Raw genomic sequence first — 71226 nt, 5'->3', positions numbered from 1 at the left:
AATAAATCCTTGTCATTTTAGGGATGGGAAAACTGAGATCAGAAAGCTTCAGAGTCCTGTTGAAGAACTCACTGCTTGTAAGTGGGAGGGATGCAAAAGCCTTTTCAGTTGCCTCAAGCCTGGTTACTTTGGAGGGAGGACACTTGAACCAAGATAGTTGTCATTTGGTTTGCAGTTGGAAGGAGGTAGGTCAATGATAAACAAAAACTTAAGCCCAGGGGAGTGACAGCGCTAGTGACTGAGAAGCAAACATTGATATAAGATATATGCAGGCCTGTGTCTATTAAAGCAGCTGGATTAACAAAGAGTAACTCTCCAAAACATAAAGCACCAGGCCCAAATGGTTTTCCTTGTGAAATTCCACCAAATATTTAAAGAAGACATTATATTAGATTTGTACAATGTATCCAGAAATAGCAATATACAAATTCTAATTCTATTATTATTATTATGATGATGATGATGATGATGCAGGGTCTCACTATGTAACCTAAGGCTGTCTTGGGACTTACTTTGTAGACCAGGCTGGCCTTGCACTCAGAGAGATCCACCTGCCTCTGCATCCCAAATGCTGGAATTGAAGGTGTGCACTGCCACACTGGGCTAGAAGAGGACAATTTTTCTTGTTCCATGAGGCCAGCACTTCCAGATACCAAAATATCATAAGAAAACTACTCACCAACATATCTAATGAAATAATATGCAAAACCCTCTCAATAATACATTTCAAAAATTGAATCCAACAATGTTATGAGAAAATTATACACCACATTCTAGTGTATTAATTCCAGGGACACAAAGTTCCTGATTTGAAAATCAATTGATGTAACTCATCATTCCAACAGGCTAAATGAACAACAAAACCAATCATATGGTTATATCAATAAATGTGGAAAAATCACTTGACAAAATATAATATTTGAATTGAGGATGCAGCTCTATGGTAGAATATTTCTGTACTATGCCCAAGTGCTTGGGTTCAATACACACACACATAGAAACACACCACACATACACCCCACACATATGCACACACACATACCACACATGCATGCGTGCATGCACACAGAGACACCACACACTACACACATGTGTTTATTCACACACAAACATACCACACATACACCACACATACACATACCACACATGCACATGCATGCATGAATACACACATAGATACCACACAATACACACATGTGTACACACACATACCACACATGCACATGCATGCGTGCATGCACACACAGATACCACACAATACACACATGTGTATACACACACACACACACACACACACACACACACACACGGGCCCACACTACTCTCATAATTTACAACTATGTAACTAACTATAACTAACATCACACTTACAAGTGAGAAACCCAAAGCCCTCTGTCTTAGTTTCCTGCTGTGATCAAACACCTAAAGCAACCAGGGGAGGGAAGGGTCTGTGTCACCTTACACTCCCAGGTACAGTCCATCACTAGGAAGGCAGGCCGGGAACTCAAGCAGGGCAGGAACCTGGAGGCAGGAACTGAATCAGAGGCCTCGGAGGGGTGCTGCTCACTGGCTGGCTCTGAAGGCTGTCTTAGACAGTTCAGGACCACCTGCCCAGACCTGGGACCATCCACAGTGAGCAGGCCCTCCCCCATCAATCATTAATCAAGAAAATGCTCCACATTCTTGAAAAAAATTGTAGAAACTTTTTTCAGTTGAGGTTCCTCTTCCCAGATAACTGACGTGTGTCACACTAACAAAACAAATGAAACAACAACAAGGCAAAACAGCTAGGGACATCTTCCAGACCAGAATCACCTTTCTCATCTCTGCCCTTCCCTCCTCTATCACCCTTTTTTTTTTAAAGAATGATTTATTAGTTTTATTTACATGAGTACACCGGAGCTGTCTTCAGACACTCCAGAAGAGGGCAGGATTTCATTACAGATGGTCGTGAACCACCATGTTGTTGCTGGGAATTGAACTCAGGACCTGTGGAAGAACAGCCAGTGCTGTAACCTTTGAGCCATCTCTCCAGCCCCCAACTCCACCCCCCCCCCAAAAAACAAAGATTATTATAAACAAAAAGTCAACCCCAGAGCTCAGAGGGAGGAACAAACTCATGGTTTGTGTTGGAGAAGGGCCATTCACTCAGAGCGTGGCCGTGCCTGGAAGGTTGGGCATGCACACATAAGGCAGTGTCTACAGGCCAAAAGGAAAGCAGGTCTGGAAGGGAATAGGTTGGGAGCTGGCCGTGGGGATAAGGGTTGCTTAGGTAGTGACACTGTTACTGAGGAATGGAGATGAAGGATTCCCCCAAGCTCCTGAACTTCTAATTATGGGCAAAGGAGCAGAGAGAGGGGTGATTTCAGGGCCTGCTGGCTCAAGATGCACCCTCATCCCCAGCACCTTGCCTACTCGAGTCACAGGGAGGCTGAGAAGTCGGGGCTTGGGAGATACAATTGGGCTGTACAAGGAGGAAGGCTGTGGGGCATAGTGGGCTACGGTCTCCAGGGACAAAGAAGGGACACCTCCTTTTTTCTTGGAATCTGAGGTTTGTCAGGGCAGAAAGGTGAGGGGACAGAAGTTTGCGAGTGGCAGGCTCAGAGGTATTTATGGGGTGAGGGAAGTAGAAAGGGGTTTATAGAGAGGGGGAGGGAGTCCTCATAGGGATCTCCGCACAGTGGAAGGCACAAGGACTTTTCTGCAGGCTGCTTTGATTTATCAAAAACCGCTCTGGACGAGGAAGAGGTCTGAAAACACCTCAATTCCATCTTTTGACTTGGTCAACAGTTTGATTTCTTTCTGAGAAATTTTTCTTGGCAGAGAGAGGAGGGGAATCCAAGGAGGTCCCGGTCCCAAGACCTCAGCTTTCCTGAAGCCAGAAGCCAGGGGCCTGAAGGGTTTTAACCCCGCGTTCATCAGAAACGAATAAAGAGACCTGGTCTCCCACTAGTTCCATTCCCCAACTTTCCCCTGGGGTCGCCATTCTCTGGACCCTCTGACATCCACACGTGGAGGGGGCAGGGGGTCCACAACGCAGCGCCATGGAGGGAGGCTGCACTGTAATTGAATCCAGGGACCTTGAGACGGGCAGAGGCCGATGGCTTTTCCCGGCTTAATTAGATGTATTTAAAAAAAAAAAAAAAAACCCTAGGAAACAAATCCATATGGTCTGCGATTCTTTTCTCGGGCTCTTTACCCTCCCGAAGTCGTAAATGTCGTGGGCCTTTTAGCACCAGGGGATTGGGAGTGGAGAGGGCCCACGGGCTAAGGTTTCTCTGCTGTAGCTGGGTCCAGAATCTGGGCTTTCAGCGCCAGGGTCTACACCCCCACCCCAGACCCTGGCTCTCTCTGTGTCTGGCACACAGCCTCCATCCCCCCACCCACCCAAACCTCCCTTCTCCCTCAGGCTTCTCCGCCCTTTTTCTCAACTCTTCAATCGCCCCCCCACACACACTCCCACCCCGCAGTCCAGTCCCTCTCCCCTCCACCCTGTGGCCCAAATACACCTCCCTCCATCTGTCCTTCAGCCTTTTCTGCGCTGACCACAACCTTTTGTCAATCTTCTCTTGTTGCGTGACCTTTCTCCAGCACCAGGCTGGAAGCTGATCAGAGACAAAATGTATGTCTTTTCCATCAACTTGGTGAGGGGTAGACTTCAAAGTAGCCCCGAGCAAACTTCATCTGCTGTAAATAAGAGGCTTCCAAAGCCGGCAAAAAGGACCTGCGGGACTTTCTATCTATGCAGACATCTCTCAGTGTAGGAAGGGGTAGAATCTGAAACCGGAGCTGTGGACCCCTTCAGGCCGTGTATCTGCCACTTGCACCTCCTGGCCTGGGCATTTCTGTAGGACCGGGGAGATACAGAGTTCTGCATTAAAACAAGGAAGGTTGGGTGATTGCCAAATAAGAGTGCACAAATTGGGAGAGAGGATCCTGCTTGCTTCGGACAGCATCTCAGCTTTGGAAATCTAGTTCACAGTGTCTTGCCTCTGAGAGGCTCTGTGCCCCAGGCCCAGTATGGATTGTGAGAAAAATCCAGAGTACCGTGGTTCTTTGGTGTCCAGAGGGGATTGATCCCAGGATTCCTTTGGAAACAACCCCCCCACACCTCCCCGGCAGGTGCTCTCAATCTTTAGTAAAGAAAGATAAAGTATTTGCCTATACCCACCCTGCATACTTTAAATCCCCTCTAGATGACTTAAAATGCTAATGAACTATTGTGTAAATAGTTGCTTGGGAATGACAAGAAATTCTGTACTTTAATACAGATGCAATTTTTAAAGTGTGTGTGTGTGTGTGTGTGTGTGTACTCATGACACTTTGGGAGTGTGGAGGTCACAGGACAGCTTCCAGAAGCTGGTTCTTCCCCTTTTGTTTTTGAGGCAGGGTCTCTCTTGTTTTTGAGGTAGGATCTGCTACACGGCCCTCATGTGATTCTCATATGCTCAGAGGATTCTCCTGCCTCACCCTTGCTGTAGAAGTGCTAGGATTATAGATTCAAACTATGCAGAATCCAGGTTCCTAGTCTGTTAACATAGGTTCCAGGGATTGGACCTGAATCCACACATACTTTCACTCACTGAGGTATTCTACTGGCTCGAATTTTTTTGCTGTGAACTTCCATTCCATTGTTTGTTGAATTTGTGCCTGGTGAAACCTCAGAGATGGAAATTTGACTGTACTTGGAGACCCAAGGTCTCAAAGGTGGCCCCATCTCTGTTGTGCAGCCATCGTGTAATCTTGGGAGAAACTTCTTTGAGCCTCAGTTTCCTTGTGTACATTTAGGGTGACTGTACAAACTGTTGTGCGTCAGCACAGGCCATTTAGTAAGAGCCCACCCATTCTCAAGGAGCCTGTGGCCCAGGTGAGACACGGAGGGCTCTGGGGATGCTTGTGGGGAGAAGCCACCCAACAGATAGACAGGCGTGTCTGCCTCTGCCCTTCAGGAAGGTCAGCCTCAGCCCAGCTCAGCAGTCAGGGTCTCTCTCTCACACCACCCCTGCCTCACACCCTTCTCCCAGCTCCTGCCCAGGAGGCCTAGGCTGCATCTGCTTAAGGAAGTGATGCCTGTGGGTGGCTTCTCCTTCTCCGTGTCAGCCAAGAATGGGGGAAGGAGCAAACTGCTGGCCTTGCTGGAGCCTAAGGGACAATCAGGAGTAGCTTTTGCCAAACGTGTCAGGCTGGATTAAGTCAAGGGGCTGGCCGGGTTACAGAGTTTCTCTCTGCTCTCCTGTTTGTCTGTTTTCTGTGCACGGTTGGGTCCTCCCTGAGAGGCAATGTGGTCCTTTTGGCTGTGAAGCTGTGAATAGTTGACCAAGAAGGTGGGTGGGAACAGGCTGGGCTCCCTCTTGGTGGAAGAGAACCTCATGGCAGTCCCAGGGTTCTGAGCACTTACCCAGAGGGCTGGGGCTGGGGCTGAGTAGGAACTATAGAAAGGTCTCTCAGAGATGACTTGGTTTATAATTATTTAAATATTTACTTATTTATTATTTATTTATTTATGTACTTTGAGACAGTGTCCCTGTCTGTCTTGAAACTCACTCAGGCTGGCCTCAAACGAGCAGAGATCCACCTGCCTCTGCCTCCTGAGGGCTGGGACTAAAGGTGTGCATCACCAACACCCAACTTTTGTTTGTATTTTTTATTCTTTTAAATGGTGTGTAAATACGTGCACTCGGATGCTCAGGGCCCACAGACGCTCTGGCCTGGAACTAGAGTTATAGGCAGTTGTGAGCTATCTGACAGGGGCGCTGGAACTTGAACTCAGGTCCTCTAGGACTAGTACCTGCCAGCAGTACCTGCCCTTAACCACTGACCCATCTCTCAGCCTCAGCTTATCATGGTTTCAAATATATAAATCAAGAATTGAATGCCAAGGACTGAGGTGTTCTGAGGCAATGTGACATCGAGACCCGGGTCGATGGGCAGCTGGTGCCAGGTGATGGGGAGCAGGCGGCAGTTAAGGCCCCATGCAGGGCTGTGCAGGAGGTGCTGGAGACGCAGGGCTGAGGGACTGAGAGGGCACGACTCAGGTTACCTGACAGGCATAAGGAGGACAGGATGGGAGATAGGCTGGAAGGGCAGGGCAAGGCTCCTGGCAGGGGGAGGGGTGGCCTCTAATACCAAGTGACTCAAGGATAATTTGATATAATTATATTCATAAATATAATTTAACAGGCTTGTGCTAGATTCAGCCTCCTGCATGCAGTATTAACATTAAGTAGCACAGCAAATTGCCCACTTAGTAACTAATTATCCCCATTTTACAGCTTAGGGAATAAGAGCTCAGATAGGATTTGGGACCCGTTTCCCCAAGACCCCAGAACTAGTAAGTGATGAGGCCTGGCTCCGAGTCCAGGAGTGTGTGGCTCTAAAGCTCATTTTTCTCTTATAACCCAAGGGATGGAATGGAAATAACCAGGAGAGGCAGTCTCGGGAATGTTCCAGCAGACAAGCCTGTAGACATCTATTTGGAACATTGTGGAGCTGCCTGGTGGGATCCAGCTGAGACGGGTGGGGGGTGGGGGGTGGGGGGTGGGGGGGGAGGGTATTTAAAAGGCAGCATTTCTAACCAGGCAAGATGGGTCATGCCTACAATCCCAGGATTTTGGAGTTGGAGGAGAAGGATCATTAGGAGTTAGTGGCTAGCCTGGGCTACATAGTGAGTTTTAGGCCAGCCTGGGCTACAAAGTGAGACTCTACCATAAAACAAAAACAAAACAGAGCTAGAGAGATGGCTCTGTGCTTAAGGGCACTTGTGCTAGTCTGACAGGAGACCTGGGTTCAGTGCCTAACACCCACACAGGGGCTCACAACCATCTGTAACTCCAGTTCCAGGAGGCTCTGGCGCCCCTTTCTGGCTTCTGAGGCAAGCACACGGTGCTCATGCAAGCAAAACATTCATACACATAAAACCAAAACTGAGTCTAAAAGACGAGGATACATATCCACTTCTCTGGGAAATCTGTGGACAGGCAGGTGGTAAGGTAACTGAAGAAGGATGGCAGGGTCCAGGCGGGGGTGGCCAGAGCAGGGGCAAGTCCTCAGCATGATCCCGTCTTCTGGCCCTGCCCCCCAGGGCTGCCCCCATGGCTCTATGCCAGGTTCCCAGAAGCCCCAGCTTGCTGCAGCTGGGGCGAGGGGCTGGGAACAGAGGTGGGGGAGGCTGTGGTGATGGCATCAGTGTTCAGACTGCAGGCTGGGAACTGGGATCCCCTTTCTCCTTTCCGTGGTGGGCTCCAGCTGTCCCTGCCCTTCTTTGGAAGGGCACAAGAGATGCTGGAAGGGGATCCTGTAATAACACCCACCAAGTAAGGTTAGTTTATCTTTGGTCTCCATCCTGACCTGAGTTCCAGTTCCGGCTCCAGTCTTACTGTAACTCCAGACCACACCTCACCGCAGGGGCCTTTACCTCCATCACACCCAGCGCCTCGACCTACCACTGCAGCCTTGCTGGTAGCTTAGCCCACCTGGGTCCAACTCAGTGTCCGGCTCTGTGGGGCAGGAGGGGCTCTCACAGGACCTTGGGCAAGTCCCTGGCTTCCCGTGATCTTGTCTGTGAAACCAAGCTTCTGTGAAGGCCCGGCAAGCTGGTTGTGTGGACGGACAGTAGTGTGACCGTGCTGCCTAAGCTTTAATGTGCAGGACTAATGTCACCTGGGATCATTAAGTGGTGTTTCCAGGGGTCCCTGACAGGCAAGTGTACAGTTCCCTGGGATCTCCTGGAGTTTCTAGACCTGACTAGGTACCAGACTCTGGATTCATCCTGAGTCTAGGAACCAGGCCCCACTGATACCTCCCATAGAGAGCAGATCACACCCACCAAGCCTGGAGAGTGGCTGCCGCTATGTCTCCATGGAATGGTTTATTAATGGAAGACTGTCTGGATGGCGGCAATGACTCCTTGCTGGGTCTGCCTGGGACAGCCTCAGTACCAGTATGCTAAACAGATTTCCCCACTACCCCGTCCTCTGTTCTTGCAAACCAGGCATCTGCACAGGTGGAATGCTTCAATCTGGCCTGGATGGGAACCCCCTTCCATGCCCCAACCCTCACCTGAGTCACTGTTCTGGGTTTACCCGGCTTCAGGGCTTCTGGCAGCCTCTCTGGAGAGGCGTGTGACAGGCCCCAGCCTGACAGGCATGTGGCTCTCTCTGGGCACGTGCCCAGCCCATGTGTTGCCCTATGAAGGAGCTGGGTGCCCTAAAGTGCTGAGGTGGTTTTTCTGTGACCCTACTGTGATTTTGGCCTCCTGCACTGGCTTCTAGCCAGTCACACATACCACCCCACAACCATCCTTCTCTCTCTCTCTCTCTCTCTCTCTCTCTCTCTCTCTCTCACACACACACACACACACACACACACACACACACAGAGACAGACAGACACATAGACACAGACACACAGACACACAGACACACACACAGACACACACACAGACACACACACACACAGACACACGCACACACATAGACATACAGACACACACATACACACACACAGACACACACAGACACACACACACACAGACACACACACACACTATGAGCACTTCTCTGGATCATGGAGCCTGGTACCTGCTTCTCTAAGTCTCAAGGAGGCAGGAAATCTAGGCTGTGGCTCCTGAGACAGAATCCAATCTCACTGAGACAGACAACTTCTGCCTAGTAAGTTTTGGCTAGTTCCAGAACTCCTAGAGAGAGAGACACTGGCTCATGCTAGCTGGGCATTGAGGCAGTAAGACTGGGGTCCTGGGGGCTTCAGCCAGCCTCGTCTACCAGCTGTATGTGGAGACCTTTGAAGCTGTGGTATTGCTGAGGCTACCACAGTCGGAGGATAGAGGGTGTGGTTCAAGTTGCTCAGACACAGACTTAAGGCTCCAGAGCATGGGAACCCCACTTTCTCTTGTTCCTCACACAAAGCTTCCTGTTGTCCCTGGGAAGGACCTACCTTTCTTCTTTGCTTCTCAGCACAGCTTCTGGGGGTGACTTGCCCAGGAGTGTCTCCTGTCCTTTCCACCACACTCTCCTCTGACCACAGTCACCTGTCTCTTGCACCCTTGACAAGGCCAACCCAGCGCCTTGCCCCTTTAGGGTCCCTGCCCTGGAGATCCCTCTTTCTAGAGCCTTGCTGCTTTAGTAGTATTCCTCAATTCAGATCCAGACCTCCCTGGCCACGCCCTCTGGACCTCCGGCCTCAGCCCTTTCCTCTGGTCACCTAAGCAGGCCTGTCTAACAGTGTGGGGGTCGGGTCCCTGCAAATTCTGCAGCCAGCAGAGGAATGATCCACATGAGACAGGAAAGAAATTCAGTTCAACATGGCTTAGTTAGCTGGAGTGGGTCCAAACATCTAGAGTCTGACCCAAGCAGTTTATTTTTTGACATATTTAAGCACAGCACAGCTTTGGGAACAAGTTTCCTTGTGACACTTATCACAGCAAAGCTCAAGGCATGACTGCATTGAAACTCCTTTGCAAAGCACATGCCTTTCGCAGAGTGCATGTGACTACATCCATAAGAATGGGTGATTTGGGTGAAGCCTGGCTCTACAGGGACTAAAAGATCCAGGTTTCCAACTACATCACTCCAGGTGGAAAACGGGTTGAAGAGAAAAGCCTTCAAGTTTAACGGTCCTAGTTTTCCTGATGCTAGCTGAGAGCGCAGGATTTAATGCCCTCTACATAATGGACTTCTTTCCACCCCGATCTCACTCAGTAGCTGTCAGGTGACTCAAAGGTTTTCTTCTTGAAGCCTGGAGATTTCCTGAGCTTGGCATTTCACAAATTCATCTGATCATCACCCCAGGGCGGGGTTCTCAGGTTTCTCCGAAAGCCTGTTCTGCCCTCCCAACTGTCCTATGTCTGTGAGCAGCCCTGTCAGCCACTCAGTGTGGCCCAGGATGGAACCTGGTCTCATCCTGCTGGCTGCCCCCTGCCTTCCTGAGTGCCTTGCTGTACTGATGCCAGGGCTGGCTGCTTTCTTCTGTCTTTTGAGACAAGGTCTCACTTGTAGCCGAGGCTGGCGTTGGGTCCTCTTGCGCTAGCCTGAGTACTGGCTTGTAGAGATTGCCATGCCATCGTGTTATGCCTGGTTTTTATTGTATCTCATCTTAGCCACTGCCCCCTGTGTGTACTGGAGATTGAATACTGGGCCTTATGCATGCTAGGCAGGAACTCTGCCACTGGCGATATCCCTGGCCACATTCCTTCTTTTTCTTCTTCAATTTTGTTTGGTTTTTTTTTTGTTATTGTTTTTTGTTTTGGTTTTTGGGGGGGTTATTTTGTGTGTGTGTGTGTGTGTGTGTGTGTGTGTGTGTGTGTGACAGAGTCTTACCATATAGCTCGCAGGCTGGTCTTCAACTCTCAGAGATCTGTCTGCCTCTGCTTTCCAAGCACCGGGATTAAAGGCATGCACCACTATGCCTGGTTAAATTTCTATTACATTCTTTTATTTATGTGTTTGTGTGTATGTACACATGCACACATGCATGTGCCATGATATACCAGTGTAAATCAGAAGACAATGTATAGAATCAGTTTTTCCCCCACTGGTAGGTCTCGGGGACGGAGCTCAGTCATCCAGCGTGGCGGCAGGCGCCTTCCCCGCCGAGCCATCTCCCTGGCTCTTAACGCTTCTTGTCACGCTGTCTGGATGGCTTTTCTTCCTTCCTTCCCACGTAGGTCTCCTGTAGACATTAAACAGTCTCTTTCTTCAGTCCCAGACGACCTCAGTAGCTCCTCATTCGGTCCAAATTCCTCAGATTGTCACCAAGTCACCACTAATCTGGCCCTGTTCCTCCCTTGTTCTCCTGAGTATTTCTGGGAATGGAAGTTAGCCTCTCACTCCTTTCCCCTGCCTTTGCTTCAGCTGTCTCTGGTCTTCATATTCTCTCTCCAGCTCTTTCCCTTCACAATCTACACCCTATCCAGACTTTGGGGGGCTCCATTCAGTGCTGTTCTGATGGGATCCTCTTGGGGTTTCTCAGAGCACTAATGTGTGCTGGGTACTCCTGCAGCACAGTACCTACACAGTGATTCTCTCTCTCTCTCTCTCTCTCTCTCTCTCTCTCTCTCTCTCAAATGTATATTTCTCTGTTTCTCTGTCTCCCACCCTACCCCTGCCCTGCTGTGTGTGTGTGTATGCATGCGATTATATACCAACATACACACACACACAAAGTATGCGTGCAAGTACCAAAGAAGGCTAGCAGAGGGCATCAGATTCCCTGGTGCTAAAGTTACAGGTAGTTGTAAGTTACCGAATGTTGAGGCTAGGAACTGAACTTGGGTCCTCTGCAATAGTAGCAAGTAAGTGCTCTTAGATCTCAAACCATCTCTGCAGTCCTTGACAATTCCTTCTAGAAATTCACACTGGGGCTACCTGGTGAGGGAGTGGGAGGGTCAAGTGAGAGACTTTCCGAGGCTGCATTTGATGTTTCGGAGACCCTTTCAGCCATCTTACTTTCTCTCCCTACCCTGCCACGCACACACAACTGCCAGTCCCTTGCTTGAGGTGAGATGACATTCCTGCCCCAGGGATGGAGCAACCAACCGTCACCTTAGACCATCTGTGGTCACCTTCATGGGTCACAGGGATGGGCCAATGAGAACCAAAGACCCCTGGGGACTTCAGTTGGATGTTAGGAACAAAGCACTCTACCCCAGGACCTTACACGGCATTGAAACTTTCTTGACAGCACAGAGGAGGAGGCTCCTCTGAGGAAGGGGAACAGGTAGAGATGGAGAAAATAGGTCCTGGGGATGTCCTATCCTGGCCTCTTTATTTCTGATGATGGTATAAATTGCCTCACTGGGTTGGTTGGGCTTGCTTCCGGTTGCAACACAAACGCTCCTTGCTATTATGTTGACGAGAAGGGAATTTTAAGCTGGCTTCTGGGCTCTGTCTGGGGAACGCTGAGAGGTCATGTCATGGACCTCTGCTCCAGCAATGATGAACAGCGCCTGAGTTGCCCTGGGCCTCTAGCCTGCACATGCTGTGCACAGTGCTGGCATCCAAGGTCTGGGGCAGTAGATGAGAACCATCTGGACCATGATGGAAGCCATTGCCCCGGGGTAGGGCTAAGTCTCTGGGGTAGACATTGCACCCCAGGCCAAAGGTTTTTGAGGTTGGGCATCAGGTTCCTGCTAGATGACTCCGAGGGGCCTTTATATTCTGAGCCACCAGACTATGGGGTAGGGGAGGACATTCCTAGGTATTTTTTTTTCCCTAAGTGAGTAACCCCAGCCCGGATGTGGTCTGAAGGGGGCACCACTAGGTGCTCTGGGAGGGATGATGGATGAGAACTAGAATGTTCCAGTGTGTTCTTCTATGATGGTGCCTTTGGGAAATGTTCCTGGCCTCACCTCCTGGATGCCTTGTAGGGCTGGAAAAGGTCGATGCCTACGTGGAGCATGCTGGGAAATGGGGGTTACTTCCTGGGCCTGGGAGTTCTCACCCTGCCTTTGGAGCTTTTGACACGGGCCTGAGTTGGGGGCAGTGTGCAGAGAAAGCCTACTCACTTTGGAGGGACAAGGCTGAGAGCTGGAGGCCAGGCCAGGCCAGGTAGGGTAGCAGGCAGGGTCAGTGGGATGACGGAGCAGGAAACCCAAAGTGGACAGAAGGCTGAAGAAAGAGTCCTCCTTGCCTCTGCTCTTCTGACTCCCGGGCCCGGCAGTCCAGCCTTCTGCCTACCAGCTGCCACAAAGCAGAAGGAGGTCTGCTTTGCATTATCGGAGGAGCTGGTTCTTCTAGCCATATGGTCAGCAGACCCTCAGCCGCATGATCACGGAAAACGTCTTCTGTTGACCCCAGCTCTGGCCCGGCCTCTTCCTCCCCCTGGAGTTCTACCACAGGCTCAGGGTCCCCCATGGTTCTCTCTGCTGGGTGCAGAGGCCTTAGACATGTTTCAAGTCCTGTCTCGAGTTACCCGTTGGCTGACTGAGGTGAGCGGGGCAGCTGGGCCTTTAAAGATGAAGAAATGAGACAGAATGAAACAGATAGAGTCTGGGTCTGAGGAGACAGACAGCTTGGGAGCATCGGAAGGCATGCAGGAAGTAAAGACTACAAACTAGGCCCAAGGATGCCGAGGACCCGGACAGAAGCTAAATGGTTTTTGTTTCTCCTCTGAGACACCACCCTGAGGACAGAGTGAGTTCCTGCTTTGAGCCCTGTGCTGCACTGACCCTGTGCAGTCGCCATTGGCCATTTGTGATTATTGGCATTTGACATGTGGGTGGTCTAAAACAAGACGTGGAAGAAGGACACATAGGCGCTGGGTGTGGTGGAGCACACCTTGATCCCAGCACTCGGGAGGCAGAGTCAGGAAGGTCTCTGTGGCTGAACCATGGCCAGCCTGATATACATAGCAAGTTCCAGGGCAGCCAGGACTATATAACGAAACCATGTCTTATAAAAAAATTCAAAAGAGAAAACTGACAGCAACAAAACAGGCTTGAGATACTTAGTGGAACAAAAACTATTCCAAATATTTCATTAACAATTTTAAATATGAACCACAAGTTGAGATGATATATATATGTGTGTGTGTCTCTGTGTGTGTGGGTGTGTGTGTGTGTATGTTGGTATATAATTCATTGGTAGGGTCAGCTATTTCTTTTATTTGTGTAAGGTACCCACTAAAAAGCTTCTAAGTCCACGTGTGTCACTTGTGTTCAGTGAGTATCAGACAGAGGGACTCAACACTCTGCGTAAATGAACAGTACGTCGGCTCTATATACTAGGTAAGGTGCTGAACTTGAAACAGTGAGTAAGACCAGAGCCTGCCTCTGGGTTCCTGGAATTTACAGTAGTTGATTAATCACTCAGACAGATGCCTAGCCGCGAAGAGGGCTTGAGCAGTGTAAAGAGAAAGAGGCGCTGAGAGCCTTTCTGAGGCTGGAATCAAGAAACTTGATTTGGAGCTGGATATGGTGGCACAGTCCTGTAATTCCAATGCTTGGGGTGTGGAGGCAGGAGGATCAGAAGTTTAAGGCTACTCTTGAGTATATATGGCGATTCAGACCAGTCTGGGTTATAGGAAACCCTGTCAGAAACAAAACAGATTAAACAAACAAACAACACACACTCTCTCTCTCTCTCTCTCTCTCTCTCTCTCTCTCTCTCTCTCACACACACACACACACACACACACACACACACACGGGGAGGGGGCTAATTTGGACCCAGGCAACCAGTCAGGCTTCCCTAAAGACTCACTAGCCTGAGGTAACTTGGTAAAGAATATTCTAGATTGAACAGCACACACAGAGGCCCTGTGACTAAAGGAAATTACAAAGTTTTCAGAATTCTGAGGCTGTTTTGGAGACACACGGAGAGTAAGGTCAACTGCTGGATCTAGGCGGTGAGTCTGGGGGACGGGAGGGCTCACACAGACCTGCAGCCACAGTAGGCATGAGGAAGCCAGAGTGTAGACATTTAACTCCTGAGGTGGAGACAGGAGGTGTGGAGAAGGGCAGAGGCCCACCGAGCCTTTTCCCACAGTGTAGGGAAGGGATGGGGAGGGTTTTAAGTCCTAAGACTATAGTCCAGACCACTTGAGCAGACGCCACGAGAGCCCAGGCCCTTGTCTGGCCCTCCCTGCCTCCCTCCCTTCCTTGTTCTCCCCCCTCCTTCCTTTTCTGGACCCCAAGCTCCAGTCTTTCTCCAGGCTGGGCTCTGTTCTCTCTCCTTCTGGGCCTGCTACCTCACGCACCCCTAAGAGCCAACTTCCATGTCCCTTCCCTGACCTTTCTGGGGCTGGTTGGGCTTGACTAGCCCCCTCTCCCTCTGCTTACGTTTATATACCAGCTAGGACTGCCTGCTGCAGCTCGCTGAAGAAAGCAGCCACTGAAGAGTGGACTGGGTTTATTCCCACCAGACAGAATCTGGATTCTCCACCTTGAGGGTGAAGATGGTATTTATGTCATCAGAACGCAAAGTCCCTGAAGATAGCAGATATACTTCCGTCTTCACCATAGGAATGTATTCCTACTATGGAGAGTAGGTCTGTAACAGGAAGATGGGCCCCCAAGACTGACCCCATTTTCTCCACCAGACAGGGACTATCTCTGCCACCACTTTCCTAGTGCCAAGATTATTCCTCCCATCTCCTTGGAGTTTCTCCTCTCCACCATGCTGTCACCCTCCTTGTCCACCCCATCAGTGGGGGTGAGAGACAAGGAGGCTCCTGTCTCCCTGGTGTCTGACTCTTGGCTGGGCCCCACTGGCCCGACTCCCTTGGCATGGAAGGCTGGAGGTTTGTTTGCTGTTCTTCCTAGAAGAGCAAATCCTTCTCTTGCCTTCCAGGGTGACCACTCCCAGTAGAGGACCTGGATGATGGAGCCCTGAGTAAGAGGACCAGTCTGACTACCTGCCTCACCAGCCTCTGAAGGGGCACAGCTTAGAGCCAGGGGTCCTAGAGGCTCCCGGGCCAGAGAAGTAAGAGCTCCGGTTATGATCTTCAGAGTCTCAAGGGAGGGGCCTGCCTGACTCCTGGCCAAGCCAGCCAGTGTCCTGCTGGGCCATCTGGACCCAGATCCTGTGTAATCTTGTGTATGAGAACGCTTCTGTGTCTTACAGGCCATGTGGGTGGCTGGGAGCTGTGGGGTCATGACCCGGCCCTCCTAGCAAGCCTCTGGCTCCCCTGTGGTCAGTTTCACTTCTGACATCTGGTCCACTTCACAGCTGGCCAGCTTCCTGCCCGGCAGTTTTTTACTTTCCCTCTCTGAGATCTGGGAGCAAAGGGCTCCACCCACTTCTTGACTGCATATGCGGGAGTTGCCAGATTCTTATCAAAACTTCTAGAAAAAAGGAAAGGAACTAAGTTGGAAATTATAAAGGCTTCAGGGGAAGGGACATTGCTTTACACATTTAATCCCAACTAACAAAATATGGTTATTTCCAGAAAAAAAAAAGTCTCTTGGCATCTTTTTTTTTTTTTTTTTTTTTTTGCTATTTAATGGTCATCACGTATTTTTTATGTGTAGGTTTTGGGAGGGCCCAAGAAATGATTATACAGGATGCAAGGGGAAGGTATCAGGGAGCACGAAGGGGTCTGGAGCTCATAGTCACCAGCTGGAGGGCCAGAGGTTCCGTCTTGGCCCAAAATAAGGCTGGAGAGACCCCAGAACCAAACACATGCTAAACTGTACCTGCAGCTCCCACCCGCCCCCCAGCTTCTGGAGAGGAAAATAAATACACAAAGAATGTCCCACTTCCCAGGTGTCCCCCAGGGAGGGCCAGCAGGTGGGGTTCCTCTACTAATTGCAGATTGAGGTCCATAAAAATACCACCTACATACAATGCTCCTGGTCTCTTTACAGGGTTGGGTGAGCCCTGAGTGGGAAGAGATGGTGGTCAGTCTGTGCATACCCTGCCTGGGGCTCCTGCCTGGGGCTCCTTCATGCTAAATAGAGGGGGAGCCCACTCATTCCGACAGCAAGCAAAACCGAACAGGCCAAGGAGCCAGCCAGTGGAAGTGCCACTGAGCCCTCGTGCCCCTTCCTGGCTGTGTGCAGAAAATCAGTCCTTTGCAGGGGCCTTGGAACTGAGGAGAAAGCTGCCGCTGCAGACTGCGGGCCAGCATCTGCTGTCTCTTGTGTTCTCACACCAGCCTGCTGTTCTTTGCTGTAGTCTTCTGGGCGCAGCCAAAGTCGGGCTTCAAGAAGGGGAGGGGTGAGGGTACTCCTCCACGCACAGTCCATCAGATGACAGACGCCAGCTCAGATGCAGCAATCCTTGGCCTGCCAGACCTGGGGGGGTTGGGGGAGGCTGCGGGGGTGGGTGGGGGTGGTGGTGAGGAAAACAACCCCAGGAGGCTCAGCAGATCTTGCTCTGGCAGTGGCTCCCAGCCGGATCTAGTCTCAGCCCAAAAAGAACCATGGCGGGGGAGGAAGCAAGATATCTGTATGTGTGTGTGTGTGTGTGTGTGTGTGTGGTGTTGGATTGTGGGGTGGGAGCCCTTGGTACCTGACCCCTAGGGCTGACTAAGGTTAACTTCAGGCTTATGCCAAGAGTGAAGGTGCTAACAGATTCATCCCTCCACAAATGTCACGTGATAAGCAGACAGAGGAAGGCAGCACCCACTCCTCAAGCCCTTAGCCCGACTCCATTAGAATAGGCCAATGGAGCAGGTCTTGGACAGACAGTTCATCTGCACAAGGGTTGGGTAGGGGCCTGCAAGTGGTTGAGGGTGGGGCAGACGTGGCTTCCAGATATTTTCCCTGAAAGTCACTCTATCCGTGCCAACAAGCACACTTGACGCCCTCACTCAGAGAGGAGTGTGTCAGCCTATATTTGATCTCCCTGTTGTTGGGTGGCCTAGGTCAGTCCCTGCCTCTCTCTGGACTTTACCATCCTGTGTGTAAGAGGGGAGTGCGGACTGGGTTCCAAACCCGCTTTCAGCTCAGATAGGCCGGTAATCCTCTTCATCTTTGGCCAGAGGGGAGAAGGGAGGGGCTGAGGAAGGTCTCGCCTACCACAGCGCCATCCCCGTTCTCCGGTTCACAGTGTGGAGTCCATGGCTCTGGTTCTTCCGTACCTCCTGAGTCTTAGGGGTGCCCCTGTCACCTTCTCTAGTGTCAAACCCCTAGATCTGACACAGCTAATGTGTAGAAAGAAAGGAGAGGCCTGAGATGGTCATGGGGCAAGACAAGCTTGGGGTGGTCCTATCTCTGGCCGGAGAGGGAGTATGGTCAGAAGCAAAGGTCCCCTCAGGAGCAGCAACAGGGCTGTAGTTTGGGGAGTGGGACACAGAGCCCCTGCACAGAGATGCTCGGTTCTGATTGTTGGGCCACCCCAAGGGAGAGAGGGCCAGCTCTGTGGGGGCTGGCTAGAACATCAGTCGTTGGAATGTGGGACAGGACAGGGGCTTCCGGTCTGTGAGCTCACACTGGGGATGTGGCCGTGGACTCGCTGCACAGGCTCTCCACAATGTCAGCTCTCTGGATGCGTCGCAGGGCGGCCAAAAGGGCATCGAGGGTCGCGCTGTCCTGGGCACCCCAGCTGGCCAGCAGGGCTCGGACAGGGCAGGCTTCGTGGGTAAAGGAGTCTATATGCTCAGGCTGGTAGCCCAGCTCGCCTGCCAGATGTCGCCAGGTGTCCCCATTAAGCAGCTTCTCTACTTCCTCACGCTTGGTCAGGGGCAGGCTACTGTAGAGGTTGCCATCCGCCTTGAGGGCTGTGGAGAACAGAGGATTTCAGCCCCTAACCCTGAACTCTCCTTCCTTCGGTGCATCTAGCGACTGACTTGGTCCAAGACCCCAGAAGGGCCAAGGCACACTCCTCCAAGTCTAGAGTTAGAGGCAGAGGGCTAGCCAAGATGAGGTCCTAGATGGGGCCTGGGTGGGAGGGACCTGGGGCCTGCTGACTCACTGTTCCCTCTATCCTCCCCTGTCACTATCCTCTCCACCAGTGTCCCCTCCCCCTGCAGCAATCATCAAGGTTGAGGAGGGGGACAGGGCACTTGAGCTCCAGACAACTGCAGCAAGTGTCCTAGAGCCTGGCTCTGGGCCACTAATTAAGGTACACACTTAACCACTTGTTTCCTAGAAGTCCAGGGCAGGAGGCTAATTGCAGCTACTTTGGGCAGTAATTAACCCCCAGGGGGGACAATTAGCCTGATGAGTCTGGTTGCTCCAACTTGGAAAAGCCTGCATTTCCCAAGTCATTCCAGGAGAAAACAAAACAAAACAAAAAACAAACAAAAAAAGTTCCCTTTCTCCTGTCCCCCACCCCACTCAGCCTCTCCTACCCTGGTACCCAGCCGGTCCTTCCTGTAGTCTACTCATAACTGAGCTCCCAGTCTTTTGGATTCTCACTCACCCTGGCCTGAGGCAGTCTGTGTATGGGTCTGCTGGTCGTGCAGGCTCTGGCTGTCCACAGAGATGCCACTGTCACTGTGCAGCTTTTCCCCCTCCGGTGGCGGTGTCTGGTTCACAGGCAGGCTGTTGGCCCCTTGTTTATTTTGCTTGCAGCTGTTCCACCTGTGGCCCAGGGACAGGGGACAGAGAACAGGGGACAGGCCAGGGTGAGGATTCCATCAGTGCAGCCAGTGTAGCTGTGCTGCCCACTGAGGCCAGGAGTGTAGCAATGCCCTCCAAAGTGTCTACAGAGCTTATTTCTTTATATGATCTTATCCAAAAGGCTGAGACGTGATAAGGTGCTCATTTCTGCATGTGGGTGCGCGTGCACACACACGCACACACACACACACACACACACTGAAAGCTCTGTAAGGGTGGAGAAACTTGGTAAGCATTCAGTAAATGCTCACAGAACAAACTACATAAATAAATGACTTCCTAGAAATTCCATTTTTCCTAATCTACCCTTCTAAAATACTCCCATATGTGAGCACCAATCTCTCTTTCTCTTGCTCAGTCGCTCTCTCTCTCTCACTCACTCACTCGCATGCACGCACACACACACACACACACACATGCACACGTATGCGCATACACACACAGATTTCCTTGGCAATCATCAATAGCAGCAGCAGCAGCAGCAACAACCCTGACAATAAATGTCCATCAAGAGAGGACTGGCTAACTACATTACAGTCCTTGTCGAGTGCTGTTGAATGAAAGGCTGTCAATGATCAGATAATCTGTGTTCTGAGGAAAACCCTCCTGAGGGGGATTAAAAGTACATTGTAGGAGGTGAGTGGTGCATTCCCACCGAGTCATTAGAAAAGCTCTTCATGTCTATGTGTAATTATAGAACATTCATGTGTGGGTGTTTATATATATGAAAAAAGCATTCTAACCATCTAAACAAGTGTTATCCCAAAGAGATGTCCCACAAGATGGGTCGGATTTGAGGAGATAAAATGAGGCTTATGCTTTTTGCTTCAGACGATATTGAGAAGCCTCGGGACTTGGGGCTATTGCTTACTGTAAGCTTGCTTGGCGCGTTCAGAGGTCTGGGTTCCATTCTGCAGCACCACAAGACAAACTCGGCCTTGTTTGCATTTGCTTTTAAAAAGCATGGATCACTTTGATGATTTAAAAACAAAATACCAAAGGAAAATAAAAGAAAGGAAAAAAAGAAAAGAAAGACAAAAACGGAATGGGACACACATTCAAAGTTGAAGACGCCTTCTGAGAGTTCTTCTGTCTTGAATTTTTTGATGTGGGTGCCACAGGAGCCCAAGGGTAACAGGGAAGTCCGGAAGTGACAGGAAGCAAGGGTGGCTTAGGATAAGAAGAGGCACATGTGTGCAGAACCAGGAGCCGTGGGGCGAGTGGGGCTGAGGGCAAGGAGGTACGGAGCCAGAGGTGGTGGCAGGGACTCAGGAACGAGGAGCAGCCTGGGACTAGGGAAGAGCTGGAGCCAGGACAGAAAAGGAAACCCTGTTCTAACACACACACACTCATACTTATACTCACAATACACACTACACACATAGACTACACACACACACACACTACACACATATACCATATACTACACACATACCCACTACACACACACACTCCCCCACACACCATAATACACTCATGCACATACTAACACATACACCACACACATATATACCCCATACCCCCCCACATGCCATACATACACACACCATACACATACTCACCTCCTCACATACACACATAACACACACTCACACACAAATATACTCATACACACACCATACACATACACACCACACATACACACTCACACATACACACCCACACCCACATACACACACCACACACTCACCCCCCACACACACTTACACACTAACTCACACACTCACACTATACACATACACACCATACATACACCACACACACATATTATGCGAACACATACACCACACATATACACAGTCACATACACACACACACATACACACACACACACACACACACACACACACACGGCCACACCCAAGAGTCCGGCATGAGGTAGCGAGTGAGGATGAATTTCGGGTTGAATTAAGGGTATGCATGTTTCCAGGTCAAGGTCGGAGCAAATGTCTCCTTCGTCCTCCGTGTGCCCCCTCTTACCTCTTGAAAGCAATATAGGCCACGAGGCCCACAACCACAGCAGCCAAGATGGAGCAATAGACAGGAATGAGGTTGTCAGTGGTGCCTCGGGTCACTACAGGCTGGGAGCTGCCCATCACAGTGGTCACCATATCCGCCACCGTGCTGGCTACGAGGTCTTGCTCTGGGGGTGCCTCGGGCTCCTGGGTGCTGGGCGCTGTGATGTCGGAGCCCTCCGCAGGTGTAGACCTTGTGATCCATCGGCCAGGGATCTCTGTGGAACAGGGCCACAGGAGTTAGGACTTACCCAGGCCTTCCGCTTAGCTCCAATTTTCCAGGGCCTCATCATGAGCCTCTGACGCCTGGGTCCAGGCACACAGGGCCAGGCTGGGAGCTGGGACTGTGCACACGCAACTTAGAAAAGAAGAGCAAGAGCTGTATGATAGGAGACTTATATTCATATGGGGCCTTGATTTCCCCATCTAGAGAATGGGCTTTCTGAAAAGAAATGGTCTCTAAACAATTTTTTGGCTTAGGCTTTGGAACCAGGATTCTAGTCTCCGCCAGCATCCGGGAGTGGAAACCAAGAGTCCTGAGCTGTAGAGCCTCTTCAAGCTGGAGCAGCTTCCTTTGAGGAATGTAACTGCTCTGGCCTAGTGACCGTGGCCTTCAGGAAGGATCGAGCACTTAGAGCTGATGGGAAGCCGGATCAGAGATGCTGCCCGGCAGGTGGCACTCAGCCCCTTCCTGACTCAGATGCTCCAGGTCTAGGCTGGCGCTAGATGTATAACTGCCTTGCTTATCCCAGCCAGTCCTTGCACAGTGGCTAGCATGTTTCTTGTGACGCCTGACCCCTCCCCCCACAACAGCCTAGCCCTGGCACCTAGAGAAAAATGGGTTAGACAGCTGGCACCCTTGTTAGCAGGAAACAGACGGCTGGCGGAGGGAGGGCCTACGAAAGTCGCCGGCACTGCCTATTGCTTCAGAAGGAGCAATTCTGTGCTTGGCCACCCATCTAGGCCCGCTCATGCCATTTGGACATTGCCAGCCTTCCTGGCAGAGGCTCCAGCCCCTCTTGGCACTAATGGGTGGGATTTTCCATTCTGCCACCCAGCCAGAGGCAGTACTAGGGGTTGTAGGCTCTGGAGGGTGGCATGGGGGATACTTGTCTGGGCAAAGCAGCCTGTCTTATCCAGTCTCACTTCCTACGCAGGGAAAGCAGGGAGGGGAAGCAGACAGGGTATGCTAGTAAGGTTAAGGGGAGGACACTTTGCTACCCAGCCCTACCCCGCCCAGTCTACACTGTGCCCACCCAAGCTGGAGTTAAAGCTGCCCACTAGCCCTCTGGGTCTCCCCAGCTCGAGACAGAGATGCTTCAAAGACCTCCATTTTCAGCACCTCCTGAGGGGTAAGGCCCCCAGATGTGAGTCTGGAATCCATCTGGCTGGCAGTGGGAGAAGGTTGCCATCTGCTACCCAGTCCCACCCCTCCCCCATCCCAGTACCAGGCAGGCCTGGAAGGAGGGCGGTGGGAAGAGGAAGAGACAGTCCTGTCTGGGTGTTAGACCCTAGAAGACTGGCCTTCCTGTGGTCTGCTAGGGTAACAGGGAAGGTTGAAGGTGTAGCCTGAATCCAGAGGCTGTAGATGTGACTCGGTTTAGACTGACAGTCCTGCCCCTGAGGTTGATGTGGGTGAGTGAGGGAGACGGAAATGAAGGAGCCTCAGAGAAGGGTTAAAGACAGTGTCGAGTGTCCAGGGCACCTCCCCTCACCCCCGCCCCCAGCCTCTCTGATAGGGGTTGGAGACGAGATCCAGATGTGGCCCTGTCCTGTAGCATTCCAAGCCGCTAAGCGCTTGGCAGGTCCTGACAGCCACTTCCGGAATGGGAGCTATCAGGAAGAAGAGGGAGCAGGTGACCCCTCCTAAACTTCAATGCGGTAAGGAGGCTGGGCATCTGCTCCAAGGCTGGGTGAGTCACCATGCTGACACCTGAAATGTATATGCGGGCAAGTATGCTACATTGGACAAGAGTGGGTTGCCAGCCCAAGAATCAAATTCCATTTCCTGAAAGGGATGCTTGGCCTCAGGGCCAACATTTAACCCTTCAGAGGTTGGAGCAGAAAGAACAATATAAGGATAAATGCTCCTCTGGGGGTACCTTCTGCCAAGATGGCTGAGAAAGAAGGATGGAATCCAGGAAGAAATGATTGCCTGCACAACAGAGCCTGCCCCTTTCCAACCAGGTCCTCCCTCTCCTCTAATCGCACCCCTGCCTGACCTTGGCTCCACAGGCTGATCCAGACTTGCCCACAGAACTGCGCTTCCTGCTGCCTGGCTGCTAAGCGCTCTCTCCCTGCTCAGCCTAGCCTTGGAGGCTATTTGCCTGTCTTGGCCCGTGGAAATCTACACCACAGCCACCCTGGGGCCTGTGCCCCAGCCCTCTCCACCTATACAGCAAAGAACTGCGAACATATCTGGGGCCTCAGTGTAGCTTGCCTTCTCTGCTTTGCTACTAGAGCAAGCTCAGGTCTGGGTAAGGGGGAGGTTGTCCCCAGGACAGGGGATCTTTATCCTCTACTACACAAGAGGCTGAGGGGAAGCAGAAACTGTTGCCTCCATCGGGGTCGGGAATCTTCAAAGCCGGGGCTGTCTTCTTCCTCCAGTGACCATGGGCTGGACTACCATGTTCCCCTCACTGGACCTGTGTCAAAGGCCATTCCCTCTGGGGGGCGGGTAAGGGGAGATTAGGGACTTCCTGAAGGTGGTACTCTCACCAGCTCAATGTGAGGGCAACCTGAGATTAAAATCCAAAGACAAATAGGTCCATGGGCAGGCCAGCCGCTGATGAGCAGAATGACAAAACCAATACCAGGTTTCCTGGCCCCTCAGAGATGCATACTACCAGTGACCATGGTGGCTATGCCCTGGCTCCCAGCTGCCTCCTCCTGTCCCAGGATCTCTCTCTCTTTCAGGAGAGCTATCTGGATAAGGCAAGTCCACAGCCTTCTCTTGTCTACAGCCCTCTGTAGACAAGAGCTCTCCAAGCACACCCTACTGTATCCTACCCCTCCCCCAGGCCTGCCACGCCTCTCCCCCCCCCCAAAGAAGCACTTCCTTCATTACCTGGACATTTTTTTTTCAACTAACTCCATCTCATTAAATGGCCATAATGCTTCTACCTCATCTCCAGACACCTTCTTGAGGGGAACGTGCCACCCACCCCAACAACCTTATGGTGACCCTATGGCCATCAGAAACCACTTAGGTCCAGGGATGGGAGTGATCCCCTGATGTCACTCATGGCTAATTTGATTTGGATTGCTATTGCCATCATTGCCACCCACATCTGGCCTCATAGCTGAAGGGCCCTCGCTCCTGTCAGTTCCCAGCCTCACTCCAGATCAGAAAACCTGCTCTAGTCTGGAAGGAAGCCTGCTTCAGAATGTGGCATCTATGGTGCCTTCCAGATGCTGTTTGACACCCATATAATCGCTGAGAGAGGAGGTAGGATGACTTCTTCCGGTGAACAGTAAGCCGGGCTTTCCCAAGGTCAGTCCAAAGAAGGAATTAGAGGAAAAGATTTTGCTGTGAGGTTGAATCTAGAATCACCATCTCGGTGCACTTATCAAGAGGGTTAGTATGCCTCCACGAGGGTGCTTGCCCGCTGAAGGCCAGTCTAGGCCCTTACGACCTCTAGAGGGCGCCTTTCCTCACGAATCTAGTTCTGCACCCGGACCCCACCCTGCCCGGAACCATGCTCACCCTCGCATTCGGCGTCAGCCCAGGGCGTACACTCGCGTAACTGGCGCTCAGTGTCCTCGCACACCGTGCAGGGTAGGCACGGGTCCACGTGGTTGGCTTCGTCTGAGTATGTGCCCTCTGGGCACTCTTCACACACTGTGTTCTGTTTGTCTTGGCAGGAGAACACGAGCCCTGAGCCCACCTCACACACGCTGCAAGCCTCGCAGCGGCCAGTTTCCTCGTCCTGGTAGTAGCCGTAGGAGCATCGGCACACTGCATCGTCTGCCTCCACACAGGGTGCAGACATGCTCTGCAGGCCCAGGCACTCCGTGCACGGCTTGCACGGCTCGGTGGCGCTCACCACGTCAGAGAATGTAACACCTGCAGACAACAGCACACACACGGGGAAGCATCGGCATCAGAACTCGGTCACTAGGACGGTGTTTGAGCACGGACATATGAACATAGGACTGGCGTCCCTCTGTCCCCATCCCCAGCTAGGACTATTGCCTCCATCTCAGCGTCACCTTCTTATTGTCCCCCACTCTCTTTTCTGAAGTCCCTCACCCTCAGCCTGTGAAAGCTAAACCAGGCAACTGACTGGGAAGGAGACCCATTCTCCAGACGCCAGAAGAGTTGGTCCTGGGGTCTCCCGAGGGCCCAGCTGCTTAGGTAGATCCCTTGGCAAATCTCAAAGAGTTCCCAGCACGATTAAAATACAATATGAATGGTTCTGTCTAGCCTCACAGGCTGGCCAGAGGCGAGCTGTGCCCTGAAAGCCCATGGCTGAGCTGTTTTTTTTTTTTTTTTGGCCCTCTTCCCAGGGGGTGGGAGAGGGCGGCTCATGGAGGTCTGGAATGGGAGTGGTAGCAGAATGCCATACTGACATACCATAACACCTGCACCTTACCATGCTGCCTGCCCAAGGGCACACATGGCTCTAAAGCAGACCAGTGCACCAATGAAGACAGAGCAGGTACAGCAAGAAAGACTTGCACGTACGGTCCCCCTGGTCCTTTCAGAATAAAGGGTCAGTTCCCAAGCCAACCATCTAAATATCCTAGGAAGCATGGTCACAGTGGGGACAGGAGAGAAAACAGGATGGGAGGGGCCTGGGTAGGTAACAGGTCCATTTCCAGGTGGTCCATACAGAGGTACTTTGCTTCCCCTCCCCAGGTATCAGGCAGATCTGACTTCAAAACTCACTTCCACGACTCATTAGCTCTGTGATTTTAACCTCTCTGAGCATTTTCTTTTCCCTGTTGAAATAGCATCTGGGTATGGTGGTGCACAGGAAGATTGCGAATTCAAGGCCAGTCTGCTTTACAACGTGATTTTGAGGCTAGGCTGGGCTGGAGTGAATGAGAACCTATCATAAGACTAAATAAAGAGCCGGCTGGTGGTGGTGCACACCTTTAATCCCAGCATTCGGAAGGCAGAAGCAGGCAGATCTCTGAGTTAAGAGACCAGCCTGGTCTATAGATCAAGATCCAGGATAGTCAGGGCTACCTACACACAAGGAAACTCTATCTCAGAAAACAACAACAAAAAAGTCAAACAAACAATTTAAAACCCAAAACAAGCAAACAAACAACAAAAACTAACTAAAGTCACACATATCCACAGGGTTGTGATGAAGAATACAGTAATGGGCCCCATGATGAATAGTGATAAAGATCATTGGTGGTTGAGATACAGTAGGACAGCAGGAAGTACTTAGCAGTACTTAGCAGGACAGTCTCTCCAAATGAGAGGGTACTCTATGGGGTGAGGGCGGGCAGGATGAAAAAAAATGAGCTGGCTCCTGGGAAAGCACAGAACTGAGCCGGAAGACTCCTGGGAGCAGGTTTCAGATGGTGTGAAAACTGTGGTCTTTTTTTGGCAGAGCATGAAGGCAGGAGCTTAACAGGCTTCCTAGTGGAAACGTTTTTTTTGATGATGGAGGGGAAAGTCCGCTGGGGTCCCCAGCCCATAAAGCAGGCTTGTAAAAGCAGCCTGTTAACACAGCTGGAGGGGAGTGTGGCAGAGGAAACCCAAGAGGGAGGAGAGGGAGGGAGAGAGGCAGGGAGCTGCCCCTGGCTCTCCTAATTCCTGACCTGGCTTTCCCTGAGCCTCCATCCCAGTAGCTGCTGAAGAAGGGTAAACAGGAGAGAGCACGATGTGGCCTAAGACACTGGCACCCAGGCAATGAGGGGCAGTATTCATTCAGTGACTGATGTTGACTCTGTCTTGGGACAGAGACTCCATGAACCCAAGGCAGGGAAGAGCCTTCCCACCCAGCCCAGGTGTCCCATTACCGGGAACAGGGTTACAGAAGTCACAAGCACAGAGATAGAAATGCGTGTGTTTGAGAACACTAAGGAGTCAGGTTACCTGGAGGTTGGAGAGAGCCTACAGAGGTAAGTGAGGCCTGGCTGGGAGACTCAGAGTTCCCAGCTCCTTATTCTGTCACCAGCAGGCCCTCCTGGGGGGCGGGGACTACATGCTGGGCAGAGGCAGGATCTTACTGGCAGCAGACAGGGAAAGAAAGAGCTTTATCTTGCAGCAGCAGAGCCCTGAGATGTGTAGCAGAAAAGACTGAGCCTCCTGGTCCCACAAGGCACAGAACTCACAAGGGGATGAGAACAGAGCTGTCATCTGGTCTCTCCCTCCACTACTCCTGGAAGATGAGCCTATTTCTGAAGGAAATGCCAGCTAACTCCACTCTGCAGCTCCCGCCTCATGCCACCCCATAGGCGGTGCTGCAGCCGCCGCCCACCCCCCACATCCTTCTTGGCATCAGAAAGCCACAGAGCAGCCACCTGGAGGAGAGGCAGCCACACCCTCCCAGGATCCCCCAAGGTCAGTTTCCAGGGCAGCTAGGACTTGATCCTCCTTCCTCTTCCCCCCAAAGCCACAGAGGGTAGGCTACAGCCATTGATCTTGTAGCACGGAAGGTATTTTTAGCTGGCCTAAGCATCAGTTCCTTCTCCCTGCCTAGCTATCCTCTTCTATCAGCCTCTGCTTGGGAGGGGCGGGGGGCTGGGGCTTGGAAGGGAGACCCCTCTGGGGCTCCCCCACCAGGTCCCCTCCTCCCTCTGCACACCCTCCCTTATCTATTCAGCCCCTCCCCGCTCTTACATTATATCCCACTCACTTCTGATGACCATGCAGAGGTTGGCAGGGGACCTGCCAGCAGGCAAAACACGTCCAAGTTCTGTTCCACGCATGCTAAACCTTCCCCCCATTTGCCACCCGAACAGACTCACTGTCCAGGCAGGGTTCACACACGGTCTGGTTGGCTCCGCAAGGCTGGGCCACACCTTCACCCAAGTTGCAGGCTCTGCAGCACTCTCCGCTGTGGGTGTACAGGCCTGTGGAACAGGTCTCCTTGGCACCTCCGAAGGACACCTGGGTGGAAGGAGATCACAGGGTCAGCCTGGCAGGAGAAAGGGGGTGTCTTCCGAGGGATCAAACGCCTCCCTCTTAATGCTTTCTATTAGAACCACCTGGGCTGGGATGAGCTCACCAGGGAGGCATTAGGAGGATCAAAGCTAGCAGGAAGGAAGGCTGTGGGGGGACAGTGGGGCCCTCGACTGCTGCTGGGGTGTGAGGTCACAGCCTCCGTGGCTGACCTTCAGCAAAGTTCACCTTAGGGTTACAGCCTCTCGTGGGGTCCTGAGGACACACCACATGAGGAGGGCAGCCTGAGACCGACATCCAGAACCGCTGGACAGATTGCAGCATGCACAGGGCCCCTAGCCAAGGGGGCCAGTGGAGCTGAAATCTGGCCCAAACTCCATTTTCTAAACCTCACACCTGCAGGGCTGCAGTTACCCAGAGGCTGGGATCTCTCCTAAAACAAGAGGAACAGGGCCCTCCTCCAGGTCTCATTCCCCATATTAAATATCAAAAGAGAGTTGTCTATGTCCAAGAGCGCAAGTCAGAGAGGTCTTGGGTTCAAATCTTGACTCTGTACTAGAGATTTCTGGCCTGCCCTGGGTTTCCTTTGGGAGTTTTTACCTCTCTACAGATAAATACAGGGACAGCTTGGTGCCAGGGCAAAGACTGATAGTCAAATCTGGAGACAAGACAGAGAGAAAGGGATTCCTGTTATCAGTGGCCACTCTCACCATCCAGCAACTCTGTTCTCCCAGAGTTGACTTCCCGTCTCTAGCCTGCCTCCATCCCCTCCCCTCTCCTCCCATGTGGCCCCTGGGAACAGAGCTAGATCAGGGGGAGGAGACTCAGATTCCTGCCACTAAAGCATCTTTGCTCATAGATGGGACGACTTAGCACCAGATTTCCCAGAGGGAGGGGCTGCTGGAGGCTCACTCTGCTTCTGTTCCTTAAAGAACAATCTTAATGTCTAATAAAAACTCCAAAGCCTTCCTTCTCCGCAGGCTCCAGACCTTGTACACACACACACACACACACACACACACACACACAAAACAAACAAACAAACAAACACCCCCACTGTGGTTTCACCAGATTTTGGTAGAAAAAGAAACAGAGGCAGGGGTAAAACACTAGGTGATGCCCTGGGGCAGCGTGGTCTCCATAAGGTCAGCAGAGATCGTGCAGGCTGCAGAGGAAGCTGCTACCATCTCCTCCCAGGTGCTGGCAGCAGGAGTGCTGGCTGGCAACATCTGCAGACCAGGAGCCCCGAGGCAGGCTTCTCCCAGGAGTTGAGATTTCAGAAGGGTCTGTTCTGATTTCCTTTCATCACATAGGACTCTGCTTAAATATTACTTCCTCGAGGAAGTGTTCCTATCACCCCCCATCCCACCCAGATTAGACAGGCTGAGAGCTATGGACTGAGGTTGTCCTGTTTCTCCATCACTGGGGCACCGGCTGCTAGCACCAGCGATTACCCAGGCTGCAGTGCCGCAGTGTTCTCATGTTCTGCATCCCAGATGAACACATTTTTGTCCTTTTGTCAGCTTTTTGATAGTTTTCCTGTCCCTTCTCTTCCTGTCAGGGTATCAGTTGTCACTTCTTGCTCCTATCGCAGTATGGCCGGAAGAGTCCCTCTCCCAGAACGTAAAGTGTCAGTTCTAATGGAATCTTTAATAATGATGCCACCGGACCGGGTAAAAAGCTGGCCAGGAGCCGGGAGCACACATGCCTGTGATCCCAGCATAAGGGAGGTCAAGAAAGGAAGATAGGAGTTCAGGGCCAGCCAGGACTACACATAGAGAAATGGAGATGGGGGACAGACAGACAGACAGGTGAAGGCGTGACTGAGTAGAAGCTGACATGGGGGGAAGAAGTGTCCCGAGTCAAACATTTGGGCATAATCCCTGCCCAGTCCACTTCTTGATCTGAGTCCCTCATCACTTAGGGCCAGAGTGACAGGTTTTTAATTTCTCTGTGCCTCTGCTTCCTACCAGTAGGTAATCAGGACAGTACCTGCCTCTAACTGCTGTTTTAAATGAGTGGGGGAGTATGGGGGTCAATATACTTTACAACTTTTCTTTTCCGCCCTCCACTGTGCCTTGTTCCCTAGTGGACCTGGGGTGTGCACCACCGCTCCTCTTAACCAAGGTCAGCAGGGAGTTGCAGGGTGTGTGCTGAAGGGCCGCCGGGGGCTGTCTGATCCTAGTCAGAGACATAGCAGCTTTGGGCAAGCACCTCTGGCAAGAAGCTGTTCCCTCCCACTCCTCCCCGCTCCTCCCCACTCCTCCCTGCTCCTCCCTATTCCTCTCTCTGCTCCTCCTCTCTCCTGCCTGCTCCTCCCCTCTCCTCTCCACTCCTTCCCTCTCCACTCCTTCCCTCTCCTCATTCCTTCCCACTCCTCCCTGTCCTCCTCCTCCCTCCTCCTCCTCTCTCCTCCCCCTCCTCCCTCCTCTCCCCAGGCCTCCTCACTTCTTTTAGAACTTACACACAGAGTCAAGGCCGCATAATCAGTATTCACATCTGTACTTGGTTTATGTTCTCTCTGTTATAAAATCCAAGATTTGTTACAAAGTAGCCTGTGATTTTGAGCATCTTATTCTTCCTGAATCTCAGTTTTCCATTTAAAACACAGCCCTGAGCGTGGCTCCAACACCTGGCGGGCGGCTGTGAGAATTGAATGGAATCAAGTATGCAGAGCCGCCTGGGGATAGGATAGGATAGGATAGGATAGGATAGGATAGGATAGGATAGGATAGGATAGGATAGGATAGGATAGGATAGGAGGAGTTCAATCAATGGTAGTTGTTGAGGAAGTAGTGTGTCTTAGGGAGTAGGAGCTGCTGCCCAGGGAAGACAAAACAGAAAGGGAGGCATCGGCCAAGCAGGAGCGTGTGACTAGAGTTGAGGCTAATTGCTCCAAACTCCGATCCAAATTGATCAATTTATCAAAGTGACATACCCATTTGCCTGTAGTTATATCTACTGCATTTATTCATTTCAAGGTTGATAGCGTGACTTCTCCATTTTTCAAAATGTTTACGATCTACTTATGTTGTTGCAGGGCTGGCTGTCAGTGCTTGGATGAATTGGCTTCTTTAAAAAAAAATGGATAAAACAGAAAAAAAAAAGCAACAATAGGGTTTGCAACCATATGGATGCTTCCATAGTCTCAATCCTGACCATTCATAACAGCGTCAGAGAAGGCTCCTCAGAGAATAGAGCCCGGTCACAACCACATGGGGGGAGGGATTTTCCAATATCTAGAGAGCTTTAGCCAAGGCTAGGCATTGATTTACTGCCCCAGTCCTCACCCCTTTGGAAAGCCACTGAGTTGTGAGTAGGAGACTGGGGTTCATTCCTTAGGAAGCTGCCTTGTGCGAACTTGAAGAGAGGCTGGGTCTCTCTCTCTGCACACGTGAAACAGGGGAGTGGCCGGGTTCAGAGCCACAGGGCAGCGTCTAATTTACCCAGGCAGTGGCAGGTCAGGACCACACCCCCTCTCATGATCTTTCAGTTGGTGGGAAGCTGAAAAGGAACTGCGCATGAGAAGAAAGACGAAGCCAACACGCCAATTCTGCTTTCTAAATTGGGGAGCCTGGTACCCTGCCTCAATTTCCTGGGGGTCAGCTTCCTCTACTGTATAACGGGAATCACTAAATTTACCTTGCTGGGACCTAAGGTGTATATAACATCAAAGTACCTAAGACCGTGCAGATCACATAGTAGCACTTCACAGATTTTTATTGTGTCCTTCCTTCCAGCTCAGTCAGGTGCTACAGCCACACTGGGATGACCAGGTAGGGTGGAGGCTTTTCCCCTCCCGGAGCCGCTTCACCACCCACCCTCCACAGCAGCCCTGACGCTCACGCTGCCCGTTTGCTGCCTAAGCTGCTGCGCCCCTATTAGAAGCATTAGCCAGCCGGGCGGCTCCGGTTACAGACGTCTGAATGACAAAGTGCCTCCATTACCGGCACGGCCGGCCAGCAGACTCGCCGGGTTGCGCTCTGGTTTCAGCACTCTCGCAGAGGTGCAGGAAGAGAGGCTCGGACCGCGGCGGAACGCAGAGCCGGCCTCTAACAGAGCGGCCTAGGGAAAACAGATGCAAAGGAGAGCCCTGGGGGCTCAAGTCCAAAGGGTCTGTCAAGGTTCGGAGGCCACGCCCTCGCCCCTCGGGGATCAGAACCGCGCAGCGCCCCAGGCCCTCTTCCCTAGCCAACCTTAACTAGTACCAAGAAGCATCTCTAACCAGAAGTGTTAGTTAGCAAACACTCTTGCAGTCACTCCCAAGTCCCCAGAAGGACGCCACGAGTACTGACAGCGCCAGGGAACCATGTTTGAGCTGGAGGATGAGATCTTGAGAAGGTTCTCCATCCGTTCGCCTCCATATCCCACCTCTTGCCTGTCCTTTGGGATGGTGTCACCCACATTCCTGCTGTGAAACGTAGAGGATCAGCTGCCGCCCCCTCCCCACTTCCGCGCGCCCCAGCGGCATCCTTGAATAGATGAAGTACAGAGCTGGAACGAGGTGGTCATCCAGCCACAGGACTCTGGCTTGTGAGATTCTGACCAACTTGTTTAAACTCTGAAGTCCCTGCCTCCTTATCAGTGAGATGGAGATTTGGGGGTACAGTGCTCGGATGAAGGAAAGGGTGGAGGGAAGAGTGAGGACGCCACTTTCATTGCCAACCTTCCTTAAGATCTGGTCAGAAATAACCAGAGTACTCAGGTTCATAGAAGGAGGACCCAATGACCTTAGCCGGAGTTTGTGCCTCTGAACAGCAATCCGACAGAATCCCAGGCATCCAATTGGCCCCTGTCTCATTTGAGAAGGGTTCATTGACTTTTACCGAAAGCCTGGCCAGGTGTGGGCAGGATGATGATCCTCTGAAGTTCTGGACCGGAAGGAGCGCGGAGGGCGGAGAGCCGTGGGTACTTAACTTAGAAGGGGCGCAGTGCGCAGCCCTAGGCGCGCATGCAGCTCCGAACATCAATCCCTCACCCGCAGTGCCCCCTGCGGGTCGCCTGGGGTTTTTGCATTCCCCCCACCCCTAGCTGTGCGCTGCCGGAACCCTCACCGCCTTGAGAGTCCCAGCGCTCCGCATCCGAGAGCTGGCCGGCATCTTAAAGGGTAGGGGGATGCCCTGGCGCTGCCTCTGTCCACTGCGTTGCTTCAAACTGTGTGAAATGTTTGCCAAGGAACTACCCTGAAGCGGATTTGCCACAGTGAAGTGAGCGCTCCCTTCCCAGCCTGGGATGCCCAGACGCAATTCCCGGACTGGGCGAGGCCGCTAGAAAGAGCGCTAGAACCCACGCGGGAAACGTCTGTGACTCGGTTGTCCTCATCGCACGGTCCTTGAGTAGACAGGCAGGGCCACGAACACTTTAGGGCACGCACCCGCTTTCCATCTCTCTACCTCTTTTGTGGCTGTCTCTTTTCTGCCCTCCATAAAGCCCACTTCTCTCTCTTCAACCTCTCTGCCACTCCCGAATCGCTCCTTTCGACGCCCCTCCCCCCCATTGTCTGGCCGGTCCCCATTGTCCATACCGGGTCCCCTCTGCCTCCAGTCCCTCCAGCCGCCTCCCACATTGTTCCGTCTCTAGCCCCTCACATCTCTAGCGCCCATCTCTTCTTTCTCTCGCCCCGATTCTGTCGATCCTACAACTCCCCAGGGACTAAGATGTTAAAGGGAGAACTCCCCTCGGGATCCCAGAATTCACATGCTGCCGTCCAAAGAACCCAGGCACTCAGATTCCCAAACCTCCCTCCACCCAACCGGAGACTGCTCCCAGTCCCCTACACCGCACCCATCACAGTACCCAAGGACCACCACCACCACCACCAGCAGCAGCAGCAGCAGCAGCAGCAGCAGCAGCACCAAGAAGCAGCATCGTTACAACAGTCCTGTCTGCATCTCTATCCTGGGACTGGATCGCCTCTGCGCTCTGAAAGTCCTAGAAGCTCGGAGCGCCCCTGTGGGTCACGGCCCCGCAGCTCCTTCGCTACCTAGCATCTAAGCTTCCTTCGCTTCCTAGCATCTAAGACCTTGACATCTTATTCTGTTCCCTGGGTGGTGGCACTCAGATCTCCTTGGAGTTCAGCTCTTTGAAAAGGTTAACAGAACTCCCCCCTGCTAACCACTTACCCCTAGAAGCAGCAGCAGCAGCAGCAGGCGCAGCCGGTCCATGGCGCTGCAGACAGCACCTGCCCTCCTCATTGCCCGCCTCCGGTGACAGTGCTCGCTATCTAGTTCAGTCCGCTCTCTGGACCGATGGTGCTGCGCTGAGCTGAGCTGAGCTGAGCTGCGCTGCGCTCCAGCGCCCGCTGCCCGCCGGAGCTGGCGGAGGCTCCACTCGCTCTGGCTGCGTGCGGGGCGGGAGCAGCCGGGTGAAGGCAAGGCAATGCCTCAGCCCCGCCTCCTCCCCGCCTAGCCCGCCCAACTCCCCTCCCCACCCCCCCACCTCCCCCACCCCCGGAACCGCGCCCGCCCGGCTGCCTGGGGTAGGGAGTCCGGAGCAGTCAAGTGATGCGTGCGAAGAGCCGCACCCGTGTGCCCCGTTGTGGCTTTTCTGTGGGCGTCCCACGTACCCAGTGCACTGCCGGTTCTGGAGAGCATCAGTTGCAGATGCTGTGGATCCAGCGGGGGCCACTGCTCTCCTACTGATGAAGCCTGCCTCGGGGTTCACTCTCTTAAACGTCTTCTTCAGCCTAGTTCCCTACCTAGCCCTTATCCTGAAAATGAGGCTGCCCTCCTGCTATGGTTGGGAATACACCTTATTCCATCCTCTCTTGGCTGCTGCTTCCGACTTGTGAAGGGATGTGTTGTTTCTTGGGTCACTCAAGGGGAAATCTAGCCCAATATCATAATTTGGAATCTCTGTCTGACTGACTGTCTCTCTTTCTCTGTTTCTCTGTCCCTGTTTCCTCACCCCCCCCATCTCTACACACACACACACACACACACACACATAGTAAGCAAGCATTGTATCACAGAACTATATCTCCAGCCTTTCATGAGCTTGAAGGAGTCATGGGTGTGCACATAAAACCGGGGAATACACAATCACTCACTCATGTGCTCCTATACTGACTCTGCCCATATCATCCGTCAGGCATTCATATAAACCCACGCATCCTACAAGGGCTCCTAATACAGGCCAGACATACATCAACACACACAGGATGGCATTCACATACACACCCCTACACATTCACATGTGCACAGTGCACAGTGATATTCACACAAGCCCACATCTGTCTTTAGCCCTCAAGTGCACACACATACTCATGAGTATACAAACCACACACCAAACATGATTCCACAAGCTTCTGAGCTTCCTACAGGCAGGGACAGTAACGTCTTCTCTGACCATGTCATGACCTTCTTCAGTCATGGAGGAGATTCAAGGGGAGAGGTGTTGCATGGACTCAGAATTCACAAACTCATCCATGGCCTGTGTAGGCCTTCTGAGGACCACACTGGTCATATTCTAGAAACTTGGCACATCAATTCACCTGTATACAAGGGAATGTGTAGTCAGTCTTTCAGGAGAAACATTGCCCCGCCCTTTTCTGGTTCCCAGACAGTGAAGGCCCTGGTATGGAACCGTGTGGGGACATCTCCCCCAGCACCAGATGTTAGCTATGTCTAGACTCCAGTTTCCTCTTCAAAAATACAGTCCTGAATAATAGAAACAAGGGACAGACCAAGAGAATTTATAAAGAAGGCCTGCTCATGAGTCACTTAAACTTAATTCATCCATTCACTGCAGAAAGAAAAAAAAAAACCTAGCCTATGTAACCAATAAAGTTCAGCAGACAGTGCCCAGGAAGGATGGGCAGACATCACTGTGGCTTTGAGAATTCATGCTCATGAACCACCATGACTGGATGTAAGAGCCTAGGCAGCAGCAAGCAGGACCTCAGAAGTCCCTGGGGAGTCCTTCCTCCTGGACAGAGATTACTTCTAAGATGTCCCTGCCCCCAAAGCTTTTACAGATCTGCCTTACTCTCGGCTGGATTCATGGCGGGCAGGAAGGAGAAGCGTTAGTACTTCCAGAAGCATTGAGCTGCTTACTACCAGGCTACCGACACTGTGGCATTAATTTAAATACTCCCGTTATTAATTTATGATCCCAGTTACTATTATTGCCAAGGTTATCCATCTCAACACAATTTAATATGACCCACACCACCATGGCTGGGCCTGGGTTATTAATAATTTCCATGGTCTTGATCATTTAAGCCTTACTCCAACAATTACAAACAGCAATTGTTACTATTATTAGCAGTATTTCTATGATTAAGCTGAAGCACAGGCCTGAGCTGTATTGCTGAGTGCCGGCAGGGAGTGCGGCTGCAAAGGATGCGGAAGAAGGAGTGTTGCATTGTGGGAAGGCAGGCCTGAGTGCAAATGCTTGCCCCCTGCCCAGTCGCCTCTTCCTTATTACCTTAGAAAGGCTACAACCATCTCTCCTGACCTTTGTTTTCTTATCAATAGGATGGGCTTTAACGGAAGGTAGCAAGGATCAAATAGAGGAAGGTAGTATTTGTCACAGAAGAGACCCAGCCTTCTCTTGTTCACTCTCTGTGAATTTAGGAGCCCCTGCTACGGCCTACACACACTTCTAGGTCCATCAGCAGTGGACCAAAGCAACTCTATGGAGCCAAAGTCTCCATCAGGAGGTCTCAGCCTGTGCATCATGGCCCTTTGAGGGGAGCTGAACAACCCTTTCACAGGGGTCACCTAAGACCATTGGAAATATCAGATATTCATGTTATGATTCATAACAGTAGCAAATTACAGTTATTTAGTAGCAACGAAAATTATTTTATGGTTGGGTGTCACCACACCATGAGGAATTGTAATAAAGGGTCACAGCATTAGGAAGGTTGAGAACCACTGATCCAGATAGAGTATTAGTTATTTCATATGAATATGAGGGTTCATATGAGGGTTCTTTTATAATGTGACACCTTAGCTTGACCACACTATAGGTAGCACAGCTGTGATCAGAATAGTCCTTTGTTGTGATACCCATGTCACCACGACCACAGCCACTTACCTCCAAACCAGTACATACCACTGTGACCTCCACCATCTCCATCACCGCCCCTATTCAACATCAGTGATCTCAGCGAATCCTAGACTGCCATTCTCTCCCCACCCCACATCCCCCCAAAATCATCATGACCCTGACCGCGGGTAGAGTTAACTCTCATTGTCAGCTTGGCTGGATTTAGAATCACCTGAGAAGCACAATGCTGGGTGTTTCTATGAGGGTTTTCCCAGAAGGTTTCAACAGGCAGGAAGAAAGCCAGCATACAGGCGGTGGCCTCGCACGAGCTGGGGCGCACATAGAATTCAAAGGAAAGGGGGGTCAACACCTGCACTTGTCCCTGTCTGCTTCCGGGCTGCTGATGCAACGTGTCCAGACCCCCTCATGTTCCCGCTTCCATGCTGTGGCGGTAGGAAGGAGATGTCCCCCATAAATCTCAGGCATTTTAATACCTCAGTTGGTGGCTGTTTAGGAAGGACTAAGAGGTGTGGCCTTGATGGAGGAGGAGTTAGCAGGGGGTGGTCTAAGGGCTTCAGAAGCCTCCCACCATCCCTGGAGGTGCGACCTCTCAACCTCCAGCTTGAGGGTCTGGAATGTGGGCTCTGAGCTACCAGCACCAAGCCTGCCTGCAGCCACTCTCCCCTGGAGATGGTGAGAGACTCCTATCCCTCTGAAAATGTACGTCCCAAGTAAACCTTGTTATCTTGGTCATGGTGTCTAATCACAGCAACAGAAAAATAACTAAGACATGTGCCTTCTGGATTGAATGTGTGTTTGAACAGGGAGGTAACATAAACCTTCCTTTTTAAAAAAATTTTTTTTTACTTTATTTATATGAGTACACTGTCACTGTCTTCAAACATACCAGAAAGGGCCATCAGATCCCATTACAGACGGTTGTGAGCCACCATGTGGTTGTTGGGAATTGAACTCAAGACCTCTGGAAGAGCAGTCAATGCTCTTAACTGCTGAGCCATCTCTCCAGTCCCCTAAACCTTCCTCTTTAATTTGCTTTATTAGGTATTTTGTCACAGCAATTAGAAGAGTACCTGATAAACCATTGTCACCATCATCGGTCACAGGTGATTTACCAAGTTCAGTGCTACATGACCGTGACCACATGCACTCACCATGGCCACCATCATAAAAACCCTAATTTGATCGTGACCACCACCATCAGACCCACCTCTGCTCACCCCTTAGAGCCACCAGCTGCCTGAGCCAAACTCCTTGGTGATTGTGACTCTGGGTCCCAAACCAAGCAGTCTTCAACTCTAAGTGGTCCTATCCCAGGCTCCATGAGACACACCTTCTCAGCCCTCTTTTCCCTAACCACTGAGAGATGGGACAAGGGGGTGGAAGTGGGGGTGGGGGTGGGGAGACTGAAAAGATGACCAGCCTCTCTCTCTCTTTCTCTCTCTCTCTCTCTCTCTCTCTCTCTCTCTCTCTCTCTCACACACACACACACACACACACACACACACACACTCAGGCTTCCTAGACTACAGCGACTTCAAGGCAAAAGGATGAACCATCTAGGCATAAGTTCAGCATGGAGCTGGGAGGGGGATGGGTAAGGAAGGTGCATTATCAGGAGTCTATATAGGAGGGGCAAGCCCCCCCATACACCTCCCCCTCCAGGAAGATATCCCCTAATGTCCTCTCCTTCTCTTTCCATTCCCTTTGTCCAACCACCTGGACCTCTCCCAGGGCCTTCAAAAAACTCAGCACCTACAAGGCTGTCAGATCCATGTGCCCATATTCCTGGCTGCAACTGTGAATCAGCCTGAAGCTGCAAAGCCCTTCCTTGAAGACAATGAGAAAGCCTACTTCTAGAGCCTTTCTACAGGCAGGGAGATGCACATGATTGTCTCCCACATTCCCATTGTGGTCCCAGGAAGATGATCCTGTAACCACTTTTGTAGGGGAGGTGTCTGCGACTTGAAGAAGTGAAGCCACTTGGCTCAGGAACAAGTAGTGGCACAATAGTTCTGCTCTGACAAAGCACCAAACATTCCTCCCCCCCCCCCACTAACACCCTGATCCAAAGTACTCCCCGGTTCCACCCCAGCTCCCCAGTGTTAACACTCAAGACAGCTGCTATGGGGCTGGAGAGGAAGGACCTCCACCTGAGAGGGGCTCAGTCTTGTTTCCTGGTGTCCGGCTCCTCCCTCTTGGTGTACAAGGCACGCCACAGGCTTATAGGCTAAGTGGGCTGTGCAGAGGCACGCCAGGCCAGAGAGGAGGCCAGCTCCCACCTTTCTTGCCCCAAGAGAGTTACTTCTGTTTCTCCAATTCCATGTCTAACCAGAGGCAGGGTGGCAGTGATTGGACCAGAGGAGAGGAAAAAGGAAGTGCTAGGCCTTTCCAGCTGTATCTCATCTGCCCTGGGCAGGCAGCCAGGCAAGGTAAGTGAGACTTCGCTCTCCCAGTCAGGAGCTGGCCTGGTGGCTTTGAAGTGTGATGTCCTGATTCCTCTAAACTGACTCCTCCTGAGAAACGAAGGTAGAGTCTATTCCATAAGGGGACGGTGGATGGATGGTGAAGCCCAGAAACTGGTCTGGGATTCTTGAGCTTTCCTGTTGGAACTGAATCGGTAGTAAGGGGAATGGGTAGAATCAGCGACTTTGGAGTCCAGTTAGATTAACTGAAACATCAAAATGGGTGCTTTTCACAGTGCCCCCCATCCCCTGCTATCAGTGCCTGCCCAAGTATGGTGGCTATTGCTGCCTCTCTGCCTCCACTCCACTCTGGAGAAGCCCCGTGTACCTCGAGTTCACCAACCAGCCTTTCCCACTCCCGAGCCGGACACAGGGTATGCCCCGGGAGCACTGCTTGCTCCTCCTCCACAGGCTTGGTAGCATTTGAGCAAAGGCTTCTGGGTCGAGGTCTTTTCCAGTGTAGGTCTAGGCCAAACCCATATGGCTGTCAAGGAGTCTCAAGACTTGACCGGTTTGTTCAGACATAGTTCATCGAGACATGTTTTCCTGAGATTTTGTGACTTGGTGAATGGAGGTGAAGGATGGGTGCCTGGGTTGGCAGTACAGGCATGCGGGACAGATGCCAGGTGTTGGGGGCTCAGAGCAGCCAGCTCCTCCATGACTTCAGGGGCTGCCAAGCAGTGGCCCAGCCTCTCTCCTCTCAGAGCGCCTTCCACTAGGACGGTCCTTTTCGCCTTTCCACGGTGATTGATCCTTTTAGTTCCCAGGGGCCTTGGGGTAGCCCCACTTTAAAAACTGAGATTTTGTAGTTGCTGTTTGTTTTCATATATATTTTTATTTCAGAAATATTTTTATATGTGTAACTGTTTGTCTGCATATATGCATGTGTACCATGTCTGGTGCCTAAAGGGGCCAGAAGAGGGTATGGAGTTCTGTGGAACTGGAGTTAAAGACTGTTATGAACTGCCATGTAGGTGCTAGAAACTGGACCCAAAATTTGCAAAACCAGCAAATGCTCTTAACCAGGGAGCCATCTCTCTAGCCCTTTGTCTATCTGTCACAATACTGTCTGAGGAATCTTGGGCTGGTCCTGAACCTTATCTGTCACTGAGCATGACCTCCAGCTTCTGACCTTCCTGCCTACCTCCCGAGTGCTAAGACCTGCAGCATCCCCAGCACTTGGGAGGCAGAGGCAGGCAGATTTCTAAGTTCGAGGCCAGCCTGGTCTACAGAGTGAGTTCCCAGGGCTTTGGGCATGCTGGGTAAAACACTCTACCAACTGAACTACATCTCCAGCCCCGACTTGATTCTTTTTGTTTTGCTTGTTTATTTGAAACGGGGTTAACCAAGATCCTGTGTAGGCAGAAGGATCCTGAACTGATCCTTTCCTCACTCTGACTCCTCAGGCAGAGATGACAGGTGTATACCACCATGTCCAGCCTGATTCAGTCCTCTCTTCCTATCCTGTGTCCAAGGGCACACAAAATGTTTTAAATGAGGAAAATGAGGCTAACCTGTTCCATGGCTAGAACATCATGAAGTCAGTATGGAGGAAAAGAAAACGAAGTGTCCAAGGCCGGAGTGCCGGTCTGTTGACTTGATGGGTGGTGGCCAGCCCCTCTCTCTCTTGCTCTGAGCCTCACTGTCCTTCTCCCTAACAGAGACAAAAGATGAGAAAGAGCCTCACAGAATGAATAGTCAAGAAAAGAGTGTGGGTAAGTGTGCTTTGAAAGCCAGGGAGGGCCGGAAAGATGTCAATTAGTCTCATATTTGATGCTGCCATTGATGGTGGCTTCTAGCTAGAAACCGGATGAGGGCTAAGATGCCATTTCAACACTGGGGACTGGGCCCAGGGTCCTTCCTGCTGTAGATAAGAGCCAGGGCTGTGACAGGCCTCTGGCTTCAGGGAAATTCCCACGGGAATTAGTGGAGGAGGAGCCGTCCCAGAGCCAAGCATATCTTCACTCTGCTTCTCTCGACACCCCCCCCCCCCATGTCTGGGAAGTGGGGTCAAGTGCAATTGTCTCGATTGGTTTCCAGCAGGGGAGGGCAAAGGGCACCGATGCAGAATCTGGACAAAATCATGTTCCCTGTGCCTGTCCCTCACAGAGAGGAGACTCCCTCTGATGGCCAGAAAAGCAAGTGTTGCTACAGGAGGATTGCTTCCCAGCCCCACCCAGGAGGAGTTGGGCTCTGTTCAAATGTGTGGATCCCAAGCTGGAATGAAGGAAGCCAGGCTTTGAGGGGACAGAAGACCAGAGGCACCAGATCATCCTACAGAGTCTGCATGTAGCAACTGACCCTCTTCCTGAGAGGTGGAGGGGAAGGCAGATTCTTTATTCTCTTATTCCCAAGGACAGTCTCTGGGTCCTTGGGAGCATATAGGTGGCCCAGACAGTGGAGAGGAACTTCCTGCTCCTCCTGTTGTGTCCTCTACTGGGCAGGACCACAACCATGCATGGCCTTGGTGATCTTCTCATCTTAGAGGTTTCCCCCAATCAGCAGCATTGTATAGCTGGGATGGGAAGATGGTGTTCATTTATACATTGGAAGCTGGCAGACAGATTTCAGAGAAGTGAATAGTTGACCCAGAAGTATACAGGGGAAGTTGAGGCCTGGAGACAGGTTTCAAATCTTTCCTTGGGATAGTTACAGAGAAGGGAGTGATGGAAAAAGTTTCAATAGTCTTTGAGGAGGCTTTGCCCAGGTCCCTTTGTGACCAGAAGTACCCTGGGCTCTCCAGGCCTGCTTTTCTGCTTGTGACAAAATGGAAGACCCCTCATCACACTTTCCCTGCTCCTGTGCCATGAAACCAGGTTCTTGACCAGTCTGCTGGGTGCCTGGGGGGAGGGGAGGGGAGGAGGAGGGTAGAGGTACGGGGAAGGGCCCCTGGAGGAGCCACCAGATGAGGAAGTGCTGAGTTGACACTTTTAGCCCAGCCACCTGGCTGGATACATTTTTTCATCCCCAGCCCTCCCCTTCAGGCCCAGGCTGAGCTCAGAAATGCCTTCACAGCCCCTCCCCAGAGCTCCCCCACTCAGCTGGAAACTCTTAAGCAAAAAGGTCGTCAAGATGATTAAATGCGAACAGATTTTCAGCTCTTTTTCCACTTTAATTAAAAATGTGCACTCAGTTCTGAGGAAGCTGGAGGCAAAGGAGCAGCTCCCCACAGGCCACTGGGCTGAAAAGTGAAGGGAACCTCAGGTGTCTGAGGTTGGCCTTCAGGGCCATGAGGTCAGGGGACTGTCCACAGCTGTCATGTATCCACAGACCCTGCACAGAGAGTCCGGCCTGGAGGCCACTGGACGTGAGACAGCAGCATAACACACTCTGGAACCAGTGTAAGCTGGTGTGGGAAACAGAAGACATTTATATGCCTGCAGTACCCAGGGGTTGCCAGGGTGGGGAAGGGGACCAGACACTGGGGTCTGACAGAAAATCCAGTAAAGAAAGTGAATGATTAACTCCCCCCAAGCACAGAGGTGGCCCAGTGTACAGGTGTCGGCTGAAAGCATACAGCATCTGGAGAAGCAGCAGGAGGCAGAGACCCTCCCTCAAGAGATTTAAGATGCCCATGTGGGAAAGGCAGGTGCCTGGGAGGGGGGCCCTGCTAGTCAGATGGGTGAGGCTATGGGCAAGGGTTTGGTGTGCAGCCACCGCAGTTTTGTTAATGGGCTGGGGTGGCAGGAAACTGGCAGAATTCAGTAGGGGTCAAGACCCCCACCACTGTCTTCTTCCTCTTTTTCTGCAGCCCCAAGAGAAGGGGAAGAGGGAGAGGTGGGAAGGGATTTGTGGGGGACACCTGAGACCATCTGCAGGGGAGGAGGGAAGGCGGGGGCAGAGAGCTGGCACGGGCTTCAGGAACAGCGAAGCCTGTGGCCCTTGGTCACACAGATCCTGCTTCCGGTCTGGCTTCAGTCCCTGGCAGGGCCTGGAGTGGAGTTTCCCTTCGAGAGTAGAAGACAGAATGATGGCGTTTGAAGTTGCTCTTATGTTCTGATCGCCTCTGCACTGTGCAAGACAAAGAACTCCCACCATTTCCTGGTCCTGTACCGACCGGGTGGTCCCACCTGCCCCCTCTTGGGATTGGGAGCCAGTTCTTGTCACCACTGTGTTGGTGACCCTCAATGGTGTTCCTGTGTTCCACTCATCACGACCTAGCTCACAGGCAGGAAAACAGTGGAAGGGGCCACACTCCGCAGAGGGGTGTAGTCAGAGCCTCCGGTGCTTGGCATCCTTTTATATCCATCTTGGTCTGCTATCATTTGAAGATGCCACCAAGAAAGCAAGGCCACCGGCTCAGCAGAGGTCAGAAGAGGTAGCTGGACCCTCTACAGGGAAGGAGCATGGGTTTCCCCAGCAGAGCGAGACCATTTGAAACCATAACAAGGAACAGGGGTACAGAAGCAGGAGCCCCATCCAGACAGAGAGATCGGTTCGGTTTAGGGAGAGCCCGAGGATGCAAGAGCAGTGGGCAGAGACGAAGCCAGTCAGACACGCTGGGGACAGACTCTTAAAGTCCTGTCCCTTGCAGGTGATGAGAAGCCCTCTCGCCCTTGGAAGGCCCTTTCTGACCCAGTCAAAGCCTTCTGCTTCCCCAAGCAAGGGTAGCTGGTAGTCCTTCCCTGGCCTTGTCAGGTTCCTGTCACCTGTGTCATTCCAGCTCTCTGTTTTGATGGAGGGGAAGGAAACGCTGTGTTTAGACCTGGGGCGAGCTTCCCTAGTCCTGCCCCTGCATTGGCCAGGTATTAGGTGGTCACCTGAGACAGGGACTCCTGAGAACCCGGAGTCCCCAGTGGTCTCCCTGCCCTTGGCCTTCCCTCATTCCGTTGTTCCACTTTTAGCGAACCCCGGGACTCCTCAGCAGGATGCAGCCTATTTTGCCAGGATCCACACAGAGCAGCGCCTGGCACAGTAGCGGTGAAGCGGGAAGTGGGTCTCTGTTGGCGGGCACCGTGGTGCCCGGAACGCGCTATTCCTCCCCAGTGTTAATTATCAAAATTAACCGAACACTATAAATAACCCAACTCAGAGACTCAAAGTGCCTCGCTTCTAATTAATTCATTCCAATCAAGACACGACGCCCCCTACCCTAGCATCCGAGGGACGGGAACCTCATTGTGCAGCTTTTTAAAATATCGACCCCTGATAAACCGTCCCCCTTACCGCGCCTGAGAGCCAAGAGCCCAGAGAAGAGAGAGAGGGGAGGAAAAAATCAGCCTGCTTTCTTGGAAGGGGGGAGCCTATAAATAACCACATATTGGTGCGTTTGATGGACGACATTCTCACGGAGATTGGCTTTTGCTGGGATGAGGAGACGTGGGGGGTGGGGGTGGGGTGGCTGAGACTTCCATCTGCCGCCTCGTTTACTGGGCAATAAATTTTAAAGCAAGACTGTGAGTACCGTCCAAGGCCTTCGTGCTGGCTAGAGCTTGGGGAGACTGATCGATAGAGGGGGGTGGGCAGATAAAGTAAGCTCTAGGATAAATGTGGGGGAGGGGAGCAGAGTGGAGGGAGGGAGGGGGAGGGAGAGAGGAGGGAGAGAGAGAGGAGAGAGAGAGAGGAGAGAGGGAGGGAGAGAGGGAGAGAGAGAGAAGAGAAGAGAAAGGGCATCAAAGAAGGGAGAGTTTCAGAGAAGGGGAGGGGTGTTTCTGGTCTCACCTTGCCATGTGGCCCAATAACTGCCTTAGGACAGTCTATCCTGACTTATATCTGGTTGTTTCCCTCTGAGGACCTCCATAGATTTTGGGTGCCCTTTGAGAGACTAGCTGTGGATATAAGGCCAGACTAGGAGGTTACAGACTGAGCTCAAGGCCAGTCTGAAATAAGGAGGAGGAGGAGGAGGAGGAGGAGGAGGAGGAGGAGGAGGAGGAGGAGGAGGAGACCTGGGGATAAGGATCAGTAGATAAAGCACCTGGTTTTACAAGCATGAGGAATGAGGACTGGAGTTTATATCCCCCAAACTGGCAAAAGCAGCGCAGGAGGCAGCTGCCCTCAGGGGACACAGACAAGGGATCCCCGGCCAACCTGGGCAGCTAGACTAGCTGGAATTGGTGAAAGACCCTGGCTCAGTAAATAAAGTGGAAAGTGACAGAGGAAGGCATCTGATATCTGATGTCAACTTCAGGCCTTCATATGCATACACACACCCGTGAACATGCATACACACATGTAAACATGCATACACACACATGAACATGCATACATGCCTGCATCACTCACACACACACACACACACACACACACATTGCTGTCACTCTCATCAGGAGCAGGGCCGTGCCACAGCTGTGCCCTTCTGGACAACACACTGTCTCCTCTGTCTCACTCCTCATTGTGCTCCAAGCGGGGGCCAGGAAAAACGTAGTTTGGTCACCTGGGTAGGTTAGGTCTGTAGCTAGGAGCTTTCCCAAGACAAGATTTTGTCCCTGAGGACAGGATAGGTATCCATCAAGTGGGGGATCTTTCTTGGGTTGGTGTCAGTGAATAGCCATTCTAACCCTTGTCAGACCACAATGTCCCCTGATGGGACAGATTTCTAAGGGGCTAAGAGAACACCTGTAGACCCCAGAGCCTGAGGAGTCAACTCCACCCCTAGCCTCCACCCCTAGCCTGCTTGGCCCTCCTTCATCCTAGCTACAGATGACCCAGGTCGGGAGAGTGGATGTTTGCTGTGCGTGTCCTTTCTTGGGCTTAGCTGTGAGTGGTTCAGCAGGACAGGACTGAGGCAGAGGGTTGCCTGGAGCCAGCCCCTGGGCAATCTGACCTCCATTAATCCTCCTTTGCTTTATATTACTGCAACTTCAGAAACACACACACACACAGTTTTTCTATCCTTCTTCTTTTCTCGAGGCCCTTGTCCAATACCTGGCTCCTGGGAGACCCCCTGCCTCCTCTGGTAGGCCAGCAATGGTCGTATGAAGCCACCTAGCACCAGGGCTGATGGTGTGTGCCACAGTCTCAACTCAATTCAGTCTTAGGGGAAAGCTTCAGTGCTAAACAAAACCAACTCTTCCTCTCTCACCCCATCTTTCTTGGGTGCCCCTTCTTTGTCCTTTGAGGTCTGTGAGGAAGGGCTGATGGTTGCACCCCCTTCTCCCCGTCTTCTCCAGCTCAGCAGCAGCCAGCTTTGTACCTTGCCCTGAGGGCCCCAGACAGGAATGAATGGACCGCAGTAACCATCGAACGTAGGGATGAATGAAGACAAGGGCGGGGTGAAACAGAAGAACTCAGCTAAGGAATCAAGTGGAAGCTGCTGTCCAGAGTCTACTCTCCAGCCTCACCACTTGCCACGCCCCTCTTCCCGACTGCCTCCTCCCTCCCATCTGCCCCTCACCCCACCACAGAAGCATTCTTCAGGAAGCCAACTTTGCTCCAATCTGGGAACCCATGCTGATAGGGTCACTCCTCTCCAGTCTTCTCTGCTTGGTGCCGGGCCCCGCAGGAGTGCCTGTGTCTGTTCCTCAGGATGCTCGTCCTGCCTGGTACAGAATGTTCAGTGTTACAGAGAAGGAACTCATGGATACAGGAAGAGCTAGATTGGGAACAGCTTAACTGGCCTCTGGTAGAAGGTGGGGGCAGAAAAAGAAGGAGGCCCTCTATAAAGTCATCACAAAACACCACTAAAAAGCCAGGTGTCTTAGTTAGGGTTTTACTGCTGTGAACAGACACCATGACCAAGCAAGTCTTATAAAAGACAACATTTAGTTGGAGCTGGCTTACGGGTTCAGAGGTTCAGTCCAGTATCATCAAGATGGGAACATGGCAGCATACAGGTAGGCATGGTGCAGAAGCTGAGAGCTCTACATCTTCATCTGAAGGCTGCTAGGACAGTCTTCATCTGAAGATTGGCTTCCAGGCAGCTAGGACAAGGGTCTTAAGCCCACGCTCACAGTGACACACCTACTCCAACAAGGCCACACCTCCTAATAGGACCACTCCCTGGGCCGAGCATATACAAACCATCACACCAGGGATAGGAATAAGCTGGAAAAGCGGGGTTGTGAACTCTCTAAACTCCTCATGCTACTGTTTAAGGATCAGGAGGAACAGGTTGGCTTCTTTTAAGGTCAGATAGTGATGTTTACAATTGGCAAGTAGCTTTAAAGGACTTTCTTCCTGCCAGGAAGAGGAGGGGAGACATCTAGGATGAGTGGGAGAGGCTGTGGGTGGGGTTCCTTATCACCTCCTCCTCGGGTCCTCAGCTCCTCTCCACTCCGCTCTCCTCTAAGGCTGAGGTGACCTGGGATGCCCCTGGGAAAGCTTACAGGAGAGGGCAGCCACAGAGCCCAAATAACCTTCATTAACGTCTAAATAGACAGGCCTGGGTAGTACCCAGATGAAGGGTGGCAGACATTATCCCTGCCCTCTGGGCTTTCCAAGAGGACCCAGACACACAGACGGGGACAATCATGGATGGGCAGCCAGGAATGACAACAAAACAGTGTCAAATCAGACTCATGTGGTGTGTGTGTGTGTGTGTATGTATGTGTGTGTGTGTGTGTGTATGTGTGTGTGTGTGTGTGTGTGTGTGTGTGTGTGTGTGCTATAACTTGAGCTCCTATGCACCCTCCAAGATCCAATTCAGGTATATGAGTCATTCATATAATGTTGCCTGGTACCACACTGCCATATGGGAAATAGAACATTTTTGTGGAGATCATATACTTTCTGTCCTCACCTTTCTGCACACCCCAGGAGCAGCCATGAGACCAAAGCACTGCTACCGGGAGATAGAGATATCATGAAGCCCACCCACTTGAAGTGCTCTGGGCTTTCCTCTTGCTGATGATGCGGTAAGCCTCCTTGGGGACAGCGTGATGCTCATTGGAGCATAAGCCAAGAGGCGCTCGGTGGGATTTATCATCCATCTTTTAGCTTTGTCTGGACCGTGGCCTTAGCTCTGCCCCAGGAAACTTCAGTTACATCAAACCATAAAGTCTCTGCCGCTGACAGCTCATAGCTCGTAACTGCCACAGGATTAACTGATCATACCTTTCTCCTGCTCCCTGCTGGACCCAGCACGGGGTTCCGAGGTCTGCAGAGGAGCATCTATGCCCTCACAGAACACAGGTTCCTGAGCCTTGTCCTCTGGACAAGTCTCCCCCACCACAAAAGCCCCATCTGCCCCCAGAACTCTGTTCACACTGTTTATTTCAGAGATTCCCTGACTATCTATTGTATGCCAGGCTTGCAGCTCGTACCACTGTTATAGGCTCTGCCTGCTTCTGCCCTTAGACCACCGGCTCTCTGGGGATGGGCACCATGTTGGTAGGTCTCTGTGACTAGGCTAGTGGCTGGCATGTGCCAATTTCCGGTGTAGAACTTAGAGTTAAAAAGAGGTTCTAGAAGTTCTAGACCCAGCTAGAGCTCTACTAATAAAACCAAACCATTGTTCCTATCAATTAATTGAGCTTTTCTGAAGATTCATTCCTTGGGTTGGCTTAGCAGGTATGGCTGTCTCTGCTCATCCACAGAGATTCCTCCTGACTCCTGCCCTTCTCCAAGCCCCATGTGTCAGATAGATGTCAATGTGTCACCTCCCCCTGCCTGTACCTGGGAGTTAGGACAGTATAACCTTCCCCTTTGGGACTAACAAGCCTTTCTGCATACAGTACTCTCTCTCTCCAACTTGAGGTGTGGGGCTCTTGGGGAAAGAGGAGGACTTGTGGATGAAGGCGTGGGAGAGTTCTGCCATCTTAGAGATAAGCATCAAAATGCTTATCTGGGAAGCATGAGGTAGCCTCCAAGGGTGTGGCATGGAGGAGCAGGAGGTCACCAGTTCCTATCCACCGTCACTACCCTGTGATGGTGGCCCTAGCAGCACCATCTATGGCCTTCTTCCTGAGTCCAGTTCTCATCCGGACACTGAGAGCTGTTAGGGCTGGTCCCAGGCCCCTAGGCTCCTGCTCTCACAGTGCTTCCTACTTTACCATGCAGGATGCAACCTGCGAAGTTGCAAATCTGAGAACAATACCCTTCAGTCCATGGCAGTGGCCAGCCTGAAGCCATAGAGGTAGGCTGTCTTTCTTCCCTCCCCACCCTAACCCCCACCCCATAGCAGTAATCCCAGTTGACTCCCCCAATAGATCTCTGGTCCCGACTCCTCTGAGCCCTGTGTCTGGTCACTCTATGGGGCAGTACAGTCCCACCCCCTCCCAGAGCTCCCCTCATCCACCCACTACCCTGAGTCCTCCCCTCTCCCCTTCATTCCTTGCTCCTTCTCACCCTCTTCTAAACACCTTCCTTCCTCTTTCCCATCTTGATGCCCCTCCCCTCTCCTCTGCTCCATGCTCCTCCCAACCTTCCCTCTCCACCCCCCTCAATCTCCTGCGCTCCCATCTTCCCACGGGGTCAGTCTTCCCAGTCCTCTGTCTGCAGCTGGGTAAATTTCTATAAACAATCAAATTTGTAATACATTCAACTGTATTACATCCTTATTAGGAGCTTATAGCATTTGGGAAGAGGGACTCCGGCGGCTGAGAGGCGGACAGCTCTGCCAGCTGAGTGCCCGGAAGTGGATGCTCCCGGAAGTGGATACTCCCGGTTTCAGTTTTTAACTGGATCACTACGTATTTCATTATCTTCCCACATTTCCCAGGTCAAAAGATCTCAAGCATTTCTCTTCCCCTCCTCTCTGCCTGAGAGTCTCTCTTCTACCATTCTGCAGTCTCAGGAGAACGGCTATCACATCAGGAAGGATGTAGAACAAGCAGCAAGAAGGACTTCCCAGCTCGTGTCTTCAAAGAAACCTTGGATGAATGAAGGAGAGGCTGAGAGGTCGCCATCATCATCGGAGAGCTGTGACTGTGGACAAGAGATGAGGACAAGAGGACACCAACCCCCTTAGTCCCAAACCTGGGTATCTGAGACCCACAGAACGGCTGACAGAGGTCTTCAAGTCCAAGCCTCTGGATGGGACCTGGGAGAAGCAGCTGTACACATCTGGAAGAGGCTCGCCAGGCTCCATCAAGCCAGGCACCAGCCTGTGCTTTTGATGTTTGATCTTGCCCTGGGTGAAGGGAGATGTCAGAGACACCCCCTGCCACCAGCCAGGCCTTTCCTGAGATCCCCTGACAGCCCTAGCCAACTTCCAAGGCATAAATGAAATGCCAGAAAACCCCGGAACACCGACACCCCCACCATCACCACAGAGGAGCCAAAGCCAATTTCCTGGGGGGTGGGGGTGGGGCAGGGTACCAGAGCCTCTCCCCTGCCTGCATCCCTCCCCCTGCCTGCATCCCTCCCCACGCCTTTCTTGTCTTTCCCGGACTCTGGGAGAGGGGCAGAGTGCCAGCCCACAGTCACGCCTCATTTTGATTCTTTTTTGCAGAGGGCAGGTAATTGATGGAGAAAAAATTTTTTTAGTGGGGGAAGGGGTAGGGAGTAAATCTCCAAGTGTGATCTGCTTGGGGATAACAAGGAGAATCAGCTAATTGTCAAGGATGAGACTACAGAGGAAGGAAGGCCAAAGTGCATTGAATGTTCGTTACGTACAAGCACGCAGAGATGGCTAAGACAGCCCGCAATGGGAGGCAAGTGTTGTATAGGAGAGCCAGCCGTTGGGAAGAGCATCCACGAAGAAGCCAGAAGCCATTCCGCTGGGAGAAGACATTTCCAGCTTCATGGAGGAGGTGACCCTTAAAGTGTGCTATGACGGATGACTAGGAGCAAGTCAGGCAGAAAGGAAAGGGAAGAACCTTCTAGATAAGGTTGGGCAGCACCAACAAGGTCATGGGGTGTTTGCGGAGAGCTAATATAACCTCTGCAGCAGCAAGGACATGTGCGTGGTGAAGGAGGGGGCAGCCGTGAGCAGTGCCTGCCAGCTAACCCTGTATCTATCCACACAGAATGTCACAGTTGGTAGGCTGCTTTGCAAAGCCACAGTCTCACTGAGTCCTTGTCACAAACCAGGCTTTTTTTTTTTTTTTCTGGATTTGAGGCAGAATCTCACGTAGCCCAGGCTGGCCTCCTGCATTATCTAGCCAAGGATAACTTTGAACCTCTGAAGGTTGGCAAAGGAATTGGCTGCACTGAACATTTGCCAGGCTCAAGGAATAAAACTGAGTGATGGTGGGGTGAGCTGAGGGCGGCAGAGCTGAGGGAGAGGCTCCTGGTTCAGTCCTGGGCAACACTCAGTAGAGGCCCTTGTAGGTTCACATGGGTGAGGTGTGTGTGGTAAGCCGTCAGTGTGTACTCTACAGGGGGAAGGAGCTGGCTTCTGGTCTCTGCTTCAGGTGTCCAGAAACAACCACTGCAGAAAGCTATTTAACTAATGGCCACTTGGCACAGTCCTTGGCAGCATGTGGCACGAGTGTTCACTACCTGTTATCTCATAAGACTTTAGTAAAGGTGGAAACGGTTTTGGAGAAATAAAAATTGCCGGTTCATTAAAAATCTTTTTACAGCCAGGCATCGGTGGTACAGGGCTTTAATCTTAGCACTTGGGAGGCAGAGACAGATAGATCTCTGTGAGTTCAAAGCCAGCCTGGTCTATAGAGAGAACTTCAAGACAGCTAGGGATACACAGAAAGACCTGGTCTTGAAACATCAAAATAAAAAAGATTTTTTTACATCTGATTTAGTGTGTGCGCGCACATGCGCACATGTCACACCCTGTGCACAGAGTTCAGAGTATATGACACAGAGGGCAGTTCTCTCCTTCTACCATGCGGGTCCCAGGGATCAGAGCTGGGTAGGTGGCAGGCTTGGTAGGTGGCAGGTATCTTCAGGCTCTGAACTATCTCTCCGGCTTTGCAACAGATTCTCATATACACAGACCGTCTTGAGCTCACTATGTAGCCGAGGATGACCTGCAACTTCTGATCCCCTTTCCTTCATCTCCTAGTGCTGGGCTTGCAAGCATGTGCTGCCAAACCTGGGGGTCAATGCTGGACAAGCACGCCGCCCGCTGAGCTGCTTCCCCTGACCCTGTGTGCTTGTAAACATTTACCGACTACTGTGTGCTGGAGGCTTCGGAAGAATGTCTGCTGAAGCTAACGTTTTCCAGAATCAGGTTTCATGAGACAGGCTGGGTAGCTCCGACTCTCTAGGGGGTGCTTGGGTGTAACTGAGTTAAGGCCAATGTGAGGAGCTCTGACAGGTGAGGAAAGTGAAGGAGAGATGGCTCTAGAACGGAGGGGGTGACACAATGACGTGGGGGTGGGGCAAGGCCTGAGGACAGCTGCTTGAGGTGGTCCGAGCCAGGGGGATTAGGGACTGTTGGGGTCTATTAGTTACCTCTTACTGGAAAACAAACTGCACCCAGATTTAGACGCCTAAAGAATTTCAACCATCCATCTCCCGGGCATTGTTTCTATGGGGTCATATTATGGGGTTCTATGGGGTTTATTCAGCTTACATTTCCATGTTGCTGTTCATCACCAAAGGAAGTCAGGACTGGAACTCAAGCAGGTCAGGAAGCAGGAGCTGATGCAGAGGCCATGGAGGGATGTTCCTTACTGGCTTGCTTCCCCTGGCTTGCTCAACCTGCTCTCTTATAGAACCCAAGAATACCAGCCCAGAGATGGTACCACCCACAAGGGGCCCTACCCCCTTGATCACTAATTGAGAAAATGCCCCACAGCTGAATCTCATGGAGGCATTTCCTCACCTGAAGCTCCTTTCTCTGTGATAACTCTAGCCTGTGGCAAATTGACACACAAAACCAGCCAGTACACCATATCATCCAGATCAGACCTCAGACGTCACATATCATTTCTGTAATACATTATTATTGGTTACACACATTAGTACTCTATAATGGGGACACATGCCTTATCACAGACTGTTGGTGGCTGTTTGCCACAGAAGATCTGGTCACCTCCATTTTACAGATAGGATAACTGAGGCACCCTAGTTAGTCCAGGTAACCCAAAGCTTATTCTAAAACTCTGATCTTTCTCTACCCCAATTCTGCCAGTCCCTACTACCCGCAACTTCTGGGAGAGAAAAAAGCACTGGTAGAAACCCCAGGCCTATGTGACCTCAGCAGGGAGGAGGGTGACGATGCCAATCAGGCTTCCCAGGCCTGTGAAATAAATATAATCACATGTTTGCCTTTCCGAAAGCAAGCATTGTGGTGGGTTCTGGGATGGAGGGGGGAGGGGCATCCAAAGCAGGCCCCACCCTCACCGGCTTGTGTTTCCCATTTAAAACCACAATCAGATGGCTGAGAAAATGTGCCTGATCCCAGGATAGTTTTTGGAAATTCAACCTGCTGGGTTTTAAACCCCTTCTCTAGTGTCCCTGAGAACAGGCTTGCAATGCCCACCACAGACCTTAGCCCACTCCCAGGGTGGTCCCGGCCCCTGGATCACCCTCTTTGCGCCCTAGGAGCTGGGGGCACACGGCCAAGTCTCCAGGGGCTGGTGACCGCTGCTAATGTCGGTTGACTCTGGGAAAGAGCAGCCTTAAGTCTGAGAGACCTGATTTCAGCAGGCTCTGAGGACAACAGGAGCATCCCCTGCTTAACTGGGTTCCCTCTGAGACCGCCCCCTCCAGAAAGAGAGGCCACACCTCTTTCCACGGGCTTGGGGAGTTGAGCAAAAGGCGGCAAGGAGCTCCTCTCTTCTACAGCTCCGGGATTTCTCTTTTCAGTTAAAAGGTCTGGGGAAAGGGAAGGCAAGAGTGACCGCTGGTTGTAATCTCAATTGCCACAAATTAGAATCGCCTGACTAGGAGAATCCTCCATTGCTTTTAAATGATTGGGAAGAGCGGGCAGTGCTCTCTGATGTAGCCTTGATAAAAATGGGTACATGGCAGATAGAGGATTACACGCCTACTGCCTGCTTGGCTGCCCAGTGGGTTCACCCTTGTTGCTGTGCTGCTGCTAAACCCTTCACTGATGTCACAACCAGTGTTTCCATCATTGGCTGAGGCAGCCGGCCTCCAGAGTGACCACCGGAAGTCAGCCTCTCAGGTGTGAGGCAGCTGTTGTTACTATTTCAGCGCAAGTTGAATAAATTGTGTGGTATGTGTGGTGTGTGTGGTATGTGGTATGTGTGTGTGTGATATGTATGTGGTGTACATGTGCATGTGTGTATCTTTGTGTGCCAGTGTTCGTGTTTGTATGTGTGGTGTGTGTGCATGTGTGTATGCATGTATGTGCATGTGTTTACTTGTGTGTATGATGTGTGTGTGTGATGTACATGTGTGTGGTGTATTTGTATGGTATGTGTGTGTGGTATATGTGTGTATGTGTGTGTGTATGTGTGCATGTGTGTATGTTTGTGTACATGAGTGTGGTATGTGTATATGTGTATGATGTGTGTGTATTCTGTGTGTGGTGTATGTGTGGTATGTGTATATGGTATGTGTGTGATGTGTGTATATGGTATGTGTATGTGGTGTGTATATGGTGTGTGTGTGTGAATGTGGTGTGTGCACATGTGTATGTACATGTGTGTATGGTGTGTGTATGGTGTGTGGTGTGGTGTGGTGTATAGTATGTGGTGTGGTGTGTTTGTGTTATGTGTCTATATATCCTGCAAGAGAACCTTGATACAAAATAAGGAAGATCACAGACATAAGGGATTAGAGCTAGGAACGGTCCTCAGCCTTCAATTTGCTTCCACCCTGGACACAATGGATACACACACACACACACACACACACACACATACATGCACATACACACACATGCACACACACATACACACACATGCACACACATACACACACATGCACACACACATACATGCACATACACACATACATGCATATACACACATGCACACACATATACACATACACACATACATGCACATACACACATGCACACACACATGCACACACATGCACACACATGCACACACACATACATGCACATACACACATGCATACACACATGCACACACACATACACACACATACATACACATACACACACACATACACACAAACCACATGTGTGTGCCATTTCCAGCTAAATGAATATTGCAGAACAAAAAGCACAAAACTAACAGGGATCCTTGACTCATTATTCAAATGGGGAAACTGAATCTCAGAGAGGAAACGACATTTGCACCAAGGAACCCACTGAACTGGCTATGGAAGTGAGCTGCCGTTCCCACGTGTGGACTTCTGGCAAAGCCACCATTCACGTCACAGACACTTCATTCAGGAAACCCAACCATGCAGGATGGGGGAGCAAATGGGAGGGGAGAGGGAGTTAGGGGTGCCTCAGGATCCCCATATGGAGGACTCTGTGGTAATAACCAAGGAAGCTGGATCTCTGGGGCAGGAAACCGAGTCTCCTGGTGCCTTTACACTGGTGGACTTCTCTCCAGGTTTTGAGTTTGCCTTCCAGAACATAAAATTCATCCTTCACTCTACACGCCCCCTACCACACACACACACACACACACACACACACTGCTGCCAGACCCTTTTCCTGCAGACCCTGGCCTTGGAGCAACCAGAACATGAACTTGGCTGCCCCCCTCAACCCCTGACCCCAGCTTCCTCTGTGGTAGGGAAGCAGGAAGAGAAGTAACTCCTATGAGGGACTTAGGGTCACCGAGGCCACTTGAGAGCTCAGATGGCAGCTGAGTGGATGGATGCTGGGTGAGAGGGGCTTCCTGGCCTGTCAGGGAGGGGCGCCCATGGAGTAGCTAGAAGAGAGTCCTCTCTCCTGGGGTGGCTCTCTGTCTACTCCCTGGGTCAGAGCCTGTGGAAGGCCCTGTGCTCTGACACAGCCAGGAGGCTCAACCTATAACTACAAGAAGGACATAGAGGAGACAGAATTTCCCTGCAAAAGAGAAATAGAGTCCATTAGGGCAGCATCAATCCTTGGATGCCGCAGAGACCTAGATAGCCAAAAACCAGCTGCTTGTTCACAGAGAGGTTTAGGAGACAGACAGGACCATGAGAAGGCGGAGCCAGGTGTTTAAATAAGAATTCAGAGTCAGTGGTACACACCTATGATCTTGGCACTCAAGAGGCTGAGTGAAAGGGTTACTGCAAATTTGAGGCTATCCTGTGCTACACAGTAAATCTGAGAGCAGCCCAGTCTGCATAGTGAGACCTTGTCTCAAAGCAACAACAGCATCGCAATGAATGAGAATTCATCAGAGTTTGCAGGGCTTGCAGACAACAAAGCAGGCTGGTATGCTAGGTGCTGGGGCTGTGACCATGAGGACGGGAAGGGCATCACTCATGAGGTGACATGTGAAGTCCGAGAAGAATTTGGCTAGGTACAGAACAGGGGGCAAAGCATTCTGGGAAGAGAAGATTATAGATGTCCAGCCTTGACCGGACCCTGAAACATTTGCTGGCAGATTTAGAACTGGGGCAGAGTGATGGAAGGTGGACTGGAGGTGGCTCATGGAGGCAGCCAGGGACTCACCACGTGAGGGTGAGGGAAAGCGAGGGAGTCAGATGTTCTGCTAACAACGGGGTTTAAAGCTGTAGGGGAAGTTTTGAATAGAGGCATAAAGAGACCTGATTTATGTCTCCAAATGGCCTGATTGCTGAGTGGAGAGCGGCGTGTAGGTGTCTGTGTACGTGTGCTGGGATGGGGAACCAGCTCGGGTGGCTGGCGTGTCCAGCTACCGGTGCTGGTGGCAGCTGAGCAGAGACCGATTCTGGATTTGGTTTCAAATTCAAGCTGGCAAGCGATGCGGACAACGGCATAAGGCCTAGGGTGAAAGCGTCGTGGAAATGACAGCCAAGCCTTGGTGGCGCTGCCTGCCAGGAAGCCGCCGGCGTGCTCTCCATTCATCAACTGCCACCACAGCCGAGGCTTCCTCTGTCAAGGCTGCAGGAGACTTGTCCATTCATGGATTCCAGCAGAACGTATTCCTCCAGCTTCAGCCCGGCCCCTTGCGAGCCCTGGTGTATCCTGGCCAGCCCTTGCCCTGTGCCTGCCCGATTTCTGGAAGGGGAGTGGGAAAGCCCACCTACCCGGCTCTACTCGGGTGGGCGTGGCCTCATATGCTCATTCCCACGTGAAGGAAGACACTGGGGCCTTGAGGAGCTTCAAAATCACTGTGTGCCGAGGTGGTCTGGAGAAGAGTGCAGATCCTAGCCATCCCTGTACCCGGGGAGCCGGGGGTATGGCCGGGGGAGGGAGGGGGTACAGGTTTGCCCGCGGACATCTTTTGTCATTGTGGGCTGTAATGATTGGCAGACAGTGCAGAGACCTAGACATCGTCAAAGGATGGCTACCAGGAGTGCTTGTGCCTGGGACTGATTGTCTTCTGCAGACGCTGTGCTTGGAAGGCTCAGACCGAACAAGCGACTTATACAAGGTCACGCAGCAAACAGTGTCTCAAACAAAACCTTAGGTTTCTTACCAGCAGTATGAGTTGGCTCTGCTGTCCTACTGATTCATGGCAGAGTACCACGGGACAACTCCCAGTCCCCAGAGTCACCTTACCTCTCCTAGCCCACGGGCTTCTGTGCCTAAGTCTTTGCCTAAACCTTCTCCTGCCCCCAAGGCCGCTCCTGTATTTTCATCTGCAACCCAACTACCATTAAAATCATCTCTCATACTTACCCTGTTCCCCGGAACCTCCATAGCACTCAGCCAAGGCTCCAGCTACCTTTAGGCACCCCTCCCCCAGTGGCTTAGTAGGTACCTAGGTGGGGTCCGCAGCATCAGATGGCAGCTCTGAACTGTCATCCCTGCCCCCAGCCTAGAGCTCCAGTCTGTCAGCAGTGATGGATGCTGGGCAGTAGTCCCTTGGAATGGATCCTGGATCTAAAAGCCTCACGCAGCAGCCATCCTGGACAGGAGGCTGGGAGGAGTGGGGGGAGGGACACGGGGGGTCCCCCAGAGCCCGGCTCCTTGCCATGAATCAGTAGGCCAGCAGAGCCAATTAGTATAGATAAGAGCTGGGCAATGAATCACCGGCCCATTAGTTCCCTGGCTTGTACCCTCCCTCAAAGTGGGGTCCTGGCCCTGGTGGGGGTGCTGCTTCTCTCTGGATGGACTCTCTCTTCTCCAGAGCCCCTCCTGCTCAGAACTGCTGAAAAGACCCTCCTAAGCTGCAGGGGCAAGACAGGCACTCTAGGTCATTTGCATATCATTTGTATATGATTTGCATGGGATGCAAGCACTGGACACTCATTGATGTGGACCCTCCCACCTTTCCTGTAGAATCACCTTGCCAGAGAACTGGTTCAACTGGAGAAAACATGGTTCAGAGGTCCCCTTAGCCATGCCTAGAACAGACCAGGAAGTACCTGACTCAGTCTTTCCAGGTGGAAAGCAAGGCCTGGCTCCTTAGATTCCCCGGAAACAGGAGTCTTGGGTGGGGCTTCAGGCAAGGCCTAAGCACTGACAGAGGGTCTTATTAGAGGTCTGGTTCATCCCAGAAGTGAGTGTGCTATCCCACCCTGTCAGCTGGCCAGAGCCTGGAGCAAATACCTCCTTAAGCCCTTGAGGGAGTCTCTGCCTACAGTAGAATGTAACCTACTTCAGATGGAAGCCCTCCGCCTGGTTAGTGGTGGACATCCAGGCCAGCAGTGGCGGGAACGAAGTACTTGAGATCTTATGTGGAAATGTTTTCCAAAGACTGCCTCAACTTCCTATGACTCCCTCCTCTTCCTGTTTCATAGACAAGATGAGGAGAGACTGAGGGACTTGTCCTAGGTCACAGCTAAGACACGGTCTGACGTGAGTTCTTTGGGTGGGTGAGTTGGTCTGACGTGAGCTCTTTGGGTGGGTGAGTTGGTCTGATGTGAACTCTTTGGGTAGGTGAGTTCTGAGCCACGCAGCCCTCATCCCCTCCTGAACTCAGCCTCATTCTCCCTGCTACCGACCTGACATTCCAACCAGCCACCCCACGCCCCACGGGACCTCTAACAAGGTGTTGAAATCTGAGTTGGTTAGCCCTTGCTCCCAGCTGGCCCCCTGGCTCATCTGTGAAAAGTTAGCTGAAGACCGCCCGAGCTAGTGGCCTGGGGCCCGGCCATCTCCAGCTCTTCCTCCGCCGTGTGGACCAGGCATGTTGTCAGTGTGTGGCTTCGTCATAAACTGGCCCCTCATTGGGCTCTTACTGTCTCGCCATGTGTTGGCTAGGGCTCTGAGCCTCACTTGCTTAGAAGACTTCTACAGTCTCCTACCAGGTCTGGGGCCTCAGCCCTTCCTGCATCTTGTACATCCTTTGCTTCCTATCTTAAGCAGGTTGACCCCCTTACTACTTTTAAAGTGAAATATTAAAAGACCCTCAAGGTAGGCCTGAATTTCTAGACTCTGGCTCCTCCCTGTCAAAGTCCAGTGAGCGACTGGCCTCGTGGGATTCCTTGCCTTGCCTCGAATGTACTATAGGCTTTTCCCCCTGCTGTCAGCCCCGACATCCTCTCCCCACCTTCCTCCACCTAGCAAACCATCTTGTCTTTCCATGATCAGCTAAGATCAGTTAAACCCTGCCCTCCCCCGGCAGGGTGGATGACGAGGTCCAGCCCTGGGCTCAGACTGCTAGCCTAGCATTTTCACACTTCCCAGCCGTTAGCAGCTGGCCCATCCAGCACTTTGCTAAGAGGCCTGGGACAGGATCTAGGACATGCTGACCTCTGCTTCTGTGACCTGACACATTTATGTTCAGCAAAGGACTTAGGAGAACTAACCTCCCCAGTTGAAACCACTAGAGACAGGCAGCTCACTAAGCTCTTCCGGAAGTTGGCTGTGATCTCTGTGGCCTCTGGGCTCACATCTCTCTGATCTGGACGTCAGATGGACTCTCATATGGGCGACAGAGTAGAGTCAGGGAATCAGACTCTAGGCTGAAGTGGGGCGGGGGAACTACAGATGAGTTCCTGTTGTTCAGTAGGCCTCTCTTTCCTTATGTTTACCTGTTAAATGGAGTGACAAGGCCTTCTGAGACTCCCGGAGCTCTGGAGTTTACAGGTAAATTATGGCTTGGGGATTTTGTGACCAGGGCTGGCATGGTAAAGCCTGCCCTGAGTGTAAGTGAAGACTGAGCCGACTCTGAAAGGCAACTGTCCAGGACAGACAGGAACTCTCCCAAGAGTTGTCTCCCCAGAGAATGAGGGATGACTTGGGGAGGGGGTCAGGGTAGACACACTGGGGGGAGGCGGTGGCTCTTTCAGAGTCAGTAATTGTGAAAATCAATGGTGTGGCCGGAGGCAGGAGACCAAGGAAAAGCCTGGGGGACTAAACTCCCAGGAAATGAATGGGGGGGGGAGGGCAGTATCTTTTCTGCATCCTCTCTCAGGGCTGGGGGGTGGGGGGAAGAAATGCAAAGCAAGAGTCTAGCATTAGAATCTTGGGAAGAAGGATGAGGAGACATTGAGTGAAACAAAAAAATATATGTATGCAAATTCAAGAGTCTCCCAGTGTCTGTGTTTAGAGGGACACATCGAGGTCCTGAGGACAGCCCCTGGCTCCCAAGCCCAGGCTGACGTTCTGTCACTGCCTCAGGCATGCTGTTCTCCCTGTGACGTCTCCGGGAGTGGCCGCACACGCAGGCATCCCCTCAGTACCCCATGTAGAGTCATGTTTATTTCTAACCCCTCGACTGCCAGGCCCTGGTTGCTTCCACACTAGCTCTCCCCAGGTTTTTCCCCTCCATGTGGCCCCTGCCTCTCTGCTTCATGGCTTCCCACAACGCAGTCCTCCAGCCTCTCTCCGAGGTCCTGGTTTGGCAACTCAGGGTGGTGGGAGCAGACCGTGGGAGGCCCGGCCAGACCTCCCACCCTTTCTCCCTCCTCATCACCCAGTGACGCCACCTGAACCCACACCCATCCCACAGGAGGAAAACAACAGACACTAGGGGGTCCTGAGGAGGGAAGAAAGACAGACCCTGTGTGGGGTCTGAAGGGGTCCTGGGGTGGGGGTTGGGGAGAGGAGGAAGAAAGAGGAGAAACGAACTATTATTCTCCAGCAGGAGCTGCTGCGGGGCTGGAGGTGCCCGTGCTGACCCAGAGGGAAGGCACTTTTGTCCGGCCCACCCCTTTGATTATCCCTGGCCAGCTCCCTCGGAGGCTGTTAACATCCTTCTTTATGAGCTGGGGTGGAGCCAAGCCTCTCACCTCATTGGAGGCTCCCTGGCGGCTGCCTTTGGTCTTCTCACCATGCCCGGCGCCTGTACTGGGGACCTGTGGCTCTTTCCACACGCCAGCATCGTCAGGCCTCGTAAGAGATCCAATAGACCAGCCAGTCTCTGTTCTCACGTACTCCTGGGTGGATGAGAAGCAGGTTGGGTACTTTGGGCCAACAGTCTACAGCAGTGACTCTCAACTTTCCTAATGCTGCGAGCCTTTAGTGCAGTTCCCCGTGTTATGGTGATGCCCATCCATAAAGTTACTTTGTTGCTACTTCATAACTGCACTTTGCCACTGTTATGAAGTGTAATGTAAGTGTAATCTGATATGCAGGATACCGGATATGCAACCCCCCTGTAAACAGGTTATTCGACCCCTGAAAAGGTCATGACCCACAGGTTGAGAGCCATGGGGCTAAAGAGCCAAACAGTCCAATAGGACCTTGTTGAATGGGGAGCTCAGTGGACTTCCTGGAAGAGGCAAGGAGAGGACAGAGGACCTAAGGAAAAGGAGAGAGGGAAGTAAACCAAGCATGGGATGGAGGTGAGGAGGCAGAAGCAGAAATGATGCCAGCCCTGAGCCTCAGTTGGTTTGCCTGTAAAATGGGCCAACACTTGCTTCCCTAGGATTAGCCAGTCCAGGAAGGCCCTAGTTAGATGATCATTCTGCCTTCACCCTCACTTCCTGTACTGTCTTCCTCTCTGGGACTCTTCCAAGTCCAAAGGGGCCAGCCCCTCCCCTGGACCTCAGTATCCAGCTGTATCCAGAAACATCTGCCTCTCTTGTAAGAAGCCCCCACAAGGCTCGGGGGCGGAGGTGGGGAACAGCAGTGGAGGGCAGGGTGGGAACAGCGACGGATGAAAAGAACAAGGTACATCTTCCCACAGTTCTCTCCCAGGCCTTGCTGGACAAGGGAGTCCATCGCTGTCTTCCAGCTGTCCCGAAACACACCTGCTTTCCCTCTCAGCCCCTCCGGGTGGCCCCTGCTGGGCCTCCAGGATGAGTCTCTACTTCCTCCAGCCTTCTTTCACTGGCTGCCCCGCAATGGATTCTCCAGTCTTGTTTCCAAAATTCTAGCCAAGTTTTGTCCTCCGGAACACCCTGTGTCATTTCTGCACGAATGCATCTTCTCTCTGGTCAAACCGCTACACATCTTTCTCTTTTGGTTTTAGGTTTTTGAGACAGGGTTTCTCTGTGTAGCCCTGGCTGTCCTAGAATGAGCTTTGTAGACCAGGCTGACCTCGAACTCAAAACTCTGCCTGCCTCTACCTCTCGAGCACTGGAATCCACTGTGCCTGGCTAACTTGCCACACTTCTTTGAGTTCTTATCCCTCATCTTTACTAAGGCACCCCATGAAGACTTGAGGGGTCCCTGTAACCCTAATGAGCCATACTGTCATGGTCCTGGGGTACCCAGAACTCTTTGTCCTGCTCTCATGAAGAAGCCTCAGTCTCCAGAATAGAGAGAGGACTGCAAGGGGGCTGAGGAGACTTCCGGGACAGCTGGGGTTAACAGTGAGAGCAGAGCAAGCAGGTGTCACCCACAGCAAGGGGAGATTGTCCTCTTGTGGTCTGACCCGCAGGGGCAGGTCTTGGAATCACAGACTGTCCCCAGGGTGCGCTTGAGGATTCTTGCAATTTTCTCTCTTCCTGACAATGGACAGATGAAGAAACTGCGAGCAGGCAAAGGACTCACTTCCTTTTTCTCAGTATCCGGGTTACGATGCATAGAATAAGGATTCCTTGAAAATGCCCACATCCTGGTGCCTAGAAAGTGTGATCAGATACGGGAACTGTAATGAAGGGAAGGACCTTGGCCTGGGACATCCATGGGTGCCACACAACAACCATTAGTAGCCCAGCCAGGAAAGGAGAGAGGTAAGGCTGGAAGTCACAGAAGCAGACGTGGGACTGATGTGTCCAAGGGGTCACGAGCCAAGGCGAGCCGGCAAACCAGACAAGCGAGGCAGCAATGCCCTCCTCTTCTCCTCTACCACAGACTTCTGACCTGTGAGCTCAGCTGGGAAACCGAGTTTCACTGCACTTGTGACAATTAGTTCTAGCTTCCCTAGGTAACTCATTTGGTGTTTTGTTTTGTTCTTGAGACAGGATCTCACTATGTAGCTCTGGGTATCCTGAAACTTACTATGTAGACCAGGCTGGCCTCAAACTCACAGAGATCCATCTCAGCCTCCACCTTAGTGCTGAGATTAAAGGCATGCGCCGCTGAGCTCAGCTCATGGCTAATTTTTCCCCTTTCCTTTTCTCCTTCTTGCTCCGGCCCCCTGCTCACTCCAGCCCATGGGTTCTTTCTTTGTTTCTCATTACGGGTGGTTGTGAGCCACCATGTGGTTGCTGGGATTTGAACTCATAACCTCTGGAAGAGCAGTCAGTGCTCTTAACTGCCGAGCCATCTCTGCAGCCCTTCTGGCTGATTCTTAGCTCATCACTAACCACACAGGCTTTGGAGTGAGAAGCTTTGTGGGTTCACATAGGGACCCAGGAGATTTGTCTTCTGCATTATTTCACTCACTGTAAGTGCGTGGGACAGGCAGATACCAGGTGACTTCTCACAGCCTCTGCATTCAAGGAAGACAGTGTACAGGGACCACAGACACTCCCAACAAGAGCACCTTGTGGCAAAGGAGACTTCAAGCTGTAAACGGAATGGCTACAGCAGACACAAGGAGATAACTACTGGGTCCTGGGCACAGGAGGGAGGAAGTCCCTTCTGACTGCCTATTTGTGTGACCTGGGCAACTATTCATCCTTGTTAAGTGTCAGCTTCTGCACCCGCCATGTGGGAAGAGCCCTCACATCTCCCTGCTGGGCTTTGGGAATTAAACGATATTGTCTGGGGAAGAGTTTGAGATCCTTTTCCTGGTACAAGGAAGACTCTCAGAAAACAAGGCAGGCCTTTACAGGAGAGATGAGAGCTCTGGCTTAAAGACCACCTAGGAACATGATGGATAAATAACCAGGATAAAGCATTTCCTGGCAGAAAAAACAGCTTGGGCAAGGCACTGTGGGCTGGAATATCCATGGCCTTTGGGGGTAAAATAAATGCAATGAGATTTAGGATCTGAGTCTGAAGTTGCTGAGAGTCAAGAGATTCTTGCGTGGGGGGGGTACCAAGATCACCAAGGACTCTTCTGACATTCCAGGATTGTTTTATGCTGAAATCAAGAGGGAGCCACTGAAGGCCCTTGAAAAACAAAAATGATCCGATCAGATCGTACTTTGGGAAACAGACATTTTCCTTAGGTTGATACCAAAAAAAAGAGAGACTTTCAAGGGCTTGGGGGGAAGGATTCATTCTAATTTACCTTGGTGGGAGATAGGAAAGGAGAGAATCACCTAGGACTCTCGAGAGAAGATCTCCAAGGAGGCAGGGATGGGGGCCGGACTTCAGGACCACAGCAAACAAGAGAACAAAACCCAGTGTCCATCCAAAGAACGGGAGAACCCAGAGAGTCATCCTGGCAGGACCTGGCCCGTGGGTTTTTGGATTCCTGGTCCAGTGTTTGTTCCAAGACATCCTGGCAGCCACCACGACTGGACAGGAATCCATTGAACCCTATCCATGTGTGTACAGAGCTGGTCCTCTACTACACCAGCTCTGGAGAGTGCTGGTAAAATCCCTGTTCTTGTCAGCTTTTCTGGGGACCTGATGATTGCCCGATTTGCAGAGAAGTACAAAGAGTGGGGTTGAGGGACAAGATGATGGTTTATCTCCCAGCGATGTGGAGCTGGAGTGGGGGAGGGGAGGGTCAAAAGCAGGGAAATGGGGGTTGTAAGAGAAACGGGGTCCTGCCTCCAGCTAGCAGAACCTCAGCTTCCTTAGTACAAGGAGCTGAACTTTTGCTGATAGAACAGACTGAAAAGTGACCTAGTCACACTGCCTGGGCTCTGGGGACAAGTTCCTTCACTTGTCTCACAAGACCCTCAAATGTCTCCTTGACTCTGTGCTCCTCTGAGGGACCAGGGCTGGGACCTTCAAGGCCATCTATGAAGGTTAAGAGGAAGCTAACCCAGTCACAGTGCCTGTGGAGTCAGCTACCCAGAGTCTGCTAGAATAGGGGAGCACAGCGAGCCACAAATGGTTTCTTTGCTGTGGAGAGTCCCTGGTGAGTTCCCACTCCCAACCGCCTTTATCATCTCCCAAGTGACTACAAGCTCAGGAGGACAGAGACCCTGATGGCAAGGCAGGGATTTCCTACAATGCTGGCCAGGATCTCGGCGTCCTTGAGTGCCGATGGGACCCTTCCCAGCTGCAGAAGTCTTTCATAGCGTGTGTCTTGCAGCTCACTGCTGCCAAGAGATGCTCCAAAAGAAATTGTCTGGGGCCAGATACAGTTGGGAAATGCTCTTTCCTGGAATTCCATGGGGATTCCGTGCTCTACATGAGCATAAGAAAGGCTCTGAAATATCCTGCAAGTTAGCATGTGGCCAGCTTAGTTTTCTGACATGGCTCTCCCAAACTTAGTTCACCACACACTGCCCCTTCTGAAAGTTACCTGCGGTTGGCACCAGACTCAGTCCCACAGGAAGATTGAATCGCGAAGCTGAAGACCAGCTGAGGGACAGGACAGACAGCTATGGCGTGCCAAGTACCTCACTGCAGAAGTGTGTATATTGGGGAGCACTTGGGGAGCACTCAGAGAGCACTACTAAGGGGGAATGGTAGATGTTTGAACACCACCAAGGTCTGCAGGTTCAAACCATCCCATCACCCCTGTGACCTCGATTCCGTCACCACAGCTGAATGTGTGTGCTAGTTGCTAGACCCCGAATGTCCTGAGGGACCCTTGGACTCTTAATTGGACCCAGAAGCACCTGACTATGGGACCACTGAGAAACTGTGCAAGCAAAAGACCCTCCCCCCAAAAGAATGTTCCAGATTGCTTGAGGCTAGTATCCCACCAAGTCACCTACCGTAGGAGCTCCTGTGTGGGAAGGCACAGGCTTCAGAGAGAAACTGGGGGTTCAGGCCTGATGCCATCACTCTCCAGACGCTGAGGGCCCCCCTAAGTCACCCAATCTCCCAGAGCTTCTTCATCTTAAAACGAGGGAAGAAGAACTGCCTTCAGGATCACCAGGGGAGTCAGTCAGGGCCTGTGCAAGCCCTTGCTGCCTTCAAGGTTATAATGAGATAAGTCTTGTCACCTCCAAAGTTGGAGAAGTCCCTCCAGGGTTAAATTTTACTGTTCATGTATTCATTCATTCATTCATTCATTCATTCATTTCAAATATTTACCATGGGCCGGCAGCTTGGAAAGCAATACTGAGTTGAAACAGGCTGGTCTCTGCTCAGAGCTCACTGTCTGGTAGAGTCATTCATTCATTCATTCATTCATTCTATACAGGCTAGCTACTGCTGGCCAGTCACCATGAAAACCAAGCTCAAGTCTCTGGTATGGTGCCTATGACAGGTATCCACCATTATCAGTTGTTTGGTCCTGTGTTGGTCTGGTGACATCACACACCTAAGAGCCACTGTCCCACTGGAAGATGACTTCCAAAGGTTCAGGAAGACGGTATGGAAAGTTCATTGGAAATCCACTACTTGTTCCAGCTGCTTATGGATTGTCTGTCTGCGCATTGACTAGTCCTGCTTTTGCCCTGAACCTCTTGAAGAGAGCTTTCCTCTTGAAGCAAGCCCTCAGCTGTAACCTTCCACACAGCATGGCACACAGGAATCAATCTCTGGGGTCACCCATACAACCCCGAAACCATTTCTGCTGCTTGAATCTATATATCTTAAAGTACAAAGCTGCCCCTCCCACCCTGGCCCATGGGCTTTCCTTGGGTGGAGAAGTGGTCAGGGGCCCTGAGAGGATCTGGTCCTCCCTTGGGGTACCAGCCAATCATGTGATCGGAGCTTGGCAGGACCTGGGGGGAGGGGCACAAAATGGGAATGGCTTTGAAAACCAGAGACTGGACCATAAAGGAAAGAGGAACCAGGGGGTCGGTGGTTTGGTGCCCACAATCTAAAGCAATTCTGTTCTGGTGCCTGGAGACTAACTGACAGTAAGATCCTGGAGGGAGGTGCTGTGTGGGGAGGGTGACATCACTGACATCACAGCATCTTCTTATTTTCTTTGCGCCAATCCCGACTGTCAGCTTAGATGCATCCCTGTCACAGAGAGGACTGACTGATATAGCATGTCCTACAGCTACTCAACACTGGCTGCTGCCTCTTCCTCCTCCGTTCCTAGAAAGAACTCTCATCCCCTCTACCCTGACACTCCCTGTGTGTGCCTGCTCCACCTCTCTGAGAGCTGAGCTGGCTCTCCTGCAGAGCATGGTTCGGTGGCTGTAGTGATCCTAATACAGGCTCAGTGTGGACGCTCCCCTGAAGACCCCGCCATCTGGGATGTCCTACCTCCCGAACCACACTCGCTCGCACTATCCCGCACTGCTTCACAAAGTGTGTACAGTCGAGCACCCTCCACAGACCGTGTCTCCTCTTCCATCCCCTGCTCTCGGTTTTGCTGACATTCCTCCAGGCCTGCTGGCAGCAAGCCCTGGGATCTCAGCCACGCTGAAGGTGTCCGTGTTCTGTCTTCCCAGTTCTGGAGGGGATGAAAGATTTGGGATAGAACCACAGTGGAACTGTCTGGCTGGAGTGGGTGAGCAGCTTCTCCAGTTGCTTCCAAAATCTGGGGGAGGGGGCCCCCCATGAATTCATCTGTGGCCAGGAGAAAGTGGAGTGGGTTCTCCTTCTCTTTGAGGTGAGTGACATTCTGGGACAACCCAGTTCTCTGCTGTTCCTCCTGATTCAAGCCAGGGGCTCAAGACAGCTCTCACCTGGGTCCCTGCCTTGGCCCCCTAGTCACCTCCTTACTTTCTGACCCTGCCGTGCAGACACTGCTCTTACACCCAGAAGAGCACCGACCAATCCTCTCTTCACGGGTGCCCCCTGTTCTCCAACTCTAGCCTCATCTTCTCCCAACAACTTGTTCTTCCTCCACTCTGCTTCAGCACCCTTGACGACCCCTTCCCCTCTGCCTGACAGTTCTCCCATCTCCTCAGGTCTCATCTTACGAGTCTATTCCTTAACAAGGAAGGCTCCCAGCTTCCCTATGCTGGTCAGATCTGAGTGTTTACACAGCATCTTCTTATTTTCTTTGCACCAATCCAGACTGTCGGTGCCGACTTCAGCTGTGGACCTATTTGATTGACATCTGCTTGCCACCGAGCTGCAGGCTGTTTATGGGTAGAAGCCAAATTTGTATCGCTCTCTCGGTACCCCCAGGCAGGCACAATTCCTGGCATGCAGAGGTCACTCAGCGAATACGTGTTCGAATGAGCAAAACTCAAGTGAGCGGTGTGCCTACTGGAAGGTCGCCCAGTTAGGTCTTTGGAGTCTTGGGCTCCTGCGGGAAGGGAGAGGTTAGCTCTCAAGAGACAGCTGGGGAAGAAGAATTCCAGTGTTGTCTTAGGCCAGCCATTGGCTACTGCTACTCAAAGACAGTATTCCTGGGTAGTCAGCCAGTGCTGTTAGTGCCCTGAATCCCACCATAGCTGTCCTTCTAAGCATCTAGGTGTTGGGAACTCAGTACTTCTTTGCTTTTTGACTTTGAAACGGTCCTACACCAACCCATCCTGGAGGGGAGAAGAGGGGTCTTCAGCCCATATTCAGGGGGTGGAGATCATGTGAGAAAGAGGGAGAGGAGAGAAGGGAAGACAACATCTTTGAGAAACTCGGGGTGGAAGGAAGAAGGCTTCTGGGAGACAGGGCGTTACCTAGGTTGTGGGGGGTGGGTGATGTAGACAGCCTCATTTTTCTGCTCCGGAAAAGGAAGAGAAAAAGATGCCAAATGTCCCGCCACAGGCAGACTGGTTCCTCAGAGCAATCCCAGGGGGCTTCCTGGACTAGAGAAACTTTATAGAAGTGAGACTGGGAGGGAAACAGTCCACACCCAGGGGTGCAGGGAGTGAGAACCACATTTAAGAATGTCTGAGAAACAGAAGGCGGGAGGGCAGAGAAAGGCTGTGTGACCAGGGTGAAACGAGTGTGAGGCAGGCAGGACTTACCCTGCATGTTAACATGTCTGGCTGAGGTCACTAAGCTCAGCATCCTCTAGACCAGCGCTCCTGTGGGGACCCCTGCGACCATAATATTATTTTCACTTCCACTTCATAACTGTAACTTCGCTACTATTGTGAATCATAATGTAAATATCTGTGTTTTCCAATGGTCTTATGTGACCCCTGAGAAATGGTTGTTCCACCCAGGAAAGGGGTCGTTTGACCCCCCGCAAGGGGTCACAACCCACAGGTTGAGAACCACTGCTTTAGGGGCTTCTACCTCACTGAAATGAACAGTGACCGTTTTCCCTGCTCCCATTTCCAGCACTACTGTCACCCATCCCACCACTGGAGCCCATCGGGTCCCCATGCACCCAAGGCCATCTCCTCTGCCTAGAAGGGCTTCCCTACAGAACCACAGATCTCTCCTTGCCTCCTGAAGACTCTGCTTTGTGAAGCCCCTGTTTCTGCTGCACGCAGCATGTAACGTTGCACGCGTGTCAGCGATTCCCTCCCTCCCCATTCCCTTTGCCTGCCTGGCCTTTCCACCACAGAAGCACCTTCTAGAACATTCTATCACTCCCTCAAGAAAGAAGTAGGCAACGTCAGGGGCATCCCATCAGCACACCAGACAGGACCTGGCCCACTGCGGGTGGTCTGTCACTAAAAGGTAAAAGACAGGAGGTAGCTGAGAGCCTTGGGATCGGATAGGAATATCATGACTTTCTAGCAGGTTCCCTGCTCAGATGGGAGATGCAAACAGACTCACAAGGATGCTAACCCTAATTCTGCCCCATGTGCTAGGAACACAGTTGACTCCCTGGCTGGTCTCTTCAGTTGAGGCTCACCCCTTCCTCCGTCCTTCCCTCTGGAGTCCTCCTAGGGTGAGGGTGCTCCCAGCATCTGGCATCCATCAGCCCCTTCCAGAAGTCCTCATGAAACAAAGGGGGAGGGGGTGTGTGTGTGTGTGTATGTGTGTGTGTGTGTGTGTGTGTGTGTGTGAGACTAAAGCGATCCCAGATTGGGGCAGGCCAGCATGCCTGTGAGCTGCCCCTGTCCCAGAGCCTCTCCCGCCCCAGCCCTGCCCAGAGCTACCCAATCTACCGCTCTCCCCTCTCTTCTCTCCGGGGGCCTGGGGGAGGTTGTGGCCAGCCACACAGGACTGCTGGCTCCAGATGTGAGGGGAGGGGAGGGGAAGGGAGGGGAGCTGGCAGGAGGGATCGGGCAAGCAAATGGGACCTGACAGGGGCCGGGCACCTCGGGCAAAGAATGTAAATAAAAAATCAGTAAATATTTAGGGGAAATGGAGCGGGAAGTGGGAGAAGGCAGTGGGAAGGGGAATGTGTTAGATTTCCAACATCTGGAGGGCAGTCCCCTCGCCTACCTTCTCCACACTCGGTCCCACCCGTGGGGACTCTCAGTTCAGTGTGATGGCTCTTGGGGGGGCTGGCTATCGGACTTGGGGTGTTTGCCATCATTAAAGCGCCCTGCCCCCACCCCACAAGGCCTTCCTGGAGCTGGTAATGGGGTGATCTCAGATGGAAGCACAGGGCCTCTGCCCTTAGAAACTTCTTAGAGAAAAGA

General features: G+C 51.9%; 1 protein-coding gene across 1 annotated transcript; it reads right to left on the bottom strand.

Moving 5' to 3' along the window:
- Window positions 1–16911: 16911 nt before the first annotated feature.
- On the bottom strand, window positions 16912–34479 carry Ngfr (nerve growth factor receptor). Its single transcript, XM_052196469.1, has 6 exons — window positions 34246–34479; window positions 27970–28111; window positions 24743–25102; window positions 21002–21254; window positions 18822–18982; window positions 16912–18177 (listed from the first exon to the last, which is right to left on the bottom strand). The coding sequence occupies exons 1-6, from the start codon at window positions 34315–34317 to the stop codon at window positions 17885–17887; spliced, it is 1281 nt and encodes a 426-aa protein (XP_052052429.1). The 5' UTR covers window positions 34318–34479; the 3' UTR covers window positions 16912–17884.
- Window positions 34480–71226: the final 36747 nt, after the last annotated feature.

This window comes from Apodemus sylvaticus, chromosome 10, assembly GCF_947179515.1.
Source record: "Apodemus sylvaticus chromosome 10, mApoSyl1.1, whole genome shotgun sequence".
Lineage (NCBI taxonomy): Eukaryota > Metazoa > Chordata > Mammalia > Rodentia > Muridae > Apodemus > Apodemus sylvaticus.
Note: the sequence above shows the minus strand (reverse complement) of the source record. Positions and strands in the feature narration are given on the sequence as shown.

What these genes read in the sequence shown, in the direction of transcription:
- Ngfr (XM_052196469.1), bottom strand. Translation starts at nt 34,317, where the DNA reads ATGAGGAGGGCAGGTGCTGTCTGCAGCGCCATGGACCGGCTGCGCCTG. An exon ending in GTGTGAACCCTGCCTGGACA is followed by an intron (nt 25,103 to 27,969) that starts GTGAGTCTGTTC and finishes TGTTGTCTGCAG; the next exon opens with GTGTTACATTCTCTGACGTG. An exon ending in ACAGACTGCCTCAGGCCAGG is followed by an intron (nt 18,178 to 18,821) that starts GTGAGTGAGAAT and finishes TGTTCTCCACAG; the next exon opens with CCCTCAAGGCGGATGGCAAC.